This window comes from Vigna unguiculata, chromosome 5 (assembly GCF_037176805.1).
Source record: "Vigna unguiculata cultivar grain cowpea cultivar isolate G323 ecotype 2 chromosome 5, ASM3717680v1, whole genome shotgun sequence".
In the NCBI taxonomy this organism is placed as follows: domain Eukaryota; kingdom Viridiplantae; phylum Streptophyta; class Magnoliopsida; order Fabales; family Fabaceae; genus Vigna; species Vigna unguiculata.
Genome location: NC_140796.1, coordinates 30,060,728 through 30,132,816, shown reverse-complemented (window position 1 = coordinate 30,132,816; position 72,089 = coordinate 30,060,728). Strand labels below are relative to the sequence as shown.

The 72,089-nt window shown below is 34.2% G+C and overlaps 1 protein-coding gene and 1 pseudogene across 1 annotated transcript; both read left to right on the top strand.

Moving 5' to 3' along the window:
• The first annotated feature begins 46,789 nt into the window (after window positions 1-46,789).
• On the top strand, window positions 46,790-49,508 carry LOC146886348 (uncharacterized; annotated as a pseudogene).
• A 576-nt stretch (window positions 49,509-50,084) lies between these two features.
• Window positions 50,085-50,661, top strand: LOC146886347 (uncharacterized). Its single transcript, XM_085673406.1, has one exon. It carries the CDS (start codon window positions 50,176-50,178, stop codon window positions 50,659-50,661), a length of 486 nt encoding a protein of 161 aa, XP_085529532.1. The 5' UTR covers window positions 50,085-50,175.
• Window positions 50,662-72,089: the final 21,428 nt, after the last annotated feature.

The window sequence follows — 72,089 nt, the reverse complement described above, 5'->3', positions numbered from 1 at the left end:
CAACATGCTAATCTATGTTTATTTGCTTTGTAGGTTAATTAGGAGTAAGAAAGCAATGCTAGGTGGCGCATGGTGATTGGGGAGCATAAATGATGTGGAGGAGAGAGTAAAGCAAAGGCATAAAGCATAAAGTAAAAGGCATGAAGCAAGTGTACCTATGTACCTTTGGTCTCCTTTGTTTTTAGCACACTTTGGCCACTTTTTGGAGACATATGAGACACATTCTTTGTCTCCTTTTGTGCTAGAACGAAATTAGCCTTGCACACACCATAGTGGCTCTTTTGTCTCTCATTTTTGTAACCTTATTTGACCTAGTTTCTAGAAGCTAGGGTTAGGTTTTTGTAGAGACATCCTTAGGTATCTTTTATTTGCTTAGAGGCCCCTAAACTCTTCTATATAAGGGGTGCTCCTAGACATGTAAAAGGGTTGAACATTTTGAAGTAAAAACACTCTTGTGTCTCAACCATTTGTGAGAGTTTCCTCCCTTGGGAGTGAATACTTTTAAGCCTTATCTTGCATAGCAAGTGGCGGCACACATCCACTCATCTTCAAGGTTGCCATGGCTTCTAGCCTAGCCTTGTAGTGGCGTGCTTCTCACATTTTAACCATTTCTTTCCTTTCCATTTTATGTTTTCTTCTTCCTTTAATTGTTCTTGGTTTTATATGGTTTATGTTCTTTCCATTTCCTTTTCATTTTGAATCAATCCATCATCTTCTTCTCTTGAGTTTTGTGAAAGGAACCTTCACATCTAGATAGCTTGCTATCTTAATGTCCAGTGGGGATTTCGCTTAGCTTTCTTAATCAACTCACACCATATTCAATAATCTTAAAAAGGAACAAGATAATCCTTCATCATTTGGTATCTAGAGCCTAGGTTATCTTGAATATGGTGTTTTTTCATGTGCTAATCTTGTCTTGTTGTAGCTATCTTTGTATGGTTCAAATCCACTTCCATTGCACACAAAAACAATGCTGGCAGAAACTGTTCACGATTTTAAAAGATTAAACTGCACCTGCTCAGTGATCCAAAAATTACGTTCTTGATGCCAAAAGAAAGCTCTGTTAGTCTAGTTTCTAACAAAAAAAGAACCAATGCATTTGGAGTTCTGTGGAGAGAGTTATGATCAAATGAGTGAGCAAAGGTCAGAGCTGCCGAGAATACGAAAAACAACGTTTTCAGGTTATGTTGTGGCAATTTTTGCTTCGGTTTTGTGATTCTTTTACTCCTAAATCTGGTTGGATAACATGTCTTTTGATGCTTAGTCTTTGAGCCTCAAATCCATGAGTTTAAATGCATGATAGCTACATGTTTATGTCTTTGTGTATGTCATGTTGAGTCTTTAAATGTGTCTAACTTTTGCTTGAGTCATATGTCATATGTTTCTTTGAGTTTTCTTATTCTTGTTTCTAAGTATTTGAGCTATTGCATGAGATCTATGCCTTTTGTTGTATAGCATGCTCCTTGAAATTGATTTTGACCTAATTTTTAAGGAACTAAGTGTTCAAGACACCCTAAAACATCCTTCTCATCATTTTAAGTACCTAATTTTCAAAAGAAAAAGTGTTTTCAAGACCAAAAACAGTTTGGCCGAGAGCTTTTACAATGCTTGGTGAATCCATTTGGCCATTTTTACTAGGTGTTATGCTACCAAAATTTATACTTGGATTTTGGGTGATATTGGCAAATTAGTTCCATGCTTTGACTTGGTTATGATCTTTCATGGTGTATGCATAATTTGAGGTATAATCTTGGCTTGTTCAAATGCTTTCCATAGAGTCCTTAAAAGTGTTTTTCATTGTTTTAGTCTTGTTCAAGTTTTGTCTTTAAAAACAAGTTTCCTTAGAAGTTAAACTTTCTTGTTTTTGTGCTTTTCTTGCTTGTCACTAGGTGTTCTTTGTTGTGTCTTAGTAGTTTTCTTTTCTTGAAACTCTTGGGATGTTGTGGCCGAATCACTTGTCTTGCATTTGAAAGGTTTTGAACAAGTTTTTTAAAAGTGTTTGCTTCACTCCTTTGGTGGATTTTGAGTGCTAGCCTTGCCTTGTTACTTTGGGAGAGTGATCTAAACACTTGGGTTACATTTTGGGTTGGATTTGGTCTCGGTTTTCATGTTTTCTAACCTCTAATCCATTTATTTTGTCTCGGATTTGAGTGTTTTTGTTGTAGGAATCATGGCAAGTTCATCAAATGCACCTATACCAAACAAAAACAATACATTGATGAGATTGCTTCGGGATTTGGAGTTGTCTAGGAAGGAGGCCTTTGAATAATTAAGAAAAGACAAGGAGCAAAGTGACCTAAGAATCCAAGAGCACATTCAAAGGCTTGAAGCTAAAGAGCAAGAAAGAGAGGCTAGGAAAAGAGGGCATTCTAGGCGCAACCCATCACAAGAGAAGCAAACTCCAAAGATTTCTAAGTTCTATGGAGGAAGTGATCCCAAAGTCTTCCTTGATTGGGAAGCTAAAGTTGATCAAATTTTCAATGAAAATCATGTAAAGGATCAAACACAAGTTGATGCAGTAGTTTTAGGATTTTTGGAGTATGCCAATACTTGGTGGCATAAAGTTTGAAGAATTATGACCAAGGGCCACTCGCGGCTTCTTGGATGGACATTAAAACTCTTATGCGCGCTAGATTTGTTCCTCCCTCCTATAGGAAGGAACTTCTTTTGAAGCTCCAAAGGCTTCACCAAGGTTCTATGAGTGTGAGTGAGTACTTTAAAGAATTAGAGTCTCAAATGCGTAGGGTTGAAATAAAAGAAACTAACAAAGAAAAAATAAAAAGATTTGTGAGTGGTCTTAGGAGAGGCATACAAGACCAAGTAGAGTTGTATGAGTACTCCACTCTTGAAAATGTTTTCACACTTGCCCTTGGGATTGAAATTCAATTGAAAAGAAAAAGAAGGGCAAGGAAGAGTTACTCACCTAACCGCTACTTTAGTCACTCATGGAAGGGAAATGATAAAATGAAACATGATAAGTTCCCTTCTAACTCTCATCAAGAACCACCAAGTAAAAGTAAGTCACCAAGTGATCACATTCACCATTCCACTTCTCCAAGATCAAGTTCTATTAAATGTTTTAAATGTTTGGGTTATAATCACATTGCTTTAAATTGCCCAACCAAGAGGACCATGATCTTAAAGAAGAGTAATGATGTTGAAAGTGAACACTTATCTCCCCATTCTCTTTCAAAAGAACCTTCTTCCTCTAGTAAAACTAAAATTTTTGAGAAAGACCCTATGTTATTAAGGCGCATGATAGGTCAAGATCAAAGTGAGCTTGATCCAACTCAAAGAGAAAACATTTTTCAATCTAGATGCAAAATTAACAAATGGGTTTGCTCTCTAATTATTGATGGAGGAAGTAGTACCAATGTAGCTAGCACAAGGTTGGTGGAAAAGCTTAGCTTAGAGACCATTCCTCATGCTAAGCCCTACAAGCTTGCTTGGATAAGTAAAGAGGGAGAAATAGATGTCAATAAACAAGTCCTAATTAACTTCTCTTTAGGAAGCTACAAAGATGAGGTGCTATGTGATGTTGTTCCCATGGAAGTCACACATATCTTACTAGGTAGGCCATGGCAATTTGATAAACAAACTTTACATGATGGCCATACCAACCAATACATTTTCTTCAAAAATGGGAAAAAGACAACTTTACTACCTCTATCACCTCAAGAAGTTAATAAGGATAGAAATAAAATAAGAAAAGATAAAGAAGAAAAAGAAAAGGGGCAAGCTTTCACCAAGGTGTTACTTGCCTACAAAAAAATTCTTCCAAAGCAAGATGTGCATCACTCTTCCTTCTCTTCCCAAGCCAAAAAGGAAGGCCCAAAGCATAAGCAAGAGAGGAAGAGTAGTCTAGAAAATAAAGATGGCCTAACCAAAGCTAGGGGTAATACCCTTAGAAAGGATGGAACAAAAGCTCATAAAAGGGAGGCGCAAATCCTCCCCCAAATCAAGTCAAGTTCCATCCACGAAGGCTTAAAGAATTTGTGGTCAAATTCTCTCCAAGAAGGGGAGGATGATGAAGGATTGACCCCAACCAAGGATGAAGGCACATGCTTAAGAAGACTAAGCATGTTTAGAAAGGAAGTTCACTAATCCTTCATCCCTTTCATTTGTGTTTGTTATTTTTTGATTCCCTAAGTTGGCTTAGTTGAATCAACTTTAGTTGACTTGTTGACCTTTGACTAGGTTTGACTTGTTGACTATAGTTGACTTGACTTAAGCCAACATGCTAATCTATGTTTATTTGCTTTGTAGGTTAATTAGGAGTAAGAAAGCAATGCTAGGTGGCGCATGGTGATTGGGGAGCATAAATGATGTGGAGGAGAGAGTAAATCAAAGGCATAAAGCATAAAGTAAAAGGCATGAAGCAAGTGTACCTATGTACCTTTGGTCTCCTTTGTTTTTAGCACACTTTGGCCACTTTTTGGAGACATATGAGACACATTCTTTGTCTCCTTTTGTGCTAGAACGAAATTAGCCTTGCACACACCATAGTGGCTCTTTTGTCTCTCATTTTTGTAACCTTATTTGACCTAGTTTCTAGAAGCTAGGGTTAGGTTTTTGTAGAGACATCCTTAGGTATCTTTTATTTGCTTAAAGGCCCCTAAACTCTTCTATATAAGGGGTGCTCCTAGACATGTAAAAGGGTTGAACATTTTGAAGTAAAAACACTCTTGTGTCTCAACCATTTGTGAGAGTTTCTTCCCTTGGGAGTGAATACTTTTAAGCCTTATCTTGCATAGCAAGTGGCGGCACACATCCACTCATCTTCAAGGTTGCCATGGCTTCTAGCCTAGCCTTGTAGTGGCGTGCTTCTCACATTTTAACCATTTCTTTCCTTTCCATTTTATGTTTTCTTCTTCCTTTAATTGTTCTTGGTTTTATATGGTTTATGTTCTTTCCATTTCCTTTTCATTTTGAATCAATCCATCATCTTCTTCTCTTGAGTTTTGTGAAAGGAACCTTCACATCTAGATAGCTTGCTATCTTAATGTCCAGTGGGGATTTCGCTTAGCTTTCTTAATCAACTCACACCATATTCAATAATCTTAAAAAGGAACAAGATAATCCTTCATCAGCAATCCCTAACTTTTAAATCTGTCCAACCACATGTTGACATGTGTCATGATCCAACAACTCAAAATTCAGCCAACCAAATGGTGCCACGTCATATCACCTTCAACCTCTCAAACCCTAGCCACTATGGCACCATACTTCATGCACCTCCCTATGAAACCACCATTGCAGTGCGCTTGAAACTACGTCACACAAGAACCATTCACGTTGTTGCCAACCATAGCCACGCAAAACCACCCCTAGATCTGCGTCACACCACCGTAAGCCACGTCGGAGCAACAACCTTACCAGAAAACACGAGGCAACACTTGCAGCAGCTTTATCGCACCGCACGCTGCTAGCAACGACAATCCATCATAGATGCAAAAACTATGGTGGTAGAAACCCTAGTTTGGAGAAGAGAGCACTCTGCCACGTGTTAGTCTCTCAATGGACATTGAAATGGTCAAAGCTGGTCAAAGTTGGTCAAAGGAGAAGGGTTTAAGTGCAAATATTCATCTTTTTGGATTTCTTAGTAAATGTGGACTATAGGATTAAAAATGGGTTATTTAGAAAATTAATGCAAATATTATTTGGTGATAATTTATTAGATATCTTTAAATAATTTATTTATTTAATTATATCATAAATTATTAACCAACTATATTTGTTAAATATTTTTAAAACCACTATAAAGATAAATAATATTTATCTTTATTTTAAAAAATATTTGAGAGGTTTTAGCAGCCGAAAAGGCCAGTCCAAGACCTATATAAAGAGACCAAGGGAGAAGCAGAAAAAAAAAGATCGGGACTTCGGAGTTTAGGAACCCTTAAGGGGACCTAATTTCGTTTACTTTCTCTCTTTCTCTCTCTCTCTCTCTCTCCATTCTTCTATTATTTTTATTTTATTTTGCATTCCATGAAAGGCTAAGCTTCAACGATTAGTTCCACTATAATTTCTTAATTGGATTCTAAGGTTTGAATAAATTTGTTTGTTCCTTTGATTCTTGTTGTGTTTTATTTTCATCTGTCTTTTGGTTCTTAATTTAGTAAAAGTAATGATTTTTATGTTGTAGCAAGTTAGCACGGTGTTAAATCTACATAACATAATAATAGTATGAGTTCAAGGGTTTTTAAATTTTAATTGAGAAGTTACTTGGATTAATTTTAGAAACTTTAATATGATTGAATAAGTTTTTGCTAATAATTGAGAAGTTAGTTTGATTAGAGGTGAAAACTTAGATTAGAATTAATCAAGAAGTTACTTTGGTTAATTAGCTTTTTACTAGATATAAGAGGTAAAAGAATGGACATGATTAGGATTAGTAATATTTAATTGAGAAATTACTTTGGTTAAATTTACTATGTTTAATCTACAAAGTTCTTGCTTTTGATTGAGAAGTTACTTTGGTTAAAAGTAAGGATGCCAACAAATTAATTGAGAAGTTACATTGATTAATTTGAAGTCTTAAACAAGAAATCAATGATAATAATCTTTAAGAAACCAATGATGAATCCTATTTTGAAAAAGCAGTGGAATCAACCTATTTTTTTTATTATTATTTTTATCTTATTTTATCTTTTTCCATTTTTATTTCTTTCTTTCAAACACTATTTTATTTGACTAACCATTTTGTATAGATTTTATAAGAACTAACTTGTTAAAACTCAATTCCGTGTTCGTTGGGAGACGACTTTGGGTTATTTTACCCTTATTATTTTGTTGACTACTAACTTGGCAATACTGAAGTTGCTATAGCTTAGTAGTATTAATTTGATCACGTCAACGACATCGTTATCAAATTTGGCGTTGTTGCCAGGGAACACAGTTAGAATTTTTATCATTTTAGTTCTTATTTTTATTTTTTATTTGTTTTATTTTTGTTTATCACTAACATTTTTTTTCTAACATTTATTTTATTTTCTTTAGTTTTTTAATTTTATATTTTTTAGTTATTTTATTTATTTTTTTAAGCATAATTTTTGTTTGAGGAATTTTGTTTAGAAATTTTTGAAATTAGTTGGGAAACACTTTGGCTAAGGAAACATAAGGTACTTAAGTTGTCCATTGAGACACACCTCTCTTTCCTAGAAGTTTACTCAAGAAAGTTTCAAATTATTTCTTTTTATTAAACCTCTTTCAAAAATGCAAAATCATTTTTCTTGTGAAAATAACAAACAATCTAGTTTTCAAATGGATTAAATTACCATCCACAACAACCATATGTTCCAAATAGTTTTTAGCAACAATTTGTACCACCACAACAAGTTGAAGCAACCAATAGACCATCCTACAGTGAAGTTATGATACTAATGGGTGAAGTTATAGAGAAATTAGAGGTCGTGGATGAAAGGTTACGAGTTGATCAACGATGCAGAAATATTGAGCAAGAGTGGTACGAAAATAAGCAAATATTGTTTGATATGTTGAGGGATGCAAGTAAGAACAACTTCATAGACTTACTTGTAACTGTTAATCCTACTCTTCAACCCTATCAGAGATTTCCTGAAAATCCAGATTTTAATGCACTTTGTCATGAAATCAAAAATATGCTTCTGAAGTTGGCCATCAGAGTTGAACAAATGTTTGAAGATTTGAGTCAGCTAATGAATGATACAGTTAGAAAGGTCTCTTTGGAAGATATGATGAATATGGTGACTGAAATGATGAAGATGAATCAAACAGATCAGAAAGAGATGATGGATGTCGCCACACAAAGCTTCTAGAGTCAATCTGAAAAACCAATAGCGGAGTCACATCACATTGATATATCTACTGATGGATATACTGATTGTCATAGTAATATGTCTACTGATGGACATATTAAGTTTACTAAGGATGTTGCTGAAGTTGATGAACAAATTGAAGGTTCTCACATAGACATATCTACTGATGGATATGTTGATAATGCTCAATATGAATATAAAGTTTTATCTGTTGATGATGATATAAGTCTAGATGATATTTTTGAGGACCAAAGTTGTGAGGATAATACAATGGAGGAACCAAGTGTAGTTGAAGAGCCAACAATATTCGAAGATGCAGCTGAAGCATCTACTATTGCAACTGACTTGGTTAATGATGAAGCAGCAAAGTCAACACCTTCAAGTGCAATTTTTTTCTCACAAGATGAGATTACAAGGATTATTGATGATCCGATTAACTATCTGAATGCACCTGATGATGCTCAAATTTAGTTGAAGCCACACACTCCATACATCAAGTTTGTTCATGTGAATGATGCAAATAATTTTTCAGTGATGATTTTTGTTGACTTAACTACGGAGAAAGAAGAAAGGTTATTGCAACAGGTAAAAAGGTTAGATTCATATTATTTTGAAAACATTGTTGATACAAAAGTTAAATTGCATGCATATTTGTTTTTTGTTTCTATTTTTAATTTTAAAAATATTAAAAAAATTTAAAAAATATGTGTTTTTGTTTTTAGTTTTTATAAAAATAAAAATTAAAAAATTAAAAAAATGGTACAAGCTGACTTGTACCTAAAAAAGTTAAAGAAACAAAATTTTGGCATATGGCCAGATTAAGCCAAAGGTCATAAAATTTTCCGTTTTCTCCCCAAAATAAGTCCATCAAGGACATTTTTTCTGAAATAAGTGTGGGGGAGACAAACTGTAGGTAGGATGTTTCTTTTTTCTGTTTTTCAATTTTTGTTTTTGTTTTCATAAAAAAATCATGATTTCTTTTTGAGAAAATTGTGAAAGTATTAACTTTTTACTAAGTGAAACTTTTAAACAATATGTCTCAAAAGAAATCCACCAAAAATATTTCCCTACTTTCAATAAAACATATTGACATTGGATTTTTAGGATTTGATTCAGTAATTGGAATGATCATAATTTTGGAAAAATAAAAGTCATGTTGATATTAGTGGATTGTTTCCATGAATTGCTAATTGAGTTGATTTGAGAATTTCTTGATTAAATCTTTTGTGAAAGAGTTTTGACCTTGTGAGTTTGAGCTTTATTGTAAAGGATGGACTTCCATGTGTCATTCCTATTTTTCTTGAGTGACTTGCTCATGTTTTGTTTATACTCAAATTTTTAGCTTGATTCTTTTATTGTGCATCTTAGGTGAATATGCATGATTTGATATGACTGGGACATTTCTTGTTTTTAGCTACTTGGCCAAATAAGCCAACCTTGATATTGATCCATTCGTAGCCCTTTTGAGCTTTTAAACCTCTTTTTCTTGTTTTAAGCCTATTGCATGACCTTGAAAAGAAAAAAGACCGTATTCTACCTTATGGAGAAAGAATGAGCTAATGGATTGTGTTCAGGAATTGTTGAGGAATAAAGTGTGTGGGTGAGTACCTCACCCACAAATTAATAAAAATGGCAAAAGGAAAAATTGTTGATGAAAAAGTGTTGAAATGAAAAAAATAATTGCTTTCTAAAAAAAAGAGAGAGCAAGAAAGCAATAAACGAAAAAGAGTTGTTTTTGAAATTATGCTCCATTATTCTTCCTAAATTACTATTTCAAAAACCTAAAAATCCTAAAATTTTTCCTACCTTTTCCTTAGTCCCATTATAACCTGTAAAAAGTCCTCATGATCTTTGAATGCATGTTTTCTGAAAGTTTGTGAATATTAGAGTCTTGTTAAGTATTATGAGTGTTTACTTGCATGAGTATTTTGAGTGAAAACACAAGCCAAAGCACTTGAGTGAATTTTGGTGAGAAAATACACATTTAACTTGAGTGCTTTCTTTCATAATTGATTGTCTTGTGAATTCAAAAGATTAACTCATGTGTGAAAAATAGAATCTTTCCGTTTGTTTATGCATAGTAACTTGATTTCTAGAATATTGATTTGTCTCAAGGTTCATTCCTTTGATCCAGTGTTCATGTGAAATAAAATACCTTAGAACATGTTTTTAAATTGCTCAATTTTTCCCAGGAGTGCAAAAGGATAAGTGTAAGACCCGAGAAATTTAAATAATTAAATAAATAATTATTTAATAAATGTGGGTAGTAGAAGCCTTTATGGCATTTAATGCGGATTGCTATGATGTGAAAAAAGTACTAGCTCAAATGGTTGAGAGTACTTAATTGTGTGAGAGGACTTGGGTTCGAGTTCTATGTATGTCAATTGTATGATATTTTATTATGTGCATGATTTTAAGGTTATGCTTGGATGTGAGTAGTGATAATGTAATCCTAAAATTATAGGAATTATCACAAAACATGTATTGGTTGAATTGGTTGTGCACTTGGCTTGGTAATTGATTAGTTGTGGGTTAAAACCTTGATGAGAACAAAACTAAACTATCTTTTTGCTTAAGCAGAAAACCCAAGTTTTGGGCGACATATCATCTCGCTCAGGCGTGAGTTTCCCGCCTAAGCGAGAAATCGTGGGAATTTGGGTGTTTCTGCTTGAATCACCGCCCAGGTGAGCGACTTTTGTTCTGGGCGAAGTGTGGTCTCGCCCAAGCGAGAATTTGCATACTGTCACTGTAACGCGCTCGCTCAGGCGAGAGAGCCAAGCTTAAGCGAGACAAGCTTGGTCACTTGGGCGAAGGCTTCTAGCCTAAGCGAGAACAGTGCAGTTTTGTGTTTCAAGCCAAGTGGTCTGCACAAGTTAACTCACCTGGCGGCGCTTAGGTTGCGCCAGGCGATATTGTTGCAATCGTGGGTTTTGTGTGTGTTGTTGTACGCATTGATGCGGACTTGGACCAGGAGATATGCCATGAGCGGGTATATTCATGGATGGTGATGAACATGCGATGATATGAGCGGGGATGTTCATATCCAGTTACTCTCGTGTGGGGATACGAGCGAGGTAGGTTCGTATGTTCCGTGCTCACACTTGAGAGATTCTGCGTGTAGGGAGGTACGTAGCTGGTGGATCACATGTGTTGGACTACGGGCTGGCACGTCCGTAGAGCAGGACTACGAGTGGGGAGGTTCATAGAGCAGGACTACCAGCGGGGAGGTTCGTAGAGGCAAGACTACGAGTGGGCAGGCTCGTGTGAAGCATTCTAAATCCTGAGTTCAAGGATAACTATGTGTGTGTTGTGAAGGTTGAAAAGCCTTGGGAATTAAGGTCTTGGCCATGAACTACCTAGAATCAAATAGTTGGGTGTATTGTTAATTTTATTAACTTATTTTGTTAATTATTTATGAGCTCACCCTTTTTGTTTGTGCTTGGTGATGATCGTGTGATTCGTTACACGGGAGCAGATGATACTATAAGTGATGCTGGTGAGGCATAGAGACGGAGAGAGGGCTAGCTTGGGGATTTTGAGCTAGGGATTATATTATGATTTTCTTTGTTTTGTCGGATTTTGGAACTTGTATTAACATTATTATTTAGCTTTGTTTTAAATCTTGGCGCGCTGAACAATATTTTAAATTTTTCCCGCATTTGGGAATAATAAATTATCGATTGATTTTCTATATTTTATTTATTTTATTTTAATTAAGTAATTTCCTATAGGGATGTTACAATAAGTGTGTGGGTATGATGAGTGTGTATTTTTGCCTTCATTTAATGTTTTATGGGTATTTAATTGAATTTGTGTGCTGAAAGAGTGATTTAATTTATAATTCTGATAATTAGGCTATTTGAGCTTGTGTGATAAAAATGTCTTAAAAAGTAGTTGCATAAATTATTTCTTAGATATTTTAACGTTTTGTTATGCAGCTGAAGTTAAGATTAAGCTCATTCAAGGTGGGAAAATAAATTGATTGAAGTTACAAACCATCTTTAAATAAGGCTGAAATTAGCAAGTTCTGGAAAAATCACTTCTGCACCCCCAGTTTTTATTTTACACAGTCCTCCTACAAGTGGACCACTTAAAAAGCTTGTTCTACACCCGTAGTTTTTACTAAGTTGCACTCCTTCTACCACTTAAACTCAACTCAACTAAATCATGCCATGTGGCAATCCCCAACTTTTAAATATGTCCAACCACATGTTGACACGTGTCATGAAACAACTCAAAATTCAGCCAACCAAATGGTGCCACGTCATATCACCTTCAACCTCTCAAACCCTAGCCACCATGGCACCATCCTTCACATACCTCACCACGAAACCACCATTGCAGTTTGCTTGAAATTGCATCACGTAGCAACCATTCACGTTGCTGCCAACCATAGCCACGCAGAACCACCACCTGATCTGCGTCACACCACCATCAGCCACATCGGAGCAATAACCTCACCGGAAAACACGAGGCAACACTTGCAACAGCTCCACCGCACCGTACACTGTAAGACATGAGGAAATTAATTAATTAAATAATTAATAAATTAATAAATGCGGGTGGTGGGAACTTTGATGACATTAAATGTTAATTAGTATGACGTGGAAAAGTACTAGCTCAAATTATTGAGAGTACTTAATTGTGTGAGAGGACTTGGGTTCGAGTCCTATGTATGCCAATTATGTGTTATTTATTTGTTATTATTATTTTTATAATATACTTGAATCTATTGAGTGATAGTATAATCATAGGATTATGATAATTATCATGATGAAAAACCACTCTATAATGGTACTTTTGAGAGAAGAACGAGATTAGAGAGGGTGAGTGGTGATTTTGGGTGCACAAGAGGGTGAGTGGTGATTTTGGGTGCACAAGAGGCTGAATTGGGAGAAAGTTTAGGCATATCTTGGTGAGCAAAGGAACACTCATTTTTCCCAATTTTAAGCAAGGATTCTGTAACGTCCTAGCTAGAAATTACTTATTAAAATAAAAAAAAATTAATAAAACAACCTCATTTATTAATCAATAATTTCCCAAAACACGGGAAATATTTAAAACCTTAAGTTCAACGCGCCGAAATAGATAAAATAATTCGCGGCAATACCGTATTACAAATAAAATTGTCTATAAAATTATTACAATAGAACCATAGTCCAACAAAATAAGCCAGTGATAAAAATCCCCAAGAGATCCCCACTTTGTCTCTATGCATCAGTCTGCTCACCTGCATCAACATCTGCTCCCATGCAACAAGTTACATGATCATCGCCACACACACACAGATAGGGTGAGCTCATTTAAATAAAACCAAACGAATATAACATTAGATACAATCATCTCAACATTAAAACCCGAGTTAGTATTCTTCTCTATTTTCCTTACTTCTCCCTTTCCAGCACTTGCATTAGACGTCTATAATTTTTATACCTTTTAGGTGAAATCAATAATCGATCTTTGCTACACGAGTGTCTACTCGCCCCTCCGACTACAGGCCACCACCTGATAGTCCACACGTGGGAATAAGTGTATAGTTGTTCCCAAAACAAACATAAGTGTATAGTTGTTCCCAAACTACCAAAACTCTATCAGAATACACTAAAGAGGGCAATCACATGAAACCTCGCCGTACGACACTCCACTAGACTTCCTAAACCACTAGGCTACAACCTAGAGTGGTCACGTGTTACCCCAATACAAGATACACTCGTAACTTGGCCCCCAGCCAAAGCCTCGCATCATGAACATCACCTAAAGTTGTGTAGAAAGCCCTTCCTTGCGCACCATCACTGGACCAAAACCGCCTAGCGCACATCTCACGCCGCTAGGCGGAATCTGAGTCCAAACAGTCTGGCGAGCATCACACACCGCCAAGCGCCAAGCGCCAAACAGGAGTGTTGCTACCCCATCATCGCTTGGCGGACCCCAAGCCTGTCGCTAGGCTCTAAGCACCTTCTAGAGCCTCTGCAACACTTCTTCTGCCTGGCGTGACCAACACTACCGCCAGGCGCCTCGCAGCTTCTAGTACTGCTGCTGCTCCACTTTCACCTGGCGGAACCCACCCTGCCGCCAGGCGCCATCTCGTCTAGTGGCCACTGCCACTAAGTTGATTGTCTATCGCCTAGCGGATTACTTTGCGCTGTTAGACGCCATACCAGTAGCGCAATGCTACTGGTTTTTGGCACATCAAACAGGTTCTAATGGACCCCAAACAATCCAAGCACAAATTATAGTACCAGTATAGTAATCCAGTCATAGTTCTATAATGTGATCTATATGCACAAGTTTAATCATGCTAATGAATCCATATTACACATACAATTTTAACACAACACCAATAAAGAGTATTACAATCTAGGTTGTTACAGGGACATACCTCTCACTCGTCTAAACATATGGATATCATAGAATCACACTATCACATACATTCCTTATATCATATTTCTCATTTAATAACACGTTGTTCTTAAACACCATCGTACTTTGTACTTGATATTCATCCCATTACCAATAAACAAACTCAATACCAATTAATCATCCACATGGTTTCATCACATCTTTCAATTTATTACAATTACTTATCAAGTTCAACATACCTTTTTTTATGATTTAAAAACATACCTTACTTAATTTGATAAATTCTCTATTTCCTCCTTGATCACCAATAGCCTTCTTGTTCTTCTTTCAACTCCGCCTCCAAAACTTCACTTAACACTCACCAAAACTCACAATTTCGTGTTCTTTTCTGCAACCACAATTACAGTCCAACCAAACCTTTTCTCCTACCTCAAAATGCCCTTTTAAAATGGTCTTAATATGGGTTTATTGAGAAAAAAACGAAAATGGCATTAATCCTAAGTTAATTACCATTCAATGTCCTAATTAGGTTCTGTTTTCAACCCCCCTTGGCTGCCATGTCTATTAGGGTTTTCCTTTAACCCTTCAAATTCCAAGCCAAATCCAAAAGTAGCCAAAAATGAAGTTTAATTTGGGTTCCCCAAGGCTTGAACCCATAATCATGCAATGTCAAGTCAATACCAAACCATCATGCCAATTCATGCTTCATGCTAACTAATATAATTTAATTACTATATCATTTCACAACATGATTATATATATATATATATATATATATATATATATATATATATATATATATATATATATATATATATATATATATATATATAATCACATAAATAACACATAAATGGCATACACAGGACTCGAATCCAAGTCCTTTCAAACAAATCAAGTACTCTCAACCATTTGAGCTAGTACTTTTTCACGTCATAAAAGTTAGCATTAATTGCCATAAAGGCTTTTACTACCCTCATTTAATTAAATTCATATTTATTTAATTATTTAAATTAATGGGTCTTACAGATTCCAGGTTAGAGGAAGTTGTCCTTGTGTGTGTAAATTAACTTATATGTGTTATGATTCTGGGTCATTGCTATTCTCAATTGATTTCTTTTTGCTATGAATTTCGTGTCATATGTGTCGTGATTGAGAATTGGTTGGTTTGAGGTTGTGTGCAAAGCCCTGTTATGTATTATATGATTAGGATGAGGGTTTTTTGGAATTGGATGGTCATTGTTGATTAAATCTCGAGCTTTGGTAGTTCAAATGGATATAAAACATGTTTCTGAGGTTTGCTTGCCATTATTTTATGTTTAGTAATGATTGAGGTGTTTTGGTCTGGTTTTGGTGGTTTGTGTGCGTGAACAAAGACGAAACTCATCTATTTTCGCCCAAGCGAGTCACTCTCGCCTAAGTTAAAGTTGCAGAAACTCATTCCTGATTTTGGGTCGAGCGTCTCGCTCAAGCAAACCGTTTTTGTGTTGATCGACACATCCTCTCGCTCAGGCTAGAATGGCTCGCCCAAGCGAGGTCGCGATGAGACAGGTTGTGTTTTACGTTCAAATCCTCGTCCAGGCGCGAGGGTTGTGTGTTTGAGCGAATGAGAGTCTTGCTCAGGCGAGAAGGGCTCGCTTGAGTGAGAGATCATGGTGAGCCACTATTTCACACTCGCTTAGGCGAGGTGGTTCAGCTTGAGCGAGACAGATGCACTCACTTGGGCGAAAACCCTTGGCTTAAGCGAGAATGGTGAGAATTTATGCTTGTGGGTACTGTTTGCACGGGTTTGCTTGGTGTTTCCTACATTATGGGAATTATATGCATGTGTTTGTGGTGTTTGGGCTTGAAGGACTAAGTCCATAGGATTTGGGATGTGCTTGGCTTGAGTTGCGAGCAAGGAGTTCGTGATGGGTGGACCGCATGCGGAACATGAACGGTTTAGTTCACCAGAGCTACTCTCGTTGGGATGAGTGAGCGAGGGATTTCATCTCATGCTCAATTGGAGAATGCTATGAGCGAGGGAGTTCATAGTAGGAAAGGCGGGTATGCGCGTCCAGGTCCGAGCGAGGAGTTCAGATGACGGGTGAGAGAGTCCGTGAAGCATGACTACGAGCAGGATAGACTTGTAGGTAGGACCACGAGTGAGGAGGGTCATGGAAGCACATGAAGTCCCAAGATTTAGAGTGCATGCATGAACTCATAATGGTTATGAGTGTGGGAAAATGAGTGTTTTGTGAAATAATAAATATCTATGATTTGTCGGGTGAGTGTATTTCATATTTATTTATACCTATGTGCATAGCTCACCTTATTTGTTTGTGTGTGGCGATGATCGGGTAACTTGTTATCCAGGAGCAGATGACGTTTCAGGTGAGCCAGGAGATGCTTAGTGGCGGAGAGTGGGAGCAGAGTACATAGGGATTTTCTAAAGACTGTTATTTAATTTTCATGTAATTTGACTTATAGAGTTTTACTCTTTTGACCTTTAAATTGTAAAGGTGACCTCTGGATATTTTGACTATTAATAACGTATTATTAAACTCTAAAGTTTTAACATTTTTCGCGTTTTTGGGAAATGGATTGATAATAAATGAGGTATTATTTATATAATTGTTATTTTTTTATTTATTTCAAGTAATATCGTACCGGGATGTTACAGTTGGTATCAGAACAAAAGTTTTGAAAATATTTTAAATATTTTGGGGCTTTTGGGGGAGTGAGTTTATCAATTGACTGTTTGTTGTGTTTGAATTGAATGTTGTAAAGGTGTGAGTGGCTTTGCTTAACCAAGTGAATTTATTCTTAACAGTTGAAATGTGGCGTATTCAGGTTATAGCTGCTAACAGGAGGAGAAGGAATGGAAACGACGCTAATGACATCGCGAAGGCTATTCACTGGATGGTGGATGCGATGCAGCCACCTGTAGCAGCGCAGCCCAGGGCACTGATTGCGCCAGTTAGGGTGCCAACTGTGGAGGATTTCCGGTGACACAAGCTAGTAGAGTTCACTGGCAAAGCCTCTCCTGATGAAGTGGATGCATGGCTCCCTAAATGTGAGAAAATATTTAATATGATGAACTGCGGGGATGAGCAGAAGCTCCTTTTTGCCACATATCTGCTGAATGATGATGCCGAGTTTTGGTGGGCGGGAATGCAACAACATATGCAACCCTGGGAAGAACAGGTGGACTAAACCAACTTCAGCACTTGTTTCCTGGAGAAATATTTCCCTGATACGGCTAGGCAGGACAAGGAGGCTGAATTCCTCGCACTGTAACAAGGGGACATGACGGTGCAGGAATATGTGAACAAATTTGAGCACCTGGCGAGATATTACTCACAAGCAATTACCGAGGAATTAAGGTGTCTAAAGTTTGAGCGAGGACTCAAACATGAGCTGAAGAAGGTGGTAACGCCTTTGAGGGAGAGAAGATTTCCAGGCCAAAAGTGTTGAGCATCTGGAGAAGGGCCCTGGCCCAGTTATTAGACATCAGATGAAGAATCCATACAACCGTCGCCCTACCACCTCAGGAGACTTTAAATGTTTCCAATGTGGGGGAGCATAACTGAAGAGAAATTACCCTCAGTTGAAGAGTCCGACTAGTGGACAAGGGACCAGTCGCAGATGTTTTATATGCGATCAGGTCGGACATTTTTTTAACCAATGCCTAGATAAAAAGACCAATGCAACGAAGAAACCATCAACTCCGGGATCAGAAAGACCTATAGCTGCTGGTAGAGTTTTTTCCATGACCACAACAGAGAGGTAACCTTATTCTTGAGCCTTGTTTTTTGTTGGGTCAATCAGTGTTGGTGTTGTTCGACTCTAGAGCAACAAATTCCTTCATCTCTAATGGATGTGTGGAGAGATTGAGTCTAGAGAAACGTGACTTAGGGTGTGAGTTGCTTGTTTCAACTCCTTCCTCGGGTTAGGTAGATACCAGTTCAGTCTGTGTTGGGTGTTCAATGGAAGTGGCAGGTTGCATATTTAAGGTGAACTTGGTGTGTTTGCCTTTGGAGGGACTCGACGTGATACTAGGGATGGATTTGTTGTCTAACAACCACATCATAATTGATTGTGGACGGTGTAGTTTGGTGTTCCCAAAACATGAAGAATTGGAGTTGATCTCAACTCGAGAAGCTTTGAAAGAGCTGCAAGAAGGGGCCACGTGTTTCATGGTGGTGGCCAAACAAGAAAAGAAAAGTTCAGCAAAGTTAATTCAGAGCATTCTGGTTGCCAATGAGTATGCAGATGTGTTTCAGGATGAAGTACTAGGATGTGTTCACCATTGACTTAATTCCTGGTGCAGGTCCAGTATCTATGGCTCCATACAGAATGGCACCTGCAGAATTGGCAGAACTCAAGAAGCAAATTGAGGATCTACTAGAGAAGAAGTTCATTCGACCAAGTGCATCACCGTAGGGAGCTCCGGTGTTATTAGTGAAGAAGGATGGGAGTTCAAGACTTTGTGTCGATTACAGATAATTGAACAAATTGACCATCAAGAATTAGTACCCATTGCCGAGAATTGATCATCTGCTAGATCAATTGAAGGGAGCAAGAGTATTCTCCAAGATTGACTTACGATCTGGATACCATCAGATCTTAGTCAAACTGGAGGATGTTCAGAAGACAACATTTAGGTCAAGATATGGGCATTTTGAATATGTAATGATGCGTGGAGTGACGAATGCACCAACGATATTCATGGACTACATGAATAGAATCTTTCGGCCTTGGTTAGATAAGTTTGTCGTTGTCTTCATAGATGACATTCTTATTTATTCCAAGCCGGGAGAAGAGCATGTTGATCACCTGAAGAGTGTATTGAAGATACTCAGAGATCACCAGTTGTATGGGAAGTTGTCCAAGTGTGAATTTTATATGGAAGAGGTATAATTCCTTGGGCATGTCATCTCAACCAAGGGTATTGCGATGGACCCGGCTAAGATTGAAACAATGCTTAAGTGGGAAAGGCCTAAGACAGTAACAAAGGTGAGAAGTTTCTTGGGCTTAGCAGGTTATTATAGGAGGTTTGTGGAAGGATTCTCAAAGAAGGTGAATCCATTAACATAGTTTACGAGGAAAGATCAGTCATTCTCCTGGACTGAAAAGTGTGAAGAATGTTTTGAGGATATGAAGAGGTGTTTGACTACTGCCTAGTGCTGGTAATTCTCGATACTAAGAAGAAGTTGGAAGTGTACTACGATGCTTCATATCAAGGTTTGAGGTGTGTATTGATGCAAGAAAGGAGGCCGGTAGCATATGTTTCTCGTCAGCTGAAAGTGCATGAGAAAAATTACCCGACTCACGACTTGGAGCTAGCAACTATTGTGTTTGCTCTTAAGTCTTGGAGGCACTACCTGTACGACTCTCAATTTCAAGTTTTCAGTGATCACAAAAGTTTGAAATACTTGTTTGATCAGAAGGAGATAAATATGAGACAACGTAGGTGGATAGAGTACCTGAAGGACTACGACTTTGAATTGCTCTATCACCTGGGCAAGGCAAATGTTGTAGCCGACGCTTTAAGTGGAAAGAAGATGCACATGTCTTGCATGATGATAAAGGAGTTGGAGCTGATTGAGAAACTCCGTGATATGAATCTGGGAAAGTCTTATCCTCACTTGTTTCCTGGTAAGTTCTATTTTCGAGGACGAAAATTCTTTTAGGGTGGGGGGAATGTAAGACCCATGGAAATTATTTAATTAATTAAATAATTAATTAATTAATAAATGTGGGTGGTGGGAACTTTGATGACATTAAATGTTAATTGGTATGATATGGAAAAGTACTAGCTCAAATGGTTGAGAGCACTTAATTGTGTGAAATGACTTGTGTTCAAGTCTTATGTATGCCAATTGTGTGTTATTTATTTGTTATTGTTATTTTGATAATATACTTGAATCTGTTGAGTGATACTATAATCATAGGATTATGATAATTATCACGAAATATGAATTGGTTGTGCACTCGCTTTGATATTTGATGGTTGTGTGTTCAAATCTTGATAGACATGAATTAAACCTTTTTTTTTTGTTAGAATCAACTTGGCTTGAATGTGAAAGGGCATAGAAAACCTTAGGACACCTATAAAAGGCCAATTTGAGGTGAGGAGAAGGGTTTCTGCAGTGTGTTACCGTACTTTTGAGAGAAGAACGAAATTGGAAAGGGTGAGTGGTGATTTAACATGAGAATTCTTAAGAACATGACCTTTCTTCATACAGTAGTTGCAAGAAATGAAGGGCATAACATTTGGCTCACTCTTGGGAAAGAAACTAGAGAACTTCTTGGCTTTCTTTTCATGGATAGGTGTATAACCAAGTCCAACCTTCCGGAAAAACACAATTTTGAGAGCCAAGAACAGCTTCCAGGTTTGTTTTTCCTCTTGTGAACTTTGCACGTGTTTTCAAAAGATATTTCACTTGATTTTTCAAAGTAGTGCAGTTTTCACAAGGTTTTATAGCCAGCTGTTTTTCAGAACAATCGACTGAATTACTGTAAATCATTTCCAAATGTTTGAAATCAGTTTTTAGGTCGACTATTTCTATTTCTAGTTGGCTAACTCTGTTTTCTAGCCAGATATTTAATCCTTTTAGCCGATTGTTCATGACAACAATTTTGTTTTCCTCACTATGCAACTCTTCAAAGTCATGCAACAATTGGTAATAGTCATTCTTATCTTTGGATGACAAGGAACTTACTTGGCTTGATGAGGATGATTCATATTCGGCCATGAGGCATAGTGATGAAGAATTGACCCCAACCAAGGATGGAGGCACATGCTTAAGAAGACTAAGCATGTTTAGAAAGGAAGTTCACTAATCCTTCATACCTTTCATTTGTGTTTGTTATTTTTTATTCCCAAAGTTGACTTAGTTGAATCAACTTTAGTTGACTTGTTGACCTTTGACTAGGTTTGACTTGTTGACTATAGTTGACTTGACTTAAGCCAACATGCTAATCTATGCTTATTTGCTTTGTAGGTTAATTACGAGTAAGAAAGCAATGCTAGGTGGTGCATGATGATTGGGGAGCATATATGATGTGGAGGAGAGAGTAAATCAAAGGCATAAAGCATAAAGTAAAAGGCATGAAGCAAGTGTACCTATGTACCTTTGGTCTCCTTTGTTTTTAGCACACTTTGGCCACTTTTTGGAGACATATGAGACACATTCTTTGTCTCCTTTAGTGCTAGAACGAAATTAGCCTTGCACACACCATAGTTAGCTCTTTTGTCTCTCATTTTTTGTATCCTTATTTGACCTAGTTTCTAGAAGCTAGGGTTAGGTTTTTGTAGAGACATCCTTAGGTATCTTTTATTTGCTTAGAGGCCCCTAAACTCTTATATATAAGGGGTGCTCCTAGACATGTAAAAGGGTTGAAGATTTTGAAGTAAAAACACTCTTGTGTCTCAACCATTTGTGAGAGTTTCCTCCCTAGGGAGTGAATACTTTTAAGCCTTATCTTGCATAGCAAGTGGCGGTACACATCCACTCATCTTCAAGGTTGTCATGGCTTCTAGCCTAGCCTTGTAGTGGCGTGCTTCTCACATTTTTACCATTTCTTTTCTTTCCATTTTATGTTTTCTTCTTTCTTTAATTTGTTCTTGGTTTTCTATGATTTATGTGCTTTCCATTTCCTTTTTGTGTTGAATCAATCCATCATCTTCTTATCTTGAGCTTTGTGAAAGGAACCTTCACATCTAGATAGCTTGCTATCTTAATGTTCAGTGGGGATTTCACTTAGCTTTCTTAATCAACTCACACCATATTCAACAATCTTTAAAAAGGAACAAGATAATCCTTCATCATATTTGTGAGGGAATAATCCGTAGCTAATCCCTTGCTGATCCCTCGCAAAACGTTTTAGCAAAGGATTAGCGAGGAAATAGCGTGGACACCAAACCTTAGCTAAATTATAGGTAGCTAAATAGCGAGGGAACTAGTTCGTAGCTAATCCCTAGCTAATTCCTAGCTAATCCCTAGCAAACTGGTTGTAGCAAATCCCTAGCTAATCCCTAGCAAAATGTTTGTAGCAAATCCCTTGCTAATCCCTAACAAAATGATTGTAGCAAATTTCTCACTAATCCATAGCAAACTGGTCCCTAGCTAAACCCTAGCTAATCCCTCGCCAATTGTAATACTTTATCTCTAACTAATATAGCAAAAATTGTAGCAAATTGCATTAGGCAAACATATTTCATGCTCTTATTATTTTTGTAACTTATAAAATGCATTTAATTATCAATATTACATAAAAATATAATAAATCTTACCACCCAATTTATATGAATCATGTCAAATTTTACCATATTCAAAATATTCAAAGTCAAGAACATAATGAAAGCTTTTAATCATAACAATTAGAACAATTGTTGACATACATGATTAAAATTAATATATATATATATATATATATATATATATATATATATATATATATATATATATATATATATATATATCATCTTCTGTTGAAAGTGCATGATCTGTTGTTCCAGCTGCAAATGCAAATCCTATTGCTTTGGTCGTTGATCTACCAGGAAAAGACCGAAATAAGGTAGCATTTTCAAGTAATCCATGCTTTGCACAATGAATTTTAAATTAGAATATAAATATTATTCATTTGTAATTTTCAGAACTCTTATTATTGCTGACCTAGTTACATAACATCAATTAATAAACCTGATATATCATATTATTATTTTGATCATAAAACATAATATTTTAGAATAATAAAAGTAGTAACAAAAAGTTTTTTGAAAAATGTTATATCCTACTCTAAAACCTCTATTATAACTCTGGAACGCATATAACTTGGTATTTTTCATATCATATTATTTATTCTATATTTTAATTTATTAAAAGTAAAATTATGTCATTTTAATGAATTAGTTCTCTCTTTCAATTTTTAATTTATTTTTACTTTAATATACACAGTTCTATATTTTTTAATTTTTGTTTATATTTTATTATCTAAATATCTCCCCATTTAATAAGTGAGAAATTAGCTTGGAAATACACTAAATACTAAAGTATAAATGTCTTTTAACAATGTTATTCTTATACACATGAATATTACAATCACAAAAAATCACAAAGGGATTTGATTCCCTTCCATTTATGACATTAATTATACATATTTCTCCTTAAATATATAATTAGAATTTTTTTTCCTGCAAGTGTTGTCAACTAATGTTTCAAATTTTCATTTGGCACTGATATAGTTTGTTCTAAAGATAAATGTCAAATATTGTTTCCACCAAGAATTAAATTAAAAGTGTCATCATGAGCGATTGCAGCACATAGAATTCATAGGGAAGGTGAGTATATTTAATTGGATCATTAGACAAGAGATTTTAATGAAACAAAAGACACCTATAGAAGCCAATCTGCAATTAAGGACAGCATGTGAGTGAATAGCAGTAGTACTATATACTTAGTTCATGACTCTGACATGTGAATTTCCCACAGTATATTATACTGTTAGAGTAAATACATATATTTAGATTATACCTCAAAAGTTTAGTTATAAAATGATAAAAAAATGAAAAAGAAAAGTATCCAAAAAAGAAGCTGAGATACTAAATCTACTTTGCTTCACGGATTTTCCTACTTGATACTAACAAAACGATGCTTCACAAGCTCTCAGATCCTTTGGGAACTAGGAACCGAGAGTGTATGCTGACAAAGTCTGCTTTATACTGACAACAACCTTTTCTTCTTTCAACGTTACTCTAAAATAACTTTTGTGGTGTTAAGACAGATACGCAGTTAATAACATTTATATTGACTAATGCGTTGTTTCAAATCATATTGCATCCTACACAATAAATTTCATATTAAACCATTTAGAAGTGAAACGCAGTGACGTCTAAAGTCAGGAAAGACAACCAACATTAGTAAAGATTGATAGTAAAATAAGTTACATACACCTATATTGATTAAAAACTAAAAGAAAAGAAATGGACTTACAATTATCTCTACAATAACTCTAGGTTGCTTTAAAAGTTTTAGAAGATATGCTAGTTCCCTTGAGACCACAAGAACAAGGCTTATATGCAAAATGGCAAAGGGAAGCGAAAAATCAAGAGAGTCGTGGCCATGAAACACACCATTTGATGTGGCTATCACAAGTGCCGGGCACGCGTGTTCAGATGCAGCATTGAAAGCCATTTCAGCAATTCGAAATCCACAGCAAATGGAAAATCCACCAAAATTTGCAGAAACAAGGAACTAGAAATCGAGAAAGTGAATAAAACAAAGCAATTAAAATAACCTGAGAAGCAGAGTTAGATTTTTACTGTGAATGACAAATATGGATATGAAACTTGTGAGAAAGTATTTCAACAAATGAAATAGTACATTTATTCTCACTACACCTATGGAACAAAGAAGAAAAGAAGCATTCCCAAATCGTAATGTCTTACTTCATCGAATTTAAAATGATTATAAAACTAAGAAACTTTGTTGCAAACTATTACACAACTAAGAACTCAAGGAAAAGAAATAAATGATTACCTATCGCCGGCGAAGGTAACGAAATCAACATTTGCCCCAATCCCCAGTCTGGTGTTGTTCACATAGTAATGGCAATAGCACAACCTCCTCCTTCACTTCGACGAAACGCAACAGCACTGACTCTTCCGTTCAAATATAGGATTTCGACAGCTCCGAAATCGTCTCATTCCCGATCTACCAAACAACAAGAAGAAGAACCAATCGATGAAAAGCAAGAAGGTGAACGAGAAATAACAGAGGCAGAGAGAGATAATTAACCTGATTAGGAACCAAACTCGGTGTAGACAACGTAGTCAAGCTGCAACCTCTCCAATCTTTCTTCCACCTCGTCACTCTCTTCCACGCTCTCTGCACCGTTGCCTTCAATTTTTCCATCACTTCAATTTTTCACAGCTTCAATTTTTCACAGAAAACCTAAGCTTTCATGATTTAAATACTTCATTATTTGTATAGTGATTTAAAAATTTGGGGTTGTATCTTCGACATGCTCAAGATACAAGATTAAAAGTTACGGTAGTTTATATTTTCAATTTATTAATTTTTATTTCATATTTAATATTATTTTTTTTATGTAATTATTTTTTTATATAGGTTTTTATATAAATATTAAAAAGTTAAAAACTAATATTAATGATTATTTATAAAAAAGCAATTTATGTAGATATAAAAATATTAAATACTAATATTAATAATTATTTATAAAAAAATTACCTATTTACTAAAGTTAAGTAAATATTATATTCAATTAAGTTAAATATTCATATTTTATAAATGAAATATTTAAATATAATTTACTTTTACTTACAATGTATTACAAATAATTTATTTAATATTTGAAAACCTAAAAATAGATAAACATATAAAAGAAATAAAACAGTAAAATATAATAAATTTATACTAACGTAAATTAATTAATAATCCTTTTAATTTAAATCATAATTTATAAAGATATAAACAAATATTTGTAAATACTTTTTGCAAAACAATTCTAAAAAAAAATTACATTACATTTTTAAGAAACATATTCTATAATAAAATTTGCAAATAGTTCTTATAGACAATTTTTTAAAATGTTACATGTAACGCCCCATTTAATTTATATACGTAAAATTAAAGGAAACGTCACATAATTATAATATAACAGCGCCGTTCTGGAGTTTAAACGTAAGACCTTACAAAAATAAGGCACACCACGATGCCACAAGAGATAAAGGGAGTATTACAAAGTCTACGGAAACACTAGCATATAAAGATTGACGAGTACATAGGCCATAGCCCTCAAAATATCCCAAAAACACTAAGCTGTAGAGTCGCCTCCTCCCTGATGACCATGATGATTCCTCGCGTCTGCTCCCATCAATAGATTGATGATCATCGCAAAGATAGAAACACGACATACAAGACAACCAACGAGAAAGGGGTAAGCTAGAGCCAATCAACATCTTTTTCATACAATTAAACATACTTTCGCCATCCAATATAAGTACCACATCCAATCATGTTAAGACTCTTCAATCAATACACTACGACTCGACTTGACTCATCCGGATAAGTATAACTTGGTCGAATTCAGCGGATGCTTGCACTTGTGGTGGATACCTCTGCTCGACCCTGAGCTGCTCACCCCCGAGCTATGTTACAAGTGTTACGATGAATCAAATCTCCCTCACCACAAGGTTAGCCCTTAATGAATTTCAGGCCTCTTGCTACTCTCACCACAGGGATCAGTCCGCTCTAAGTGAGACTAACTGGCCCCTTAGAGTGTCAGGATGCAGTCCTTACCTTGAATCCTTACCTAATTATACAGATGGGGCACCACCATGGACACCCACTAACAGGGGCCATGGAATTACGTCCCGACCACTGAAGCGCAACCCTGAAAGTCTCACCTAGAGACCCCAAGGCATTATGCACTGACACGGACCAACATACATATACAACCAAGGATTTATACATACAGTGTACACAAGGTTTCAACCCAAAACCCACAACAAAACTCCATTACTCATATGTTGAATCATTACCAACTTGTTATTCTCGATCAGGAGTAAGGTGTTTCTCCTCATGCTAACCATACCAAAGCTTTACCAACCACCAATATTCATTATTGCTCATACCAAGTTTGTGACCCCACACACACACATATGTAACCAACTCATCATATACAAGTCATGTAGAGATCATGCTGACTTTCATGCCAAACCCTTCATTTGTAATTCAGGAATCATACCACGTATACCTCATACTCCATTATATACATATTGTTCATCATGCATTCATACCCAACCAAAATAGACCATTCAAGAATAAACAAATAATCAACCACAGCACTGCCTCGCCCAGCACCTCGCCCAGGCTGAGGGATCTCGCTCAGGCGAGATGGTCTCGCTCAGGCGAGTTCCCCCTCCGCTCAAGCGAGGGCTCAACAGGAGCAAGAAGACAACGCGGGATCTCGCTTAAGCGAGATCCCTCTCGCCTGGGCGAGTTGTGTACTCGCTCAAAACACACCCAGGTCGCCCAAGCGACCTCTCGCACAGAAAGGTCTGGGCGAGCCTCTGCACATCTCGCCTGGGCGAGTCAGGCTCGCCTGGGCGAGTCTATCAGTGTCCGCCACTGTTCTCACCTGCAAATCGCATTTCACGCACCCAAAAGAGATTCCAACCAAAACCAGACATTCATGGCAATGCATAAACTCAGAGGATTCACAACCATAACAATACAGGCTAAGCACATCACGCAAGAAAGGTTCTAGCTTCCCTTACCTGGAACAAGCTAGCAAAACGACCCGACACGCCCTCGCTACCGAACGCACGACACAACAGCTTCAAGGGACGAACGGGAGGACTGGAGAGATAGCGAGACAGAAGCACAATATGGGTCACTTGGAACTCTAGCTATGAAAGGAATGAGATGAACGATAGAGACAAGTATGGCTAGCCACAGTACTTACCTGGAGTAGGAGACAAGTTTGAACTAGCTCAACAACAGTAGGAACCTAACCCTAGCAGAACGAATCCTTGGTGCACTGAAGAAGGTGACGGCTACGGTTCTGAAAGTGAAGAGAGTGTGGAATTAGGGCAACATGGACAGCTCTTAACCTATGGGCCGACCTTTAGGCCCAATACTGTAGGGCAGCCCTTAAAGAAGGCAGAATTAAAATAGGGCCTTACATTATATTTCCTAATAATATATAATATAATAAAAATTAATTAATATTATTAATATTATAAAATTTGTATGTATTAATATTGATTTTCTACTGATATATTTTTGAAAAAGAATTTGTAATTTAAAAAAAAAACAATTTCCAACACTTTATAGATATTTTTTTATGAAAAATAGTTCACAATAAAAAAATAATTCTAAAACAATTTCATGAATATTTTATAATAAAAACTACAAGTATTTTCTGTAGATATTTATTGTAAGAAAATCTGCAACAAAATTGACGTGAAATAACATTAATTATTTACAAATAATATTTTATAAAATTTGTAGAAATTTCTTGTTAAAATTAATTTTAAAAACTTTCATGAATATTTTTTATGAAAAATATTTTATAATAAAATTTACAAATAGTTTTTGTTAATAGAATGATTTACCTCTCTCCAAATATAATTAATCAACTTCAAATTAATTACGGATTCTTTTTTATTGATCTCATGCTAAATAGTGAGGAATAATTTTTCACGCTATTTTCTCTCGAAAATTAGTTACAACTTTTTTTTGTCGTTGATCCTTCTCTAAATAGTGAGGAATAAATTTTCTCGCTAATTTCCCTCGCAAATTAGTTACAGATCATTTTTGTCGCCGATCCCTCACTAAATAGTGAGGAATAAATTTCCTCGCTAATTTCCCTCGCAAATTAGATACAAAACTTTTTTGGTCGTTGATCCCTCTCTAAATAGTGAGAAATAAATTTTCTCGCTAATTTCCCTCGCAAATTAGCTATAAAACTTTTTTTGTTGCTGATCCCTCGCTAAATAGCGAGAAATTAGTGAGAAATAAATTCTTAATTGCCTCGCAAATTAGCTACAGGTTATTTTTGTCGCTAATCCCTCGCTAAATAGCGAGAAATTAGTGAGAATCTTTTTTCTCGCTAATTTCCCTCGCAAATTAGCTTTTTTATTGTAGTGCTAGAGCCTAGGTTATGTTGAATATGGTGTTTTTCATGTGCTAACCTTATCTTCTTGTAGCTATCTTGTTATGGTTCAAATCCACTTCCATGACACACAAAAACAGTGGTGGTAGAAAACGTGATGATTTTAAAACATTAAACTGCACCAGCTCAGCGGTCCAAAAATTACGTTTTTGGTGTAAAAAGAAAGCTCTTTGAGTCTAGTTTCCAGAAAAAAAAAGAACCAATGCATTTGGAGTTTTGTGGAGAAAGTTATGATCAAATTAGTGAGCAAAGGTCAGATCTGCCAAGAATACGGGAATCAGCGTTTTCAGGTTATGTTGTAGCAGTTTGGCTACGATTTTTGCACCTCTTTAAACTCCTAAATGTGGTTGGATAACATGTCTTTGGATGCTTAGTCTTTGAGCCTCAAATCCATGAGTTTAAATGCATGATAGCTACATGTTTGTGTCTTTGTGTATGTCATGTTGAGTCTTTAAATGTGCCAAACTTTTGCTTGAGTCATATGTCATACGTTAACTTGAAGTTTTCTTATTCTTGTTTTTCCAAGTATTTGAATCTTGCTTTCACTTTATGTCTTGCTTGATGTATGCTCCATGAAATTGATTTTGGCCTAAAACTTGAACTAAGTGTCCAAGCCACCTAAAATTCTTTCTCTCCATTTTATGAAACTAGTTGTGGAAAGAAAAAAAATTTGCACCAGTTTTTGCCTAAAAACCGAGAGCAACCTTGCTCCTTGGTGAACTAAAAGTATGTTTTTCACTAGGTGTTATGCTACTAGTTTTTCATACTTGAGAATTGGGTGATATTGGCTAATTAGTTCCATGCTTTAACTTGGTTATGATCTTTCTTGGTGTATGCATGATTTCAGACTTAAAGATATTTGTCAAGTACTTTCCATAGAGTCTTTAAAATGTGCTTTTCTTGTTTTATTCTTCTTAAAAGTTTTGTCTCAAACTTTTCTTCTTTAGAGTTTAGCTTTTCTTTTTTTGTGCTTTTCTTGCTTGTCACTAGGTATTCTTTGTTTTGTCTTACTAGTTTTTTTTTCTTGAAACTCATGGGGTGTTATGGCCGAATCACTTGTCTTGCATTTGAAAGGTTTTGCACAAGTTTTTAAAAGTGTTTTCTTCAATCCTTTGGTGGATTTTGAGTGCTAGCCTTGCCTTGTTACTTTGGGAGTGTGATCTAAACACTTGGGTTGCATTTTGGATTGGAATTGGTCTTGGTTTTCATGTTGTCTAACCTCTAATCCATTTATTTTGTCTCGGATTTGAGTGTTTTTGTTGTAGCAATCATGGAAAGTTCATCAAATGCACCTACACCAAACAAAAATAATACATTGATGAGATTGCTTTGAGATTTGGAGTTGTCTAGGAAGGAGGCCTTTGAACAATTGAGAAAAGACAAGGAGGAAAGTGACCTAAGAATCCAAGAGCACATTGAAAGGCTTGAAGCTATAGATAGAATTTTTCCAATTTCAGAACATCAATCCCCTCTAAGTATTTGCGAAAATGTTTCCTTTAAATTTTTGAACAATTTTTACATATAAAATATGAATTATTTGAACTGTAAACAAAAAAAAATATGGAATTTTTCAAATTTCAGAACTTGTTGGCCAAACGGTTAGTCAAATAAAATAGTAATTGAAAGAAATAAATAAAAATGGAAAAAAGATAAAATAAGATAAATAAAGAAAAATAGGCCGATTCCACTGCTTTTTCAAAATAGGATTCATTATTGGTTTCTTAAAGATTATTGTTATTGATTTCTTGTTTAAGACTTCAAATTAATCAATGTAACTTCTCAATTAATTTGTTGGCGTCCTTACTTTTAACCAAAGTAACTTATCAATCAAAAGAAAAATTTTAGGAAATATTTCTTACTCTTTAGAGTTTAAATAATTCATATTTTATATCTAAAAATTGTGAAAAATTTTAGCAAATACTCAAACAAGATTGATGTTCTGAAATTTGAAAAATTTCATCTTTTAGTAACACTTTTTAAATATTATTTTACTATTTTATTCCTATTTACAATTTAAAAATTTCATATTTTATATATTAAAGTTCCTCAAATTTTCACTAGGAAGACATTCACCAATACTCAGAAGGGATTGGTGTTATGAAAATTCAAGAATTCCATCTTTTTGTAACAAATTTTGAATTTTATTTTTTACTATTTTTTACCATATACAAATTTTGAATTTTATGTTTTACTATTTTTTACTATATACAATTTAAACAAATTTTGCTTTTTACAATATTTCATATTTTATATATTAAAGTTGCTCAAATTTTTTCTAGGAAGACGTTCGCGAATACTCAAAGGGGATTGGTGTTATTAAAATTCATGAGTACCATCTTTTTGTAATAATTTTTTAATTCTATTTTTTACTGTATACAGCTTAAATAATTCATATTCACATATAAAATTTGCTCAAATTTTCAAAAGAAACTTGTTGGCCAATTACTAAGAGGGGTTGGTGTTATGAAACTTGAAAATTTCATCTTTTGGTATTACTTTTTTAATTTTATTACTATGTTTAACTATTTACTATTTAAATAATTCATGTTTTATATATAAATATTGCTCAAAATTTAACGATTAACACATTCGCCAATAATCATAAGGAGGTATACATATGAAATTTGAAAATTTCAATCTTTTTTTAAGAATTTTTTAATTTAATTTACTATTTCTTTTTATTTACAGTATGAATAATTCATATTTTATATATAAAAATTTTCAAAAATTTAAAGGAAACATTTTAGCAAATACATAGAGGGGATTGATGTTCCGAAATTTGAAAAATTCTATCTTTTGGTATCATTTTTTTTTTTATTTTTCTAATATGTTTTGCTATTTAAAATTTAAATAATTCATATTTTATATATAAAAATTGCTCAAATTTTCACGATGAACACGTTGACCTATAATCAGAGGAATTGATGTTCTGAAATTTGAAAAATTCCATCTTTTTTTAAGACTTTTTTAATTTATTTTACTATTCAAATTTCATAACACCAATCCCCTCTAAGTGATTGGCCAATAAGATTCTTTTGAAATTTTGAACAAAAATTTTAGACTTTGCTCAAATTAAAATATGAATTAATCAAACTGCAAATATAAAGAAATAATAAAATAAATTAAAAAAGATGGAATTTTTAAAATTTCAGAACATCAATTCCTTCGTATTATAGGTCAACGTGTTCAACGTGAAATTTTGAACAATTTTAATATATAAAATATGAATTATTTAAATTGGAAATAGTAAAACATAGTAAAAAAAATTAAAAAAGTAATACCAAAAGATTGAATTTTTCAAATTTCAGAACAACAATCCCCTTTGAGTGTTTAGTAAAATGTTTCTTTGCAATTTTTGAACAACTTTTATGTATAAAATATAAATCATTTAAGTTGTAAATAAAATGAAATAGTAAAATAAATTAAAAAAGTCTTAAAAAAAGGTGGACCTTTTCAAATTTCAGAGCATCAATTCCCTCCCATTATAGGTGAACGTGTTCATCGTGAAATTTTGGACAATTTTTATATATAAAATATGAATTATTGAAATTGTAAATAGTAAAACATAGTAAAAAAATTAAAAAAGTGATACCAAAGGATGAAAATTTTCAAATTTCAGAACATCAATCCCCTCTGAGTGTTTGCTAAAATGTTTTTTTCAATTTTTGAACAATTTTTATATTTAAATTATGAAATATTTAAACTGTTAATAAAAAGAAATAGTAAAATAAATTAAAAAGTCTTAAAAAAAGATGAAATTTTTCAAATTTTAGAACATCAATTCCCTCTAATTATAGGTCATGTTCATCATGAAATTTTGAGCGATATTTATATATAGAATATGAATTATTTAAATTGTAAATAGTAAAACATAGTAAAAAAATTAAAAAAGTGATTCCAAAAGACGAAATTTTTCAAATTTCATAACATCAGTCCTCTCTAAGTATTTGGCCAACAAGTTTCTTTGGAAATTTTGAGCAAATTCTATATGTAAAATATACATTATTTAAATTGTATATAGTAAAAAATAAAATTTAAAATTTGTTACAAAAACGTTAAATTGTTGAATTTTCATAAAACCAATCCCCTCTGAGTTTTAACAAACGTCTTCCTTGTGAAAATTTGAACAATTTTAATATATAAAATACGAATGATTTAAATTGTAAATAGTAAAACATAGTAAAAAATAGAAAAAGTGATACCAAAAGATTGAATTTTTCAAATTTCAGAACATCAATCCTCTTTGAGTATTTGCTAAAATGTTTCTTTTCAATTTTTAAACAATTTTTATGTATAAAATACGAATTATTTAAATTGTATATATTAAAAAATAAAATGAAAAATTTGTTACAAAAAGGTGGAATTCTTGAATTTTAATAACATCAATCCCCTCTAAGTATTGACGAACGTCTTCCATGTGAAAAATTGAACAATTTTAATATATAAAATATGAATTATTTAAATTCTAAATAGTATAAAATAGTAAAAAAAATATTTAAAAAATGTTGCGAAAAAATGGAATTTTTCAAATTTCAGAACATCAATCCCCTCTGAGTATTTGCTAAAATGTTTCTATTCAATTTTTGAACAATTTTTATATATAAAATACGAATGAATTAAATTGTAAATAAAATGAAATAGTAAAATAAATTAAGAAAGTCTTAAAAAATATGGAATTTTTAATATTTCAGAACATCAATTCCCTCGTATTATATGTCAACGTGAAATTTTAAGCAATTTTAATATATAAAATTTGAATTATTTAAATTGTAAATAGTAAAAAACATAGTAAAAAAATTAAAAAAAGTGATTCTAAAAGACAAAAATTTTCAAATTTCATAACATCGGTCCCCTCTAAGTAATTGGCCAACAAGTTTCTTTGAAAATTTTGAGAAAATTTTATAAATAAAATAAGAATTATTTAAATTGTATAGAGTAAAAAATAGTAAAAAATTAAATTAAACATATGTTACAAAAAGGTGGAATTTTTGAATTGTCATAAAACCAAACCCCTCTGAGTTTTGGCGAAAGTCTTTTTGTGAAAATTTGAGCAATTTTAATATATAAAATGCGAATTATTTAAATTATCAATAGTAAAACATAGTAAAAAATTAAAAAGGTGATACCAAAAGATTGAATTTTTCAAATTTCAGAACATCAATCCCTCCGAGTATTTGATAAAATGTTTCTTTTCAATTTTTGAACAATTTTTATGTATAAAATATGAATTATTTCAATTGTATATGGTAAAAAAAAGTAAAAAATAAAATTCAAAATTTGTTACAAAAAGGTGTAATTCTTTAATTTTCATAACACCAATACCCTTGAGTATTGTCGAACGTCTTCGTTGTGAAAATTTGAGCAATTTTAATACATAAAATATGAATTATTTAAATTCTAAATAATAAAAAATAGTAAAAAATATTTAAAAGATGTTACGAAAAAATGGAATTTTTCAAATTTTAGAACATCAATCCCATCTGAGTATTTGCTAAAATGTTTCTTTTCAATTTTTGAACAATTTTTTTATATAAAATATGAATTAATTAAACTTTAAATAAAAAGAAATAGTAAAAGAAATTAAAAAATTCTTAAAAAAGATGGAATTTTAAAAATTTCAGAACATAAATTCCCTCCGATTATAGGTCAACGTGTTCATCGTGAAATTTTGGGCAATTTTTATATATAAAATAGAGTTATTGAAATTTTAAATAGTAAAACATTAGTAAAAAAAATTAAAAAAAGTGATACCAAAAGATGAAATTTTTTATATTTCAGAGCATCAATCCTCTCTAAGTGTTTGCCAAAATGTTTCTTTTCAATTTTTGAACATTTTTTATATATAAATTATGAGTTATTTAAATTGTAAATAAAAAAAAACAGTAAAATAAATTAAAAAAGTCTTAAAAAAGAATGCAATTTTTCAAATTTCAGAACATCAATTCCCTCTAATTATAGGTCATGTTCATCATGAAATTTTGAGCGATATTTATATATAAAATATAAATTATTTAAATTGTAAATAATAAAATTTAGTAAAAAAATTAAAAAAGTGATTACAAAAGACAATATTTTTCAAATTTCATAACATTAGTCCCCTCTGAATAATTCGCCAACAAGTTTCTTTGGAAATTTTGAGTAAATTTTGTATATAAAGTATGAATTATTTAAATTGTATATAGCAAAAAATTGTAAAACCTAAAATACAAATTTGTTACGAAAGGTAGAATTCTTGAATTTTCATAAAACCAATCCCCTCTAAGTTTTGGCTAAAGTCTTCCTTGTAAAAATTTGAGCAATTTTAATATATAAAATATGAATTATTTAAATTCTAAATAGTAAAAATAGTAAAAAAATAATTAAAAAATGTTACGAAAAAAATGAATTTTTCAAATTTCAGAACATCAATCCTCTCTGAGTATTTGCTAAAATATTTCTTTTCAGTTTTTGAAATATTTTTATATGTAAAATATGAATTATTTAAACTATAAATAAAAATAAATAGTAAAATAAATTTAAAAAGTCTTAAAAAAAGATAATTTTTCAAATTTCAGAACATAAATTCCCTCTATTTATAAGTCAACGTGTTCATCGTGAAGTTTTGGGCAATTTTTATATGTAAAATATGAATTATTAAAATTGTAAATAGTAACACCTAGTAAAAAAAATAAAAAAGTAATTTCAAAAGATGAAATTTTTCAAATTTCATAACATCAATACCCTCTCAAAAGGGAATTGGTGTTTTTAAATTTGAAAAATTTCATCTTTTGGTAATTGTTTTTTAATTTTTTTACCCTTTTCATTGTTTACAATTCAAATGATTCATATTTTATATATCAAAATTGTTCAACATTTCAAAAGAAACACGTTGTTCAATACTCAAAGGGGATTGATGTTTTTAAAGTTGAAAATTATCATCTTTTTGTAATGCTTTTTTCATTCTTTTACCATTTTCACTGTTTAAAATTTAAATAATTCGTATTTTATATATGAAAATTCTTCAAATTTTCAAATAAAACAATTTGGCCAATACTCAAAGGGAATTGGTGTATTACAATTTGAAAACTTTCATCTTTTGGCAACACTTTTTTAATTTTTTTTTACCCTTTTCACCATTTACAATTTAAAGGACTCATGTTATATATAAAAATTGTTCAATATTTCAAAGGAAATATAGTGGGCAATACTAAGAGGGGATTGGTGTTCTTAAATTTGAAAATTTTCATCTTTTGGTAAAGCTTTTTTCATTTTTTTTTACTGTTTTCACCGTTTACAATTTAAAATAATTCATATTTTATATACAAAATTTGTTCAAAATTGCAACAAAACTACTTCGGCAGTTAATCAAAGGGAATTGGTGTTTTTAAATTTGAAAATTTTCATCTTTTGGTAACACTTGTTTAAATTTTTAACCCTTTTCACCATTTACAATTTAAATAATTCATAATTTATATATGAAACTTGTTCAAAATTTCAACAGAACCACTTTTATCATTACTCATAGGGAATTGGTGTTTTTAAATTTGAAAAATTTCATCTTTTGGTGACAATTTTTTAATCCTTTTCACCATTTACAATTTCAATAATTCATAATTTATATATGAAACTTGTTCAAAATTTCAACAGAACCACTTTGGACGTTACTCATAGGGGATTGGTGTTTTTAAATTTGAAAATTTTCATCTTTTGGTGACACTTTTTAACTTTTTTTACCTTTTTCACCGTTTACAATTTAAATAACTCATATGTTATATATAAAAATTGTTCAACATTTCAAAAGAAACACGTTGGGCAATACTTAGAGGGGATTGATGTTTTTAAAGTTGAAAAATATCATCTTTTGGTAACGCTTTTTTCTTTTGTTTTACCGTTTACACCGTTTAAAATTTAAATAATTCATATTTTATATATAAAGTTTGTTCAACATTTCAAAAGAAACACATTGGGAATTACTCAAAGGGATTGTTTTTTTTAAATTTGAAAAATTTTATCTTTTGGTAACGTTTTTTCCTTTTTTTTTTTGTTAGAATTGATGCACGAATATTTCACAACCAAGAGGGGGAGTGAATTGGTATTAACAAATTTTGCCTAGTTTTAGCACTTTTGAAATTGTTTTGATAAAACCCTTTGCTTGTTGAATCAATTGAAATAGTGTGGTTTGATGCTTAATGTTTGGAGCATTTATACTATGACAAAATATAGAGAGGAAGAGATAAAGCACACAAAATTTTTATACTGGTTCGATTCCTAAGAATCTACATCCAGTTTCATCTAGCAAACCACAACTAGAGATTTTCACTATATCACAAGAATTTCAAGATTTATAAATACACTTGATAAATCTAAATTCTAAGATAAAGGAACACACACGCAAGGCTTCCACATACTTGCTCAACCACACAACAACAAGGCTATCACACACACTTGCTTTAGATAGAAAACAATAGAAACATATAGTTTCAAACTGTATCAAAACACAAGAACAAAGCCTACAAAATGGATTGAGTACACCTTTTCCAAGACTGAAATTTCTTCATCTTGCCAAGTCAAAATTGAATGTGTCTTGATAGAATTCTTCAAGAGGACCTTCCAAGATAACTCCAAGAACCTGTTTCACACTTCTCTTTCTTTCTTTTGGTTGAACAAATTACCTTTCAGAAAGTGCAGAAACTGTTTTTACATAACAACTGCTATCAGGCACGAACCTAGTTGACTACATTAGTTGGCTAGTCAACTATATTATGCCAGAGTCCAACACCAAGTTCCAGGATATACGTAGTTAACTATATTAGTAACCTAGTCAACTATCGGGGCAACATATTGATATTTTCAGGATATCACATACATGTCATATTAACCAATGTAATGCTATTATGGGCATCATCAAAACCTTAACACATCACACATGCATACATTTAATAACAATATTTTTTACCATTTTCATTGTTCACAATTTAAATAATTCATATTTCATATATGAAATTTGTTCAAAATTGCAACAAAACCTCTTCGGCAGTTACTCAAAGGAAATTGGTGTTTTTAAATTTGAAAATTTTCATCTTTTTGTAACACTTTTTTTTAATATTTTTACCCTTTCATTCTTTACAATTTAAATAATTTGTATTATATATATATTAAAATTGTTCAATATTTCAAATAAAACATTTTGGTCAATACTCAAAGGGAATTGGTGTATTACAATTTGAAAATTTTCATGTTTTGGTAACACTTTTATATTTTTTTTTACCCTTTTCATCGTTTTCAATTTAAATGACTCGTATGTTATATATAAAAATTGATCAACATTTCAAAAGAAAGATGTTGGGCAATACTCAGAGGGGATTTATGTTTTTCAAGTTGAAAAATATCATTTTTTGGTAACGTTTTTTTCATTTTTTTTATTTCCGTTTCCACCGCTTACAGTTTAAATAATTCATATTTTATATATGAAATTTTTTCAAAATTTCAAAAGAAACACTATGGTCGTTATTCAAGGGGAATTAGTGTATTACAATTTAAAAATTTTCATCTTTTGATAACCATTTCTAATTTTTTTTACCCTTACACCATTTACAATTTAAATGACTCGTATGTTATATATAAAAATTGATCAACATTTTAAAAGAAAGACGTTGGGCAATACTCAGAGGGGATTGGTGTTTTTAAAGTTAAAAAATATCATCTTTTGGTAACATTTTTTTCATTTTTTTATATCTGTTTCCACTGCTTACAATTTAAATAATGCATATTTTATATAAGAAAATTGTTCAAAATTTCAAAAGAAACACTATGGTCGTTAATCAAAGGGAATTAGTGTATTACAATTGAAAAATTATCATCTTTTGGTAAAATTTTTAAATTTTTTTACCCTTCTCACGCTTTACAATTTAAATGACTCATGTTATATATAAAAATTGTTCAACATTTCAAAAGAAACACATTGGGCAATACTCAGAGGGGATTAATGTTTTTAAAGTTAAAAATTTTCATATTTTGGTAATGCTTCTTTAATTTTTTTTAACTCTTTTCATTGTTTACAATTTAAATAACTCATATTTCATATATGAAATTTGTTCAGAATTGTAACAAAACCACTTTGGTAGTTACTCAAAGGGAATTGGTGTTTTTAAATTGGAAAAACTTCATCTTTTGGTAACACTTTTTTAATTTTTTTACCCTTTTCATTGTTTACAATTTAAATTATTCATATTTTATATATAAAAATTGTTCAAAATTTTAAAAGAAACACGTTGGGCAATACTCAGAGGGGATTGGTGTTTTTAAAGTTGAATATTTTCATCTTTTGGTAATGCTTTTTTAATTTTTCTAAACCCTTTTCTTTGTTTACAATTTAAATAATTCATATTTTATATATGAAAGTTGTTCAAAATTTTAACAAAACCACATTGGGCAATACTCATAAGGGATTGATGTTTTAAAAGTTGAAAAATATCATTTTTTGGTCGGTTTTTTCATTTTTTTTACCATTTTCACCGTTTAAAATTTAAATAATTCATATTTTATATATTAAAATTTTTCAACATTTCAAAAAATCACGTTGGGCAAAACTCAAAGGTGATTGGTGTTTTGAAATTTTAAAAATTTCATCTTTTGGTAATGCTTTTTTCAATTTTTTACTGTGATAAAAGATAATTTGGGAAAAATATATTTTTAGATAATTTATTTGATATTTTTAAATAATTATATTATAAAATATTAAAAGGATAATAACTACTAAATCTTTTTAAATATGACAAGATCTTCTTGAATCTGTCGTTGACGCGATCAAATTAATACTACTAAACTACAGCAACTTTAGTATTGCTAAGATAATAGTCAAGAAAATAGAAAGGGTAAAGTAACCCTAAGTCGTTTCCCAACGAACACCGAATTGATTTTTAACAAGTTAGTTCTTATAAAATCTATACAAAACGGTTAGTCAAATAATATTTGAAAGAAAGAAATAAAAATGAAAAAAGATAAAATAAGATAAAAATAATAATAAAGAAAATAGATTGATTCCACTGCTTTTTTTAAAATAGATCCATCCTCGGTTATCTAAAGATTATTGCTCAATTAATTATTGTTGTAGATTTACAAATTAGTTTGTTAGTGTTCTCACTTTTAACCAAAGTAAATTCTTAATCAAAAGCAAGAACTTTGTAGATTAATCATAGTAAATTTAACCAAAGATATTCTCAATTAAATATTACTATCCTTAATCATGTCCATTTGATGAAGGATTATCTTGTTTCCTTTTAATATTATGAATATGGTGAAGAGTTGTTTAAGGAAAACTCAAGAAAATCCCCACTAGACATTAAGATAGCAAGCTATCTAGATGTGAAGGTCCCTTTCCATGAGTTCAATAGCAGAAGAGATAGTTTAAGGTTCTTAGAAACAAAAATAGCAAGAACACAACCAAAAATGAAAATGCATTGAAAGAAGAAGAACAAATAAAATGGAAGAGAAGATAGTAGTGGTAATGGAAGTGGAGCACGCCACTCATAGAGGGGGCAAAGCCAAACCAAGCTCTAGAGATGAGTGTATGGTGTCGCCACTTGCATAGCAAGATAAGGCAAGAGTTTTTCCTCTCCTTGGGAGGAGGGATAGCTCACAAAAAAATAGGTTGAAAACAAGAGTGTTTAGATTCAAAGTATTCAACCCTTTTACATGTCTAGGAGCACCCCTTATATAGAAGAGTTTAGGGGCCTCTAAGAAAATAAAAGATACCTAAGGATGTCTCTACAAAAACCTAACCCTAGCTTCTAGAAACTAGGTCAAATATGGTTACAAAAATGAGAGACAAAAGAGCCAACTATGGTGTGTGCAAGGCTAATTTCGTTCTAGCACAAAAGGAGACAAAGAATGTGTCTCATATGTCTCCAAAAAGTGTCAAAGTGTGCTAAAAACAAAGGAGACCAAAGGTACATAGGTACACTTGCTTCATGCCTTTTACTTTATGCTTTATGCCTTTGTTTTACTCTCTCATCCACATCATTTATGCTCCCTAATCACCATGCACCACCTAGCATTGCTTTCTTACTCGTAATTAACCTACAAAGCAAATAAACATAGATTAGCATGCTGGCTTAAGTCAAGTCAACTATAGTCAACAAATCAAACCTAGTCAAAGGTCAACAACTCAACTAAAGTTGATTCAACTAAGTCAACTTTGGGAATAAAAAATAACAAACACAAATGAAAGGGATGAAGGATTAGTGAACTTCCTTTCTAAACATGCTTAGTCTTCTTAAGCATGTGCCTCCATCCTTGGTTGGGGTCAATCCTTCATCACCATTCTTTTACCTCTAAAATCAAGAAAAAAGCTAATTAACCAAAGCACATTCTTGATTGATTCTAGTTAAAGTTTTCACCTCTAATCAAAGTACATTCTCAATCATTGGTAAAAACCCGTTCAATCAATATGAATTATTTAAACATTAAATAGTAAAAAGAATTGATACATAAAGATGAAATTTGGAATTTTTAAAATAGAAATCTTTTCAAACTATTAGCCAACGAGTTCTTTATGATGTTTTGAGTAATTTTTATATATAAAATATTAATTATTTAAATTGTAAATGATAAAAAATATTCAAAAAATAAAAATAAAAAATTGTTATCAAAAGATGATATTTTTCAAATTTCAGAACACCAATCCCCTATGAGTGTTGGCCAACTTGTTTTTTGTGAAATTTTGTGCATTTTTTATATATAAAATATCAATTATTTAAATTGTAACTAGCAAAAATAATTGAAAAAGTGTTACCAAAACATGAATTGTTTAAATTTTAGAACACCAATCCACTCTAGGTATTGGCCAACAAGTTTATTTCAAAATTTTGAGCAATTTTCATTTATTAAATATGAATTATTTAAATTGTAAATGGTATACAATAGTAAAATAAAAATAAAAAAAATGTTTTGTAAATGGTATACCAGCAACCCTAGGGTCGCTTAATCCGTACTAAGGAACCCCTTAGTACAAAGTAAGCGGCCACTAGCAAATCCTCGAGTCGCTTACTCTATACTAAGGAACCCCCTAGTACAGAGTAAGCGGTCACAAGCTGTCCTTGAGCTACTTTCTCTATACTAAGGAATACCTCAGTACGCAGTAAGCGGCGATAAGCATTTAAACTGATATATAATAAGGAAACCTCCATAGCGGTACACAACCATCAACTTCCTACGAACTACATGCAATACGCTATGAAGCTATGTGAACAAGTGATAATCATCCTTATCCACTCAGTCGATTATGCAAACCCAAGAGTATCCATCCCCCAAAATCCCACATATCCATTTATCGAGTATTGGATACCTAAAACTTTCCACAAAATATGCGGTATCCGGCCATGATAGCTTATAGGCTGCCTATTGGCAACTATTAAGGGTTTCCTTGTAACTTCATCCATTCTGTTGGATCCAGAAACAATTAAAAAGGTATTTTGGGCCCAAAAGCTCATTTCAAGTAGGACCCATAAGTAAAAGATGTATAAATAGCACATTATTCTATGCATTGATTACGCATTAAAAATATTCTCTAAATCCCTGATATCACCAGTGCTAACTTAAGCATCAAAGTGTCTTTTACAGGCACACCTGCCCCGTCATCAGAGCTTTATCAGAGCAAGGAGACACCAAGTCAGCAACCGAATACTAGAGCAACATAGGAGATTTGTGGATAACAACTTGGTCTTATAAGAACAATAGCTTCGACTAGTTTCTAGTTAGCTTAAGTTTAGTATAGAATAAGGTTACTTTGTATGTGTTAGATAATATAGTATTTTTCCTAGTAGTTGGGCTCAGCCCATTCTGTACTTTTGGGCTTGGCCCATTATCGTTATAAATAAATTATCCTTTGTGTATGTTTTACACAAGGGAGGTTAATCCATAAACCTTTTTTCATATTATTTAACATGGTATCTAGACCTTAAGTTAGTTTACTACAGCCACTGTCCTAACACTGATCCTTGCCATTTCCATCGCCTCCACGCCATTTCCCACCGCTTTGTCGCCGCCATCGTCGTCAGAGTTGTCGTTTCAACTGACGACCACATAGTTCTGTTTGTCTCGGCCAGGCGACTCCAATGCCGTTGAGATTGCCACCATCGGAGCTCTCACGCGCAAGCCTTCTTGAGCTCTTTATGGATTTGTGGTTGTTGTATCAATAAAAAAACCTTGAATTTTTAGGGCTTTTCTCTCAAGCACCCCTTTGTCTGACCCCTCTGTCTATACCAATTACGTTAATGTGCATTTATCCATTGACAAGTTGGAGGGCACGAATTATGTGACGTGGGCATCCAACATCAAAATTTGGCTCAAGAGTCAGGGTATGAAGATCATCTCACCCAGAGTTTGACTACGGTTACTACATATGAAGTTTCCCGCTAGACAAAAATTGATGGCCAGTTATAAATCATTATTAAGTCCACAATTAACTATTTGCTGAAACAAATGTTTCCTTCATATGAAACATGTTCAGACGTATGGGCACATGCCAAGTTATTATAGATCAATGACACTCAGCGTCTTTATGGTGTTTGTTAGGATCTTCTCACTGTTCTTGCTCAACGGTATCCTGGTCCCATGGCTAAATATTTGGGAAAAATTCATGCACTTCTTCATGAGTTTAATGAGTTATTACCTAATGCCTCCACTCTAGCCGAAGAACTTGAGCAACGGTCAAAGTTCTTTATGTTGTTGGCATTACATGGACTTTCTGATGAATAGACCCATGTTCGCAACTAGATTTTGGGTTCTCCTGTTGTGCCTAACTTTACTACTACTAGTTCTTCCCTTTTACGTGTGCAAAGAAAACAAGTCATTGATACACCTACTTATGTTGATGATTCCTTAGTCTTGGCCTCTCAGCGATATGATCGCAATCGTTCCAACAAGATTGACAAGTGTTATGCTCTTCATGGACGTCCTCCTCGATCTGTTGTGGCTGTCCACTTTGATCCTTCTCCCCAATCAGCAATTGTGGATCCCGCTTCATCTAATACCGCAGGGCACTCTACTATTTTCAATGACTTTCTCAAATGGTATGAGGAACGTCAGAGTTCTAATTCCACTACATCGACCTCTATTGCATGCACAAGTACATCATTTGTTGGGATGACTCACTCTGATTATCTTGGTCCTTGGGTTCTTGAGTCAGGAACCACAAATCATATTACTAGTAACAAATCTTTGTTTTCTTCTTTGTCTTGTCTGGATAATTTACCTTCAGTTACAATGGCTGATGGGTTTAGAATCTCATCTCATGGTGTTGGTACCGTTAATACTTTTCCATCTATATCCATTGCTCATGTTCTTTAAGTTCCTGGGTCTCCATTCAATTTATTATCCATTAGTTATCTAACTCGTTCTCTTGATTGTGTTATTTCCTTTACGAAAGATTCTATTTGTTTATAGGATTGGAGTTTGAGACACATGAATGGCACTGGATATGAATCTCATTGTCTGTATCATCTTCTTCCTCCTTCACATGTTGGCGTAGCTATGGAATCACCATCCCTGCTTCATGCTCAATTCGGTCATCCCAGCCTTGCCAAACTGCATCAACTTGTCCCCAGCTTGTCCAAGTTATCTAGTTTGTCATGTGAGTCTTGTCTATTAGAAAAACATAGTCGTAGTTCTTTTCCTTGTAATGTTTCACAACGGGCTTTGTCCCCTTTTGCATTAGTTCATTCTGACATTTGGGGACATAGTCATGTTAAGTCTACTTTAGGTTTTCATGATTTTATTACTTCTATTGATGATTATTCCATATGTACTTGGTTATATTTAATGAAAAATCATTCTGAGTTGTTCTCTATTTTTCAATCATTCTTTCATGAAATTAAAACTCAGTTTGGGATTTCTATTTGAATTTTACGGAGTGATAATGGTCGTAAATATCTCTCTCAATCCTTCAAACATTTTATGGCTTCTCAGGGCATTCTTCATCAAACATCATGCACTAATACACCCCAACAAAATGAAGTGGCTGAATAAGCACCTTATTGAAACAACTCGTACTCTTTTAATTCATACTGCAATTCCTTCACATTTTTGGGGTGATGTTATTCTTACTACTTATTATCTTATTAATCGCATGCTGCCTTCAGTCTTGCATAACCAAGTTCCTCATTCTATTTTATTTTCTCATGACCCTCTATACCCTTTACCTTTTAAGTCTTTGGGTCCACATGTTTTGTTCATGATTTTAGTCCTGACCTGGATAAGTTGTCTCCTAGAGCATACAAATGTGTCTTCTTAGGATTCCCACACTCACAAAAAGGGTATAAGTGTTTCTCTCATTCCCTCAATAGTCATTTTATCTCTACCAATGTCACCTTTGACGAGTTTCCTTTTTACTTTACACACCCATCTTCTCGTTGTGTGCTACCATCTGTTACTATAAATATCCCTAATGTGTGTGATCCTCCTAGTGTCCCTACTTCAAGTGCCACCTCGAATTCTCCTCAGCCACCTCCGAGTGTACCTCCTGTGGATAGACCACCTCTTCAGGTTTATAGTAGAAGGCATTGTTGCCAACCACCACCACATGACTCATTTCAAGTGCCAAGTCATTTGTCTCCTTCAGTTCCAACAACTGAGTTTGATTTTCCCATTGCTCTTCATAAAGGTATGTGTTCTATCGGTAATCATTCCTCTCACTATGATGCTTGGAGTTACCATAGAATCTCTCCACATTTCTATACATGCCTTTCGTCTATTTCCTCTTTGTCAATTCCAAAATATGTAGGTGATGCATTAGCCCATCCTGGTTGGCATCAGGACATGCTTGATGAATTGAGTGCTATCAAGCATAGTGGAACGTGGGATCTTGTTCGATTACCATCTGGGAAATTTGTTGTTTGTTGCAGGTGGGTCTATGCTATCAAAGTTGGCCTTGATGGTACTATTGAATATCTCAAAGCTTGCCTTGTTGCCAAAGGCTACACACAGATCATTAGTTTGGATTATGGTGATACCTTCTCTCTAGTGGTCAAGATGGCCTCTGTTCCCTTATTCATTTCCATGGCTGCTCTTTGACAATGGTTTCTACACCAACTTTATGTAAAAAATGCATTCCTAAATGGCGATTTGCATGAAGAGATTTATATGGACCAACCTCTGGGTTTTTTTGGTCAGGGGAGTCTTCTGAATTGGTATGTCGTCTTCACAAATAATTATATGGCCTAAAGCAGTCTCCTCAGGCCTGCTTTGGAAAATTCAACAGTGTTGTTCAACAATTTGGCATGTCTCAAAATTAAGTGGATCATTCAGTTTTTTATAGTCACTCTAGTGCTGGATGTATTTACTTAATAATATATGTTAATGACATTGTTCTCACAGGAAATGACTACCTTGGCATCTCCCTCTTAAAGCAACATCTTGTCGCCATTTTCAGACTAAAGATCTTGGAGAACTCGAATATTTCTTGGGTATTGAAGTAGCGCAATCCAATAGTGGTATTATCATATCTTAGAGGAAATATGCATTGGATATTTTGGAGGAAACTGGGTTAATGAATTCTAAAGCTATAGAAACACCCATGGATTCTAATATCAAACTTCTACCTAAATAGGGGAGCCTTTCTCAGATCTTAAACAATATAGACGATTAGTTGGAAAATTGAATTATCTTACTATTACTCGTCCAGACATTTCCTTTGCTATTAGTGTGGTGAGTCAATTCCTTAATTCCCCATATGAAAAGCATTGGAATGTAGTCATTCGCATATTAAAGTATATCAAAAGCTCTCCTGGAAAAGGTTTACTATATGATTCCAACCTTGATACAAAAATTGTATGCTATTCAAATGCTGACTGGGTAGGATCTTCTTCCGATAGAAGGTCTACTTCCGAATATTGTGTCTTCATTTGTCGTAATTTGATTTGAAACAAAGTGTTGTGGCAAGATCTAGTGCATAAGTGGAATATAGAGTTATGGCTTTAGCCACTTCTGAACTTGTTTGGCTTAAGCAATTGCTTCAAGAATTGAAATTTGAAAATGTCACTCAAATGACACTCAGATGTGACAATGAGGTTATTCTTCACCTAGAAGGTTTTCTAATGACTTAGCTCAGTAAATAAACACTAATGATAAAGAAAAACCATTTTAGAACTTAAAAATAAAGTTGCATTACAATTTTGAGTGTTTAATAGGAATTAGTATAGCTAGTGAACTAGGAAGCTTCAACACGGCGTCGGAGCCACACTTCCCCGTTTTGGAGGCGCACCGGACACGGACACCTACCAGAAGTGCACACGACATGGTGTCAGACACTGTTATTTGGGCCAGACACGACCTTCTCTCTGGACGCGGAAAAGACAGGTTTGCGATGCTGCAAAAAGGTGGAATGCGGACGCCATTGCAGAGTTGCCACCGTTTACGTTGTAGGAAAAATAAAGATTCACGGAGAAGAGAAGATAGAAAATAGGAAAGGGAAAGTTAGGTGAAAGAAAAAAAAAAATAGAGATTCACGGAGAAGAGAAGATAGAAGATAGGAAAGGGAAAGTTAGGTGAAAGAAAAAAAAATCTGAAAAGAAAACATAGTCATATTCTTATTAATTTAATAATTTAGTTATTTTATATAATAAATTTGTTTTAATTTTACGGATCCCTAAATAAATCTGTTCAGTTATCACATTTTCACTTTATCTGAATTTTCTTCCTTCTTAATTTAATATTTTATTTAAAGAAATTTTAATTTGTTTTATTAGTATATAATGTATTATATTATAATTAATTTTAATCTATAACATCTTTTATTTTTATATTTAAATAATTTAATTACTATTACATTAATTTATTCGATTATATAATTAGTATTTTTTTACTAGATATATCTCATCTTTTAATAATAAAAAAACGTATACATGTCCTATAAATACATAAAGAGACTTACAAAATATACAAAGAAAAAAAGAAAGAAATGTTGAGATTTAGTGAACGAAACATATAGTCATTGCAAAAAAGCTCTTGGAGGAAGAAGGAAGAAGCTCGGATAGAAGAATAAGAAGAGATATATTTTGAGCAGAAGAAAGAAGTAAATACTGAAAAGAAGAAATGTGTAGAAAAAGGTAAGTACTCTTTACCTCTCTTCTCCTTCTATCTATTAAATTTTTTTCCTTCGATCAATTAAATGTTTTCCACACCCTTTTCCTTCTACTTATTAAATCCATCCGTTAAATGCTAATAATTTAACTTTTTTAATACTTCATGTCATATTCTATGCATCCATCATATTTGCTATAACTTATACATGTGAGGGTACCATGTTCCTTGTTCTTTTTACAATATAAAATAATTTAATAATTTAACATTACTTTAAAAATATATTCTATTATAAATAATTATATTTTATATTTATTATTAGATTATACATGATACTTTATTAGTTTTTAATTTCAGATTTCAATACATATACGTTACATAAATTTAATTTATTTTTATAATTTAAATTATAAACATAAAATTATAAGTTTTATATTTTGAATTTAATTTTATAAATATATTGTGTATAAAAATTATTTAAATTATATACTTTTGTTTTATTTTTAAATTATAAATATTAAGTAAATTTTGTATTTTCAATTTATTTTATTATAGGAAATTAAGATAAGTAGACCTAATCAAGCTATTGAAAGAAGATGAAACAAAACCTCTTTGGAGATATTTTGCAAAGATAAGAAAAACTTCTAGTGGTGGAAACTATATGGTCAATTGTAGTTTGTGTGATTTTGAATTTAATGGATCTTACACTCGTGTGAGAGCTCATCTCTTTAAAAATTAAGGGAGAAGGGGTTAGAGTTTGTCCAAAGGTGAATCCGACAAAACTTGCTGAGCTTAAAAGATTGGATAATGAAGCAACTTTGAAAATAGAAAATTCAAAGAAGAAAAAGGTCTCTCTACCACCTGTATTTGAGGAAAGAAAGCAAACAAGTAGTGGTGGTGTTCACCAAAAACTCAAAGGTCCTCTAGAAGCTTCTTTCAAAATTCAAGCTAGAAATGCTATTGATTGTGAAATTGCAAGGATGTTTTATTCTTCAGGATTACCATTTCATCTTGCAAGAAGTCCTTATTATAGGAGTGCCTTTTCTTACACTGCCAATACTTATAGCCTTAGTGGATATGTACCACCATCATATAATAAATTGAGAGGTCCACTACTTGAAAAAGAAAGAGCTCATGTAGAAAATCTTCTGCAACCTATAAAAAATTCATGGAAGCAAAAAGGTGTGACAATTGTTAGCAATGGGTGGAGCAATCCTCAAAGAAGACCTCTTATCAATTTTATGGCTATCAATGAGAGTGAACCAATGTTTTTGAAAGCAATAGATGGATCTGGTGAGACAAAAGACAAGGATTTTATTGCCAAACACATGAGAGATGTAATTATGGAAGTTGGACCAAAAAACGTGGTACAAATCATCACAGACAATGCAGCAGTATGTAAGGTAGCAGGTATGATCATAGAATCAGAATTTTCTTCAATCTATTGGACTCATTGTGTAGTGCACACCTTGAATCTTGCATTGAAAAATATTTGCGCGGCAAAAAATACAAAAAGAAATAGTGATCTTTATGAAGAATTTTATTGGATCTCACAAATTGCCGATGATGCTACATTTATTAAAAACTTTATTATGGGGCACTCTATGAGATTATCAATGTTTAATAACTTTAATTCATTGAAGTTTCTTTCTGTTGCTCCAACGAGATTTGCTTCAACCATTATCATGCTTAAAAGATTTAAAAGCTTGAAAAGAGGACTCCAAGAGATGGTAATTAGTAATGAATGGTCTGATTACAAAGAGGATAATGTTGATAATGCACGAACAATCAAAGAAACTTTATTGAATGATAATTGGTGGATGAAGGTTGACTATATAATTGCTTTTACTGCCCCTATTTATGGTGTTATCAGAAAAACAGATATGGCTACTCTTCATTTAGTGTATGAGATGTGGGATTCAATGATTGAAGATGTGAGGAAGACCATATACCAACATGAAGGAAAGGCACAAGTTGAACATTCATCTTTTTTTGAGACAGTAAACTCAGTATTAATTGATCGTTGGACTAAAAATAGCACATCTCTTCATTGTCTTGCTCATTCTTTAAATCCAAGGTAATTATACTATTAAATTATTTTATTATTATATATTTTTTGGTATATGTCTTATCTATAATATATATGCTTATGTTAATTTATGCTTATGTTCTTTAATACTGTAGATATTATAGTGATGAATGGTTAAGTAAAGAATCACAAAGACTTGCCCCACATGAAGATGCAAAACTTACTCATGAAAGGAAAAAATGTTTTATGAAGTACTTTGATGATATGGATGTAAGGAGACAAGCAAATTTAGAGTTTGCAAACTTTTCAAATGAAAGAGAAGATTTTGCAGATGTCGACGCTATAAGGGATAGAACTAAAATGGATGCAAAATCTTGGTGGATTGTTCATGGATCTCAGGCACCAATACTTCAAAAGATAGCTCTTAAGCTACTTGGACAACCTTCTTCTTCTTGTTGTTGTGAAAGGAATTGGAGTACCTACTCTTTTATACATTCTTTGAAAAGAAATAAGATGACTCCCAAAAGGAAGGAAGATTTAGTATTTATCCATAGTAATCTTTGTCTTCTCTCAAGAAACTCCTCAAAGTACAAAGAAGAGGAAACTAAATTGTGGGATATTGGAGGAGATGACTTTTCATTGGAAGACAGTGGAATTCTTCAGATTGCTAATCTATCTCTTGATGAACTAGAATTAGAAGAAGCATTTTTCAATGAAGATGAACAAATATAAGAGCTAAACATCATGATTTACACACGTTTTTTTTTTTTTGTTTTTCTTTTGCTAGACTTTGTTTCTTTTATAGTTGTTTATCTTGATTTCTATTAAATTATGAAGTATAATTGGTAGATTGTTTTTAATATAAATATTAATTTTCAATTTTTTAGACTATGAATTGTAATTGTTATATATATATATATATATATATATATATATATATATATATATATATATATCCGTGTCCATGTCCTACATTTTTTCAATTCAGACGTTTTTCCATGTCCGAGTCCATGTCTGGGCTTCATAGCTAGTGAACATAGTTAAGTCTAGTTTTGATTCTTTTAGGTGAATAAGATACTAACTTATGTTTGGTGACTTGGGCGCAGTTAAATGAACCAATTCCAGTGGTTAGAAGATGATCAAAGGTTAAGCAAAGGCAATAGACTAGAATCTCAACCAGTGGAGCCAAATGTAGATGCTGAAGTGTTGACCAAAGTTTAACTTTTTCTGTGAAGCTCAAATGCAAGTGTAAGCTGATGAAGATTGTAAAAGGCACTTAAACACTCTTGCTCAATGAAGAAGTGACCATTGGAATGCTTCAATCCAGATTTTGGTGATTTTTTCCATTTCTTTTGTGATTTGTAAGTTTCCAATATATTTTACCATGTTTCAAGCTCAATTCCACGGACCATTCTTCATCTATGTCTCCATGTTTTGTGATTTCTTGGATCAAAACAGTGTATGTTGATAGTTTTACTTTCTTGATGAATATCTTCACTTCTTGAACTGATTTTGAGCGTGGAAACACATTCAAGATTAGAAATAGTACATAGCAACTGAATTAAATCAAGTCAATGCAAAACCATCCTTGATTAAGTGAAGAAATCCATTGAGATCTTAAAACTAACGCATTCTCTGTTTCGTTCTTCATTTTTCCTATTTTAGATTTTGATTCTTGTTTCCATTATGAATACCCACCACTAATTTGATGTGTTTAGTTGTAGATGTGTTTAGTTTACCTATTAGAACATGTTTGAATTTTTAATTTGTAGTCTAGAAGCTGAATTTAGAATCTCAAATTTTTCCACTGCAGTTTTTCATTTTCTCTGCATTGTTTTATGTTCTTGATTCGTATTCCATCGTTCGTGCATCGTTTTTCATGTTTCTTGAGTGATAATGTTTTTGTTGAGTGTTTGTGGATGTAGGCCTTGAGGTGCTGAACCACGTTAAATTTTTTCATGTAGTTTTATTTATATTTTTCTGCTCTTATTTGTGGGTGTGCTTCAGCTTGAATAGATTATTTTTAGTACCTGATTTCCCAACAGTGGTATCCGAGCTGAGGTTCTCATCAAGGGAGGAAGAGGGACAATTTGAAGTGTTGAACAAAGGAAACTTTACGTGGGTTCCTTGGAAAAAGGTTAGTGTTGATAATTTTCTTTAACTTGTGCAATGACTTCATTGAAGCTAGATGTTCCTTTATTTGATGGGAGGATGGATTTCTCCTTATGGCAATGCACAATTCAAGATTTTTTGGTACAACAAGGTCTAGATTGTGCTTTAGAGGGGGAAAAGTCTGTTGGGATGAAAGATTCAGAGTGGATCGCAATTCAAAAAAAAGCAGTAAGCACAATTAGATTGGCATTAGCTCCTCAAATTAAAGTGACTGTGTTGAGAGAGACCTCTCCAAGGAATTTGTGGAATTTATTGGAAAGTAAGTTTGCATCAACAACTCTCACCAATCGATTGATGATGAAAATGGACTTGTACTCATTGAAGATGGAAGATGGAGGTAATGTGTTTGATCATATTAATAAGTTCAATGAATTAGTATCCAAACTTATGAATGCAGGAGATGAGAGCATCAAAGATGACGAACAATCATTACTTTCGTTGGCATCATTGCCTAAGTCTTATAAGCCACCAGTGCAGTCAATTCTAGCTGGGAAGAGTACACTAGACTAGATGATGTGGTAAGATCATTGAAGGAGAGTCAACAAATGATGGGTGACAATAAAAGTTCAGAAGATAGTCAAATTTTAGTAACTAAAGGTGAGCGAAGAATGAAATATGGTTACCAACAGGGTAATTTTCAATCAAAAGATATTACTAATGTTCAATGCCATTATTGTGGAGAGTTTGGTCATGTCCAGGTTAAATGTCGAGCATTCAAAGAGGACTTGCAGCACATGAAGGAAATGGTGGGGAAATGTAAGAGTACTCATTCTGCAAATGTAGTCAATCATGAAGATGATCTTTTAATATGTGAGACTTTTGGTGAAGGAGGAATATGTTTTTCTGAGGTGGGAATTCACCAAAGTCCCACATTGACTAAAGTGAATAAAGAAAAAGTAGGAAACTACTATAAAGGTGATGAGTTGATTTGAGAATTAACACCACAACACAATGGGTCTCTTGGGTGTATGAGGGGCTTGGGTCGTTGTGTGTCATTAACAGGTTTGCAGTTTTTGCCAGAAAAATTGCACTATCAAGGGTTTGCAATTTTGGTCCACAAAAAATTGCACTTTGAGTGATAATGTTTTTGTTGAGTGTTTGTGGATGTAGGCCTTGAGGTGCCGAACCACGTTAAATTTTTTTGTGTATTTTTATTTTTATTTTTCTGCTCTCTTTATGGGTGTGCTTCCACTTGAATAGATTATTTTTAGTACGTGATTTCCCAACAGTGGTATCCGAGCTGAGGTTCTGATCAAGGGAGGAAGAGGGAAAATTTGAAGTGTTGAACAAAGGCAACTTTACGTGGGTTCCTTGGAAAAAGGTTAGTGCTGATAATTTTCTTTAACTTGTGCAATGACTTTGTTGAAGCTAGATATTCCTTTATTTGATGGGAGGATGGATTTCTCCTTAAGGCAATGCACAATTCAAGATTTTTTGGTACAACAAGGTCTAGATTGTGCTTTAGAGGGGGAAAAGTCTGTTGGGATGAAAGATGCAAAGTTGATCACAATTCAAAAAAAAGCAGTAAGCACAATTAGATTGGCATTAGCTCCTCAAATTAAAGTGACTGTGTTGAGAGAGACCTCTCCAAGGAATTTGTGGAATTTATTGGAAAGTAAGTTTGCATCAACAACTCTCACCAATCGATTGATGATGAAAATGGACTTGTACTCATTGAAGATGGAAGATGGAGGTAATGTGTTTGATCATATTAATAAGTTCAATGAATTAGTATCCAAACTTATGAATGCAGGAGATGAGAGCATCAAAGATGACGAACAATCATTACTTTTGTTGGCATCATTGCCTAAGTCTTATAAGCCACCAGTGCAGTCAATTCTAGCTGGGAAGAGTACACTAGACTAGATGATGTGGTGAGATCATTGAAGGAGAGTCAACTAATGATGGGTGATGATGAAAGTTCAGAGGATAGTCAAATTTTAGTAACTAAAGGTGAGCGAAGAATGAAATATGGTTACCAACAGGGTAATTTTCAATCAAAAGATATTACTAATGTTCAATGCCATTATTGTGGAGAGTTTGGTCATGTCCAGGTTAAATGTCGAGCATTCAAAGAGGACTTGTAGCACATGAAGGAAATGGTGGGGAAATGTAAGAGTACTCATTCTGCAAATGTAGTCAATCATGAAGATGATCTTTTGATATGTGAGACTTTTGGTGAAGGAGGAATATGTTTTTCTGAGGTGGGAATTCACCAAAGTCCCACATTGACTAAGTGAATAAAGAAAAAGTAGGAAACTACTATAAAGGTGATGAGTTGATTTGAGAATTAACACCACAACACAATGGGTCTCTTGGGTGTATAAGGGGCTTAGTAGTTGTGTGTCATTAAAAGGTTTGCAGTTTTTGCCAGAAAAATTGCACTATCAAGGGTTTGCAATTTTGGTCCACAAAAAATTGCACTTTGACTGATAATGTTTTTGTTGAGTGTTTGTGGATGTAGGCCTTGAGGTGCCGAACCACGTTAAATTTTTTTGTGTATTTTTATTTATATCTTTCTCCTCTTATTTGTGGGTGTGCTTCCGCTTGAAGAGATTATTTTTAGTACGTGATTTCCCAACAAAGGTTTATCAAATGGTCTCGTTGCCGGGAAGATGGCAATGTTTAAGTGAATTTGTGTAGATTTGATCTTTGTTAGTTATTTTAGGTAACCTCAATTTAGTAGTTTGTGCATTGTAGATAGCTAGTGATAAATGGTTGATTATTTTTCTTTTTTGAATTAGTCTTAGCTCTGTTACTGTTTTGACCAATGTTCCAGTGCTATTTTTGTTCTGTTTTTGCTTGTATGCTTTGTTGTGGTGCGTGAACATGTGCAGGTTTGAGCTGGTTGCAGCTGCTGTAGGTGGTTCAATGGATCCTAGTTCATTTTCAAGAATTAACTTCCCAACACAGGATGAAGAATTGTTACTGCTACAACAAAGTACTATGGACAACCACATAAGAGAAAGCATAAGTCTGAACAGTTTTTACTTTTCTCTTATTATTGCTACAAAAATAAAGTTTCAATGTATATAAACATCAATAATTGCCACCGCATTCATACTAAAAACACTGAATAATTCAAGTGTGGGGATGGAGGCAGTTGTTTTTTGTTTGATGATGGTTCTTGTGTGCCGTATTGCTATTTCAGATTACAGTTTCATTAGTCTAGTCTAGTACTGATTCTTGTTTTCCTAAGTAGTCTTTACAACCAATTTCAGCTGCTTTACATTTTCATTTACTAGCCTTTTGTTTTGATTTTCAATTCTGACTTGGGTTTGGATTTCTACTTTGCACGTACCTAGTATAACTAAATAAAGCTACGCTGGTTCCATATTGTGACTTTCTTAGTCTTTGCAGTTTTACCTTACTAGCTTTGTTTAGCTCTAGCTTGATAGTTACATGTATTGTTTTAGTTTTTTTTTTTGAAGTTTTAGTAATTAGCTTTGGTTTGTAATTGTTTTTGTTACTTTTAGCATGTAGAAGTAGTTAGATTAGGATTTTAATTCTCTGTTTCATCTTTACCTCTAATTTTGTACTGTTCTATTAATTTGATATAGGTTTGAGTACTGGAAATTTTAGTTGAGTGCTGTTTTGAGAATTTCGCCTTTTCATTGGCTTTCTTTTACTGTTTTAGACTTGCTTACATAGTTACATCCTTGTTTTGATAGTTTTGGCATTAAAATTTAGAGTTAGTTGCATTTCTTAGAATTTTCGGCATAATAGTTTTACATTCTACGTTTGCATAGTCACATTTTAGGTTAGTTGTTATTTTAAGTTGCATTTCTTTTTCTGAATTCATTTCCATCATTTTATACTTGTCTAGATAGTCTCTTTTACATTCTCTAGTTTAGTTTTCTATTTTAGTGTTACATAGTCATATAGAGTAGGAAAATTGATTAGATACTTTTAAGTGGGCTATTTTAAATTCTTCATAGTTATTACTAGTTAGCTTTAGTTATAGTCTTAGTTAGTTGTTTAAAACTTGTAGGAATTAGTTTGGTTAGTTTTAATTGCAAATTCTAGGATTAGTTAGTTGGTGTCCTGTTTTGAATAAGTTTTAGCGTGTTTTCTAGGTTCATATAGTGATATTTTGCATTATTAGTTTTCTAGAATAAATAGTTCTCATAATAATGATCTTTTCTCATTCAGAACTTGCTTATATAGTTACTTTTCTGTTTGCATAAGTTTAGCATGAGAATTCAAATTAGGTTGCATGTAAAAGTAAATGCCGACAACTTTAACCTATACTTCTTGTCTGGTTCATAACTTTCTCCACAAAATAACAAATTGTGTTCTTTTTTATTGGATTCTTGATTAATTATCTTTAATTGAGTGCAATAACTCAATTTTTGGACTTATATGATGGTTGCAGTTTAATTTCTAAAATCCAGACAATCGTAGAGTTCAATTTGGACAACTACTTTTTCTTTTCCTATCTTTGCTAGATAAAAGTAGTGCACATGTTACATTTTGATTCCTTTCGTAATTTCAATAGCTTTGATTTTAGTATTGTTTTACTGTTTTAAAGTTGTAGGAACTATTTTTTTAATTTTAATTTTTTTTACACACTTTCCACGTTAGCCATGTTTTTTAAAGAAGTGCGAGAAAAAGGGAGGTTTTCCTTGTTCATGTGAAGAGTGCAAAGCAATTACTGTGTGTTGCAGAACTAATCAAGGGAAAAAGCAGTTACCATTGCTTCGTCTTCCGCTTCCGCTGAAGTTCTTCATCTTCTCCTGAAGCTCATTCCTTTTGCCTGAGCTGAAACCCCATTATCTTCTTTCATTCCCCGTTCGGTGTGCTTGTTGGCGACGCTGTAGTTGGTAGAGAAGGTGTGGGTTTACGGAGTGGTGGAAATTCTTCGTGGGTAGTTCTTCTTCTGAATCTTCGTCGAAAGGAGGCATTTTTCTAGTACTTTAGGCATTTTCGGAGCTGCATTTTGTTTGGTGTTTGAGAAGTTGTTGGGAGGTAAGTAAAACATTCGAAAGTGATTTTTAGTTTGTATCTTTGGTTGTCTTCATGGGTTGTGTTGTACTTAGATTTTTGTGGGTGAAAGGAAATTTTTTTTTCCTTTAGGGTTGATTTTAATTCCATCTTCCAGTTTTTTGTTCCGACGAAGGAAATGAGGTTACCTATTGTGGTTGTTGTTATTGGTTATAAAATGTGGTGTTGCTTGGTGACTGCATTTTGGTTTTGGGTGCAAGGTGAAAATGTTACTGACAGTGCATTTGAGCGGTAGAGTAGAAACTTACGACAATGCATCACCAATATTGATTCAGGAAAAATTAGAACAATAAAACGTTAATCAATTTCAACAATTAAAACATAACAACACAAATTCAAAGAGAAGTAAAGACGCAATCGAAGTGGAACAAGATGCAAACAAACGGAGAAGAAAAAAAATCAGAGATAGGAAGAAGACACTTATCTTGGTAGTCCAAGAACGAATGGATCTGAATACCACTTGATGAGGTCGTTCCATCGCGGGATTCCCCGAAAGTCCTCTCCAATCGATGTTCTACAAATTGATCTTCGTGGAATACCAGGGAAATGCAACGGAAGACTCGTAAATTATGATTAGCGTTCAAATCTCTCTTATTCCAGTGAAGAACTCTCGTTTCTCACTGTTTTAGACAACCCGACAAGGTTAAAAACCTCATCTAGGGTTTTTTGTTGAGCTAAGATAAAAGGGGAAAATAAACCATTCTCATTCATCCAATCTAGCTTACAAAGAAATGGCATGCACCTTTTATAGATGAAGGGCAACCAAAAGCAAACGGAAGCGAAGAAACACCGTTTAACAAAGGTTCCTAATGACGAAAAAGGGAGAATGGTTTGGCTAGCATCCCTAATAGCTAAGGAAACGACAGTGATGGGAGGAATAAACCCTAACTATGCAAAGGGTTGAACGTGTGAAGATAAACGGAGACCTTAGCTAGGAAAAGAAGGAACGTGTGAGGCAAGAAGAGGCGGCTCGCGTGAAGGCAAGAAGGGAGGGTTGTTAATGAAACCCTAACAACGGCGTGAGCAATTAAGAGGCTTCATTCTTTTTAGGAGAATCTAGACCTACACAGACTATAATTTGGCTTTGAATACGTTGTTGGTCCATGCATCATAAACTAAAGTAGACTTCCTTGCTTGGAAAGATTGGATTCTCGACCCACAATGTATGCACGCTGATATTTGAAGCATCGGTGTGTGAAGAATTGGGCCGCAGACCCAATGCCAACATTTCAACACTTCAAGAAATATACAGCTTTTGTTTCCTTGGGTTGCTCCGTGGAAATGAGTTGCACTTTAAAACAAGCCCAATTAGAACAACATTTATTTAATTAAAAATAAAAGAAATAAAAGAAATGGCCTAGGCATTGGCCCCAAGCTATAAGCCTTGATGGGATCACAACACGCCATTTATAAGATGCGCACTTCAACATAAAACGGGAATCAAACTAAATCATTCCAATCCATTCAACTTACTTCAATAAAATACAAAAATAACAAGCAAATAGTAAGGTCGATTAACCAATGAACAATAATAACAAAATTGGTGTTCCAAACATCACTTTTATAACTTCATAATTAATCCACAACTTAAATAACAAAAGGGAAGCAGAACTGTATTGCACTGTTTATATAAAATGAAATTAAATTCTAACATCACTACAAACATACAACAACTTCTAAGTAACCTGCTTCCTCCTCGCGTAAGTCATAAATAGAGTTCGTATCGCTTTACTCTTGAAATGCTTCTTGGGTTCTTCCTTCAATCAGTGGTACAAATTACTGCTTTCAGCTTCCTCCCTATCAAGGTGCCCATCAACCTCTTGGCCCTATTGATGCTGAGGAGTACTTTCAACATGTTCAAACTTGTCCTGTTGCCCATATTCATCAAAGTCTTCCTATCCCCCATATTCATATTGTTCTACTAGAACCTCCTGTTTGAAATTGTAATACCACGTATCATTCATTATTGCTTTAAACTTTGCCATTGCCTTCCGTTGTTCCAAAATCTTTGCTTCATGTTTATCTATTTCTATAATTAAATGTTCCTCGTCTTCTTCGTCATCCTCTAATCAATAACTACAACTAACTACTCATACAAAATCCGCTTTCATACCTTGTTGTTATTCAAAGCAATAGTTATTTTGTCCTTAGCCACTTTCATATTCATCCATTGCAATACTCGGGGGAACATTGTGCTTGATTTTCCAATATTACATTTTGGAATCAAGAAGTGCTCAAAAGACCATAACTAAAACAACTCAACAAAAAAAATTAACTTAATACATTTCTTCCTATTTCAAACAAAACAAATTTTAATTCAAACCCCATTACGAATTACCTCTAACAAGTACACATAACAAAGAATGTGGAAGTGTCTCTTCTTTCCTTTCTCCATTAAGAACATGGATGCATTGCATATGCTCCCAACTAAGTATTCATAAACAAGTCCACCCCAATTGTATTTCCCAAGACTATTAAGGTCATCACAATGGTAAATAAAATGGGGAAAATTGTTCCCTTGCGAGTTGGACAAAGGAACTTCGATATTCCCAATAAAATATATAGCCTACAACAATCCTCAAAGGTAACCTCGTCCCTACATCTTGCTAGAAAATCATATAACATGTGAACATCAACACTTTCGTTATTCAATAATTTCTTACACTCGCTTTGCACACAAACCTTATCTAAGTTAATACTCTCACCATGAACTGTAAGACCCGAGGAATTTAATTAATTAATTAATAAATGAGGGTAGTGGGAGTCTTTATGACAATTAATGCTAGCTTTTAGGATGTGGAAAAAGTACTAGCTTAAGTGGTTGAGAGTACTTGGTTGTTATGAAAGGACTCGGGTTCAAGTCCTGTGTATGCCATATGTGTCTCTTAATTGGAAGGGCTGAGTTAATCAGCAGTTAAATGTAATTTGATGTCCATTAACGAGTCTCTTAAGGAGAGGAAGATAGAGCAGATTAGGGGAGTTGTACTAAGTGTTTATTTTAATATAAAAATTGTGTAAGTGTATGCATGTTACAGGTTTGAGTTGTATGATTTGATGATAATTATGGGATTAATGTTCTTGGGGATGAGTAAACATGAGCTTTGCTTATGATTATAATATGTTTCATGTAAATAATTCTAAATTAAATAAGCATGAACTCTCAGTGATGTTGGAACATTAAAAATTATGTCAAAACGCGTGCTGGAATTGTTTATTTTGGATTTTAGGGTTTACGAAGATGTAGAACAATCTGGGATTTTCCAGAATTGTACGCACTGCCTGGCAGCGCATGAACTACCGCCAAGTGACTCATGTTAAAGCAACCCAATTTCTGGGTTTTTGTTAACAATCGCCTAGCGGTGAAGAGCTTCTGCCAAGTGATACGTGTGGTGTTCTGTTTATGCAAAATGTTGTTTTTCGTATTTTCGTGGAGTAGGTATCGTCAGGCGTTGGTTTTGTACCGCCAGGCGCCAGGTTCCTGATTTATGGGCGCCAGCGTCACTATTTTTATGGTTTGTGCAGTTTTCGTAAACTTGCATATTCCGATTCGTTAACCATCCGATTGAGGTGAAATTTTGACAGGTGGTCCATAACATGTAGTTCTTCACTTTGAACGGTGGAGATTTTATTTGGAGATTAATAGCTAGAGATACATGTTACTCATGATTGTTGGCTTAGAAGTCTTTAAAATGCATGAATAAACTCTTGATAATTTCGAGTAGCTACTATGTGGCATGAGTTGGAAGCAGGATTGGGTTATGTTATAAGTCTCTATGAATTTGAATGTTCCTTTGGGTTAGTCACATGTTGAGAATTGGTTTATTGGTGAATGCATGTGTATCAATATAAATTTAAATTGTTGCATAGGAGGTGTGAAATGCTATATTAATTTGCATTGATGCATAGAATCATGTACTTAAGTTGTTATAGGGTTGTTGCTTTATATTTGATTTGAGCATGCGTTATTCATAAGTTGAAATTGAATTGTAGCATGGATTTAAATAGTGCAGTATATATATGAATATATAGGGATTCATGCATGTGATATGTGGTGAATTCTATTAATACTTGAGTATTAGTATGATCTCAACTGTGAGCCCATTGGGTATATGAATGTGTTCAATTGTTATTCAGTCATGCTAATATGACTGGATAAGTGTGGTTGATGTTTTGGATTTCTTGTAGATTGTTTGGGTTCATTGAAAACCTATCCCAAAGTGCCAAAAACCAGTAGCCTTATCTCTACTGGTATGGTGCCTAGCGGTGCGGGACGAGTCGCAAGGCGATAGCAGCCAAATAGAGGCCATTGGGATCGCATGCGCCTAGCGGCAAGGGTGGCTCCGCCACGTGACTACTGTCAGACAATGGTTTTGTTTTTGTCTGGCGCTTGGCGAAAAGAGGGTTCTGCTAGGCGATCTACGTTGTGATTTCGCCTGGCAATGCTTAGGCCGCGCCAGGGGATAGCGCGGAGGGCAGTGTGCTCTTTTGGATTGCGTTTTGTGTGGTTGTGATGTTGGGCTTGGACCAGGAGATGTTTGTTTGTGTCATGAGAGGGTAGGTCCATGGCTGGTGGTGAACACGTGATAAGATGAGCGCGGAGGTTCATATTATGAGACTCTCGTGTGGGGATACGAGCGGGGAGGTTCATATGTCTCGTGCTCACACTTGAGGGTTGCTGCGAGCAAGGAGGTTCGTAGCTGTTGGATCACGTGGTTTGGACTACGAGCAGGGAGGTCCATAGAATTGCACTACGAGCGGGGAGGTTCATAAAGGTAGGACCACGAGCGGGTAGGTTTGTGGAAGCATCATATATCCTGGGTCCATGGTCAAGTAATTGCTTGGTGATTTGGATGTGCGTGGCCTACGAGGTTTTGAGTGAAACCTTAAGGATGAACTTTGTTGTACCATTTCCTGAGTGGTGGCTCAGAATGGTATCCCTTGAGTTGTGGCTCGGAATGACATCCCTTAAGTTGTGGCTCGGTATGTGGATGGACACGAGCAATCCTTGAGTTATGGCTAGGATTGGCGAGTGTTGCCGGTGTGAGTGTGTGTGTTGTGGCTCGTACGGATGGGTCTAGGAAGATTTCCCTCTTCGGCGTTAGCCAATGAGTTTGGTAGTCTTGGGACATATACGAACTATGGTTCGTATTGGGAACTCCACCTAGCATTACGGAGTGTGGTCCGTAGCAGGTTTCCCACACGTGTTCTACAAGTTGTGGCTTGTAGGTAGAGGCAACAAAGGGTATCTTGAGGTTATCATCTAAAGACGTAAAACACGGGTAACATGGTGGTGGCCATGTGGTATGGAATCGAAGGATAGAATTCCTTTGGTGTGTTTGTGTTTATATATTTGAATATGTATATATATGTTTTTATATACTGTTAGCTCACTTTATTTGCTTGTGTTTGGCGATGATCATGTAATGCGTTACACGGGACCAGGTGATGTTACAGGTGGTGCTGGTGAGGCATAGCATCAGAGAGAGGGTTAGCTGGGAAAAGCTTTTACTGGAGTTTTATCATTATTGTTTTTTATGAACTTTCCCAATAGTGTTTTACTTATTTATGAATTTGGATATTGTATTGGGTTTTATAAATTATGGATTTTTGGATAATTTCTGATGTAATAAATATTTTAAAATTTCCAGTGTTTTGAGAAATGAAGTATAATAAATGAGGTTTTCGTCATATTTTTTTAAAATTTATTATTTAAATTAATAATATCCGATCGGGATGTTACATGAACCCTTAAACCTAGTCCCAAACAAACATCCAATAAAAATAAACGAATAACTTTATTACTTATTAAAAACTCACCGCTCCTTTCAACCCACAAACTAATTAATGAACTAAGAAGTTTCCTACTAATTTTTAGACTTCCTTTCAACATGTTGAACCATCCAAATGGTGTCCTTTCAATCACGGACCTTTGTTCTACACTTAAATTATTATTTAAGGAAGCAATGTACTTCGTCCGACAACAATGCCTAAAAGTCTGCACATATTCATGAACAAAACTTATGAAATGTCATTCTATAAATTAATCAATAATAAAATAAATTTAATATCACACCTTAACCTCATGCTTCTTCTCACCACCGCATTGATTGTTTTCACTATTATCAGCCAATATAGTATCATTTATGTAAATAACTGATGTCACATCCTTTCATATGTGAAAAAACAACACCCTGGCTTAGCACTTAAAAACTAAGAGGTTAGCAAATCATTTTTTACCACCTTACATTAATTTAAACCAATAAAAGTAATACATGGTGTACTGATAAGATGATTAACAACTGTGATGTGCAAACATTATACATATAAAATCCCCACTCATTAACTATTCGTAATTTATATCACACATTCCCAACTACAAGCAGACAAGACATCATATGTGCAAAAATAAAAACTTAGCTTAGCACTTAAAAAATAACAGCTTAGCAAATATTTTTTTTCCACCTAACATAAATTCAAACCAATCAAAGTAATAAAGTGAATAACAGTTGTGATGTGCGAACACTATACATATACAATGCAAACTCATTAACAATTCACAATCTATATCACCCATCCCCAACTTAAGTAAATTGGACATCATATGTGCAAAAAGAATACCTTGGCTTACCACTTAACAACTGACAGATTATAAATTTTTTTGTTTCCCAACGTACCTAAACTCAATCAAATGAAAGTGATATATGATGAAGTAATAAAGTGATTACCAACTCTGATGTGTGAACATTATACATATTCAATCCCAACTCATTAGTGCAAACAAGACAACGTGTGTGCAAAAATAATACCCTGCCTTAGCACTTAAATACTAACAGGTTAGCATATATTTTCATTCCCACATTACATACATTCAAACTAATGCGTTGCAAACTAATCTGACTTCCTATAACAAATCAACCTTGCAAACCAATATCCCAATAAATCACTTCCAATAACAAAAATAAATTTATATTACGTTTAGTCTGTTTACCTTACCCCACTATCCCGTAATAGGTTGGGTTCAACAATGGCTTTGCTTACCTCTTCACCAATGTAGAGCCACAACACAACGAAAAACACCAATCCTTCATATTCCGTTTCAGAGTGATTCTTTTCTACACTAGAGCTTCCTCTTCTACTATTCAACAACACTATAAAAAAAAATCCAAACTTTATCAAATATTCTCCAAAAAGGGAAACAAATGCCTCCTTTCCACAAACAACACGGAATACTAGGACTTTGTTATAGTGGGTAAACCCAATATTTTTTATGCACCACCAACGGAGAAATCATTAACACTGTTAGAAACAAACTTTGGGAGGGAGGAAGAAGAAACTTGGGGGATGGAGGAAGAAGAAACTTCGGGGATGGAGGAAGAAAAAACTTGGGGGATGGAAGAAAAACAAACCTAGGGGGTGGAGAAAGAAGAAACTGCTCTCCACTTCTCTCACAAGTTCCACTCTTCTCTCTCTCTCTCTCTTTGCTCTTCACCCACTTCTCATGAATCAACCTCCCTTTCTCACATGTTGTCTTTCACAAACATGGCCAACGTGGAAATTGTGTAAAAAAATTAAAATTGAAAAAACCTTGCTAGGTCAGGTTGTGAGACAAGTTGTCACGTTTTGGTTGTTACTATATCATTTTCCATTTAAAATATGTTCAGATAGTTACATTACAATTTCATTCTTTAGTGTAGTGCAATTTTCATGATTCATGTTAATTTTAGCATAGTTTTAGGCATGTAATAAGTATAGGAATCATACGACACGTTACAGTTGCTTAGCGATACGAATCATATAATGTATCATTTATATTTCTAAATCATGTTTGACACTAATAGTTATGATCCTAATATTGATTTTAACGATCAATCATAAATATTATCCCATACTCGTAAACATGTTGTAAATTGAATGTGAAAGCGTACCTGAATTTGACATAATGATAATACTATTAGAGCAATATTGATCCTCTAATCTTCCTTTTGTAGAGCACCTGTATTTCCTTATAGGTTTTCTCTCCTATTGGGGATAGAGAGAAAGGAACAGGAATAGAAACTTATGTTTTTTGTGTGTGCTCTCAAAAGGGGACCATGACCCTTTAAATAACCTAATTTGGTTAATTACTTTAAGATTCAATATTTCTAATTTGGCCCCTCATCAAATTAGAAATTACTTTATGGTCTCTACACAGTTTTTATTTTCATGACATATGTCTTTAGATAAAACTTTAATGGGTTAAATATGTTTTTGGTCCCTCAAGTTTCAGTGAATTTTGGAATTAGTCCCTCATTAAAACTTTATACCAATTTAGTCCTTCATCTTTCAAAATGCGTGAATTTAGTCATTTTAATCAAATTTTATTAAGTTTATCTGACATTTCAAGCACATTTCATGATAGTATTTAAGTTAATATTGAAGAAAAAATGTGTCAAAAAGTGTAAATAATTTAAATACTATCATGAAATGCGCTTGAAACGTCAGATAAACTTAACAAAATTTGATTAAAAGGATTAAATTCACGCATTTTGAAAGATGAAGGACTAAATTGGTCAAAAGTTTTGATGAGGGACTAATTCCAAATTTTGCTGAAACTTGAGGGACCAAAAACATATTTAACCCAACTTTAATTTAGTTAGATCACTTTATTATTTGGCTTAATAAATAATGGCTTTAACACATTTAATTATGTATCATATATATGTATGGCCCAAAATTACCAACAAATCATGCTTGAATTACTCGATACAAGTGTGAATCGCGATTTTATTTGCGATTCGTTTTTTCTATTTTCTCGTTCGCTCACACCTCTATGCATCTGTTACATGTGTTTGCAACTCTATCTCACGCTTGAAGTGCAGTGGTTGCATGGTGGTGCGACGGTAGTCGCATGGTGGTGTGAGTGTGGTCGTCGCGCAGTGATGGTCACGGTGGTGCAGTGGTCTTTTGGTCGGTGAGTGCATCTGATTTTAGGTTGATTTACTATGGCTGACGATTGCACGACTTGGACTCTTTAACTTTCATGAGTAAAGACAGATAATTCTAGAGTTTTTGTAGTAGGTTAGAATTGAGTATGTTCTTATGCTAAAATTTTAGCCCATTTAGTAAATGGTAATTCTCTCTTAAAAAAATGACTACCAGAACCAAAACAAAAAAATACTATGAAAATACTTACCGCACTCAAATTTTCTTTTATTTTGATTAAATATTTATGAATTCATATATATCTTTTTCATTTAAAAAAAATTGGGTCATACAACCTATATCAATCTAACTATTATAATATTAACTTTAGTTTATTACAATATAAACTTTTTTTTAATGTGATTGTTATTATCAATTACATTTTTACATGTTTATTTGTTTTATATATTACCTTTTTAAATGTTCATGAATCTTATGATTCACGATACAAAATGATTTTCGTTACAAAACATAGACTCTTCGATTCGCGATTCGACTACATGGTTTTAGGTTCTCTAGTGAATTTTCTAGTTTTTCTAGCTTTTGAGTTGTTTCTTAATTCTCTTTTTTCATTTAAAACTTGTTTAGACAGTTGCATTGCATTTTACTTTTCTAGTTTTAGCTTAATTTAGGATGCATTTTCTAGATTTGAATAAGGAAAATTTGTAGCTTTTGATTTCAATAACTAGTTAGTTATAGTTGTAGATTAATTTAGCGAATTTGAGTTTATTTAGATAAGTTTAGGGTAGTTAGAAGGAAGTTTTTTTTTTTTTTTCGGTTGTTCTATTTTACTGCAGTAATTTTAGGCTAGTTTAGGTGCATATTCAAATTTTGGTTTTATAGCATAGTTATGATACTGTTTTGGTAGTTTTGGCATTAGGATATAGGTTTAGGATAGTTTTAAAATTTCTGCATAATAGAGTAGTAGTTGTTAGTTTTAAATGCATTACTAAGTTCTTGATAGTCAGCTTTTGTAGCTTTTTTTTGTTTTTCAAATTTAGCTCAGTTTTTAGCTTTCTTTTAGTATTTAAAAGTTGTTTATATAGTTTCTTTACGGTTCTAATTAGTAATCTAGTTAAGTTTACATTTTTAGCCTTTTTAGCCGAGTTTTTTAGGTTTTAATTAGTTAGATTTTGAGTCTATTGTTGTTTTTGCATTCCTTATTTAGTTTTTAAGTTTCTTTTACCATTTAAAAGTTGTTTAAAAATTCTCTTGAGCATTTCCCATTAGACTTTTAGTTTTTAAGAGAAGTTTTAGAGTGACGTCTTAGTTCTAGGTAGTGAAATAAATTTTGTTTTAAGGTTCAGTTTTAAAATGTAACTAGATTTTTTAGATTCCTTTTACTTTTTTAAACTTGTCTAGATAGTTTTAGTTCTCTTTTTACTTACTCTTTACAGATTTGTCTTTTTAAACTTGCCTAGGTAGTTTTAGTTCTCTTTTTACTTACTCTTTACAAATTTGCATGATGATAGTTGCATGGTTATCAAAATCGTGAATTAACTTGTTAACTCGACCGAGTTTACGAGCTCAGTCATGGCTTCCGAGTCAACTCGGAAAAAAACATGTTATTTGAGTGGAATCGGTGAACTCACACTAGTGCAGATTATTGTTTTTAACTCGCCTTATATGCCTCGGTTATCAAAAAACCGAAGCATATAATGACGCGGTGGCATTTTTGCAATTCCACCCAACTTTTATGCATCGGTTCACAGAACACCCGAAGCCAAAAACGGTGTTATGCTTCGGTTGATAAAAAATCGGTGCCAAAAGCTAGCATATGCCTCGGTTGCGGAGAATCGAAGCCAAAAACTCACATATTTGGCCTCTGGTGATTGACAACCGGTGCCAAAATGTGTGCCCTTTTTTCTTTTTCTTCTTCCCCGCCGCAGTCTCCATTTCTCTAAACAACTCCATTTCTCTCTTCTCTCTCCCTGCAACCTAGCCAATATGCTTGTCTTTTTTTCTTTTTCTTCCACCGCAATCTCCATTTCTCTCTTCTCTCTCCCTACAACCTACCCCTCCACCGTCACTGGTTCGCTGGTTCGCTGCCGCCCTAGTTCGTTGCAGCCACTGGTTCGCCGCCGCTGGTTCGCTGCCGCCCTAGTTCGTTGCCGCCACTGGTTCGCCGCTGCTGGTTCGTTGTCGCCCTAGTTCGTTGTCGCCACTGGTTCGCCGCCGCTGGTTCACTGCCGCCCTAGTTCGTTGCCGCCACTGGTTCGCCGCCGCTGGTTCGTTGCACCTCCATTTTAGGGTTTGTTGAAAAGGGTGGCTGAAATGCAAAGTGAAAGAAGGGCTGAAACCAGGGGGCTCAAACGTTGGCAGATCTGGGCATGTGGTCTGTGACGTAGGAGCTTTGTGCAGTGAGAAGGAGTGGGTTGGCGATGCGGTGACTGCCACAATTTTCTAAAACTTTTTTTCGGGGTTTACAACCGTGATGTATTTCTTAGGGATCATAATCGATTTCACCACTTCAGGGGAGGGCACTACTCATGTAACAACCATTGGTAGGGAAATTATATGCAGATGATAAAATCCGCCGAGTGTTACAGAAATGATTGCAAAGGGCAACTAGAATGTAGAATGGCTAACTTTGCTGCTGGTTATTTGTAGAAACTTGGTGAAATATATTTCCGATTTCCATCGTGCTCTGGAACGACTTACCACTGCAGTTGTGGTGTTCCAAAAAAATGTCCCCTATGGCCTCGGTTCTTACGTTACCCGAGGCAGAAAAAGCGCTTTATGGTTTCGGTTAACACCCTAGGCCAAAAGTCATACCTTTTGGCCTCACCCCAATATGCCTCGATTCTAAAACCGAGGCAGAATAACAAAAACAATCGGGGTCAAAAGCCCTTACTGCACTAGTGTCATTGCAAAATCGATGGAAAATTCTTTTTAAACAAAATGCAATCATATGAACTCACCAGATTAGGGTTTTTGTGTTTAATCCCCTTCTTCCTTCTTCTTCTGAACTCTCGTGCATCACAAACTCACTCACGCAGTTTGTCGCAATCCCTCACACAACACCTCACTATTTCTAACGTAGGCTCTCGCGCTCGTCGGGCACAACGTCACTATTGTTGTCGATCACCATCGTGTCGATCTCGCTCGTCGTCGCTCTGCATGTCGTCATCTAGCGTTTGTTGTTGGTCGTCGTTCCCCTCTGCACTTCACACGCCTTCCCCATAATTTTTAGGTTAAAAGATATAAATTAAATAAGGAAAAATGGTTGAATGACTACCCATTTTGACTACTTTCTTACTCCCAGACATGGAAAATAGGGTTAGAATTAATTTTTTTTACTTTGAAAAGAGGTAGTGTTGTAACATCCCTAAGGAATATTACTGATAATAAATAAATAAAAACCGAATTATAATAAAGTCCGCATTTAATATAAACTATTTCCCAAAACACGGGAAATTTAAAACTTTAATATATATAAAGTCATAAAAACCAGGAGTCCATAATTTCATGAAACTGAATTAAAACCAATGGCTCCCGCCAAGTTTACATGAGGTTCTCAAAACAAAATCATAAACATATACTATATGTATATACAAAATACCCCCTGCTAGCCCTCGCTCCAAGTCTATGCATCTCCTAGCCCACCTATCACATCATCTACTCCTGGATAACAAGATATCCAATCATCGCCACACACACACAGATAGGGTGAGTTATGAACAACAAAATATAAACAGATATATGTGAAATAAACATGTTTCCCAACCCAAAACAACATAAGTACAAAACTCATAATTTCCAAATCACTCAACCATGACCTCATAGTCCTTCATGAGTCATATGCATGAACTAGGTCTTGGGACTTCCCTGTGCTCCCACGAAACTGACTCATTCGTGGTCCAACCCTATGAGCCTATCTCGCTCATAGTCCTACCCTACAGACTCCTCGTCTGTAGTAAAAACATTCAAGTCTCACACTTGGACCCTGGTACGCACGCAATCACCATACTATGGACTCCTCGCCCAATAGTAGCTAACGGAAACATCACAGTTCCTTGCCCATCGTGCGCCTGAAACATACAATCACCATACTAAGGACTCCTCGCCCAATAGTAGCCGACGGGAACTTAACCAGTTCCATGCCCATCATGTGTCCAACCACCGAGCACATCCCAAACCCCTAATGGACTTAGTCCTTCAAGCCCAACACACCACAACACATGCATATACAATCTAACCATGGTATAACAACCAAACCCACTCACAAGCACATAAAAACATAGTAATTAGCATAAACTCGCTTAGGCTAGGGACCCCTCGCCCAAGCTAGACCCTCAATCTCGCTTAGGCTAGTCCACCTTGCCTGGGTGAGTTTAACTCAGCAACCAAACACGCCATCTCGCCTGGGTGAGTCACACGTTCACCCAAACACCCATTCCCACCTCGCCTGGGCTAAAAATACACGCGAAGCACTAAACATGACCAAGACATCTCGCTTAGGCGAGGCCATCTCGCCTGAGCGAGACTCTGGTTCGCTCAAAACCCATAAAACCTCGCCTGGACGAGAAATCGCGCTCAACATGAGCACACCTCCTTGCTATCTCGCTTAGGCAAGCCATTCTCGCCTAAGCGAGAGTGTCACTCGCTCAACAATAACATAGCTCGCCTAGACGAGCTACAAGACCTTTAAATCAGAAGAGTAGCTCTGCAATTCTCGCTTAGGCGAGATGGACTCGCTTGGGAGAGACTTGCAGGGTTTTGCCTCTGTACACGCACACAAATACTCGAAACATACCCAAACCAATCCCAAATTGCAACCAAACATGTTCAAACAACTTGTATCATCAACCAAGCCCTATATATACAGTGCAACACATTTGAATCCTCTGAACCTGCATATTGGCCATGACCCAAAAATAACAACACCAAAACCCTCATTCTAATCATATAATGCATCACATGGTTATGCACACAACCTCAAACCAATCAACTTCTCAATCACTGCACATAATACACGAATTTCATGCCAAACAGAGATCAATTATGAAATCCATGACACAGAACCATATACATATTACGAAATTCACACGCACAAAGAAAAGCTCCCTTAACCTGGATTGAGTGCTCAACAATTGCGAAGACAGAGCCCCCTTGACTCAAAATCCTTTCTTGCTTCAACCCTTGCGTCTCAAAACTCAGTTCACCCTCTCACACTCGTGTTCCTCTCTCAAGCAAATTCCAGCAATGCCAAAACCCTTCCCTTTACCTAATTTTTGGCTTTTATATGTGCCTTTAAGATAGGTATTAAAAATAAAACGAGTTTTGGGCCTTAAATTTCCTCTTCAATATTACTTATTTAATAAATTCCCAGCCCCCTTGGGGGCCCATTTTGCTAGGCTTTTCTTTACCCCTTCACATTCATATCACCACTATTAGTTAGCAAAAACAAAACTTATTATTTGCCCACCAAGGTTTGAACCCATGACCTTCCACTCATAAGGCCATATCACAACCACTATGCCAAATCACATTTGATGATACTCACAAATCAACAATAGTTTACAATACCAATCACATACTCATACATATCCTAACAAAAAACAATAACACATAAAAAGCATACATAGGACTCGAACCAAAGTCCTCTCACACAATCAAAGTACTCTCAACCACTTGAGCTAGTACTTTTCCACGTCACATTAAACAACAATTAATGCAATAAAGGCGGCTTCTACCCGCATTTATTAATTAATTAATTTTCCCAGGTCTTACATTACCCCCACCTTTTAAAGTTTTCGTCCACGAAAATAAGACTTACCAGTAAAGAGATGAGGATAAGACTTCCTCATGAGGTCCTCCATCTCCCACGTCATCTCTTGGGTTGCCTCGTCCCAAAGAACCTTCACAGTCCAAATCTCCTTCCCTCTGATCTATTTGACTTGAGAATCTAGAATCCTCACTGGTCCAACTCCAAGAGTCAGGTTCTCACGCACCTGAACATCATCCTGCTCCAACACATGAGTAGGATCTGCCACGTACTTCCTCAACTATGATACGTGGAA

Excerpts from the sequence above, each read along its gene's own strand:
- LOC146886347 (XM_085673406.1), top strand. The coding sequence starts at position 50,176 with ATGAAGTACTTTGATGATATGGATGTAAGGAGACAAGCAAATTTAGAG.